This window comes from Bombina bombina, chromosome 5 (assembly GCF_027579735.1).
Source record: "Bombina bombina isolate aBomBom1 chromosome 5, aBomBom1.pri, whole genome shotgun sequence".
NCBI lineage: Eukaryota > Metazoa > Chordata > Amphibia > Anura > Bombinatoridae > Bombina > Bombina bombina.
The window spans coordinates 657,591,804-657,663,892 of record NC_069503.1 but is presented as its reverse complement, the minus strand read 5'-3'; positions in this window follow the sequence as shown (position 1 = coordinate 657,663,892).

Sequence of the window (72,089 nt, the reverse complement as noted above, 5' to 3'; positions counted from 1 at the left end):
TGTTGATTATTTTCTGTAATTTAGTGGGAGGGTGTCATGTATATCCCTTTAAATCCTGTATCTGAACCCTATAAAAGTCTCCTCCCCCAACCTCTCTTTGCTTAGTATTGTCTTCTGTTACCTGGATCACATTAACTACTGTCTAAGTAGTTCAGCTAAGCCTCCACTTAATTTACCATCTCTCCTTTGTCAGCTGTAACCTGGAAAACAACCACTGCTGCAGCATTAAGCTCTCTCTGCCCTGGCAGTCTGAAGTAAGAGCTTCTGTTAAGGTAATCTTTACCTCTCCTTTCACAGGCAAATTCCTGGATACCCTGTTGGAATTGTAAGTTTTACCTTCCTTACTGGCACCTCCTCCTGCTCTCCAGCACTTCCTGACTCAGTCTGCAAGCTGTTACACAGAAACGGATTTCACAGCACCTCTCTCTGGCCTAGATTTAGAGTTCGGCGGTAGCCGTCAAAACCAGCGTTAGAGGCTCCTAACGCTGGTTTTGGCCGCCCGCTGGTATTTGGAGTCAGTGATTAAAGGGTCTAACGCTCACTTTACAGCCGCGACTTTTCTATACCGCAGATCCCCCTACGCCATTTGCGTAGCCTATCTTTTCAATGGGATCTTTCTAACGCTGGTATTTAGAGTCGTTTCTGCAGTGAGCGTTAGAGCTCTAACGACAAGATTCCAGCCGCCTGAAAATAGCAGGAGTTAAGAGCTTTCTGGCTAACGCCGGTTTATAAAGCTCTTAACTACTGTACCCTAAAGTACACTAACACCCATAAACTACCTATGTACCCCTAAACCGAGCTCCCCCCACATCGCCGCAACTCGATTAAAAATTTTAACCCCTAATCTGCCGACCGCCACCTACGTTATACTTATGTACCCCTAATCTGCTGCCCCTAACACCGCCGACCCCTGTATTACATTTATTAACCCCTAACCTGCCCCCCACAACGTCGCCGCCAGCTACTTAAAATAATTAACCCCTAATCTTCCGACCGCAAAGCGCCGCCACCTACGTTATCCCTATGTACCCCTAATCTGCTACCCCTAACACCGCCGACCCCTATATTATATTTATTATCCCCTAATCTGCCCCCCTCAACGTCGCCGACACCTGCCTACACTTATTAACCCCTAATCTGCCGAGCGGACCGCACCGCTACTATAATAAAGTTATTAACCCCTAACCCGCCTCACTAACCCTATCATAAATAGTATTAACCCCTAATCTGCCCTCCCTAACATCGCCGACACCTAACTTCAATTATTAACCCCTAATCTTCCGATCGGAGCTCACCGCTATTCTAATAAATGTATTAACCCCTAAAGCTAAGTCTAACCCTAACACTAACACCCCCCTAACTTAAATATAATAGAATGCGAGCTCAATCTGATTGGCTGATTGGATCAGCCAATCGGATTGAACTTGATTCTGATTGGCTGATTCCATCAGCCAATCAGAAAATTCCTACCTTAATTCCGATTGGCTGATAGAATCCTATCAGCCAATCGGAATTCGAGGGACGCCATCTTGGATGACGTCCCTTAAAGGAACCGTCATTCGTCGGGAGACATCGGAAGAAGAGGATGGATCCGCGTCGCCTGCTTCAAGATGGACCCGCTCCGCACCGGATGGAAGAAGATCGAAGATGCCGCTTGGAGAAGATGTTTGCCGGTCCGGATGTCCTCTTCTTGCCGGATAGGAGGAAGACTTTGGACCCTCTTCTGGACTTCTTCAGTGGATGTCTAGCCCCCGCTTGGGTTGGATGAAGATCTTGGAGCCAGGACGGATCGGTGAACCTGGCATGGTGAAGACAAGGTAGGAAGATCATCAGGGGCTTAGTGTTAGGTTTATTTAAGGGGGGTTTGGGTTAGATTAGGGGTATGTGGGTGGTGGGTTGTAATGTTGGGGGGGGGGGGTATTGTATGTTTTCTTTTACAGGCAAAAGAGCTGAACTTCTTGGGGCATGCCCCGCAAAGGGCCCTGTTCAGGGCTGGTAAGGTAAAAGAGCTTGTAACTTTTTAAATTTAGAATAGGGTAGGGAATTTATTATTTTGGGGGGCTTTGTTATTTTATTAGGGGGCTTAGAGTAGGTGTAATTAGTTTAAAATTGTTGTAATATTTTTCTTATGTTTGTAAATATTTTTTTATTTTCTGTAACTTAGTTCTTTTTTATTTTTTGTACTTTAGCTAGTTTATTTAATTGTATTTATTTGTAGCAATTGTGTTTATTTAATTTATTGATAGTGTAGTGTTAGGTTAATTGTAGGTAATTGTAGGTAGTTTATTTAATTATTTTATTGATAGGGTAGTGTTAGGTTTAATTATATCTTAGGTTAGGATTTATTTTACAGGTAATTTTGTTATTATTTTAACTAGGTAACTATTAAATAGTTCTTAACTATTTAATAGCTATTGTACCTAGTTAAAATAAATACCAAGTTGCCTGTAAAATAAATATAAATCCTAAAATAGCTATAATATAATTATAATTTATATTGTAGCTATATTAGGATTTATTTTACAGGTAAGTATTTAGCTTTAAATAGGATTAATTTATTTAATAAGAGTTAATTTATTTCGTTAGATTAAAATTATATTTAAGTTAGGGGGGTGTTAGTGTTAGGGTTAGACTTAGCTTTAGGGGTTAATACATTTATTAGAATAGCGGTGAGCTCCGATCGGAAGATTAGGGGTTAATAATTGAAGGTAGGTGTCGGCGATGTTAGGGAGGGCAGATTAGGGGTTAATACTATTTATGATAGGGTTAGTGAGACGGATTAGGGGTTAATAACTTTATTATAGTAGCGCTCAGGTCCGCTCGGCAGATTAGGGGTTAATAAGTGTAGGCAGGTGTCGGCGACGTTGTGGGGGGCAGATTAGGGGTTAATAAATATAACATAGGGGTCGGCGATGTTAGGGCAGCAGATTAGGGGTACATAGGGATAACGTAGGTTGCGGCGGTTTACGGAGCGGAAGATTAGGGGTTAAAACTGTAATGCAGGGGTCAGCGATAGCGGGGGCGGAAGATTAGGGGTTAATAAGTGTAAGGGTAGGGGTGTTTAGACTCGGGGTACATGTTAGGGTGTTAGGTGCAGACGTAGGAAGTGTTTCCCCATAGGAAACAATGGGGCTGCGTTAGGAGCTGAACGCTGCTTTTTTGCAGGTGTTAGGTTTTTTTTCAGCTCAAACAGTCCCATTGTTTCCTATGGGAGAATCGTGCACGAGCACGTTTTTGAGGCTGGCCGCGTCCGTAAGCAACTCTGGTATCGAGAGTTGCATTTGCGGTAAAAATGCCCTACGCTCCTTTTTTGGAGCCTAACGCAGCATTTGTTTTAACTCTCGATACCAGAGTTAAATTTATGGTGCGGCCAGAAAAAAGCCCGCGGAGCGTTAACAGCCCTTTTACCGCCGAACTCTAAATCTAGGCCTCTGTCTCTCATCACACTGTAGCTGCCAAACGAACTGCAACTCCTGGGGTGAGATTACTTTAAACTTGTTTTCTAAAACTCTGCACATTTGCCTTGCAAGACTTGATTTATATATTGCCTGCATTCTCTAGACATTCCTGTAATTAATCCTGAACTTGCTGCATCTGTTTATAAAGAGACTGCACCATTGTTTCTGATATCCATATTAACTGGAATACAAATAATCTGCAATATTGAGTGTGATTGATTCATTTTATCCTGTCTGTTGATAACTTTGCTACACTGGGAGTGTTTGTTATACCTTGCTATTTGGAGTGGTTACAGCTCAAAGCACCAATATTTAAAGAGACAGTTTGCAATCTCTGCAACACATTGCTGCTATTCCCTTTTGGGCCCTCAGTCTATGAGCAGAACAGGGATTATTTTATTAATTCCGCTATTTTGTGAGACTGAGTGGAACTTGAACCTAATTCCCAATTCTTAATAGAGTCCAGGTATTACAGAGGGGTTGTACTTTAGATAATTTTATTTAATTGTATTTAATTGTATTTAATTTAGGGAATTATTTAATTATAGTGTAGTGTTAGGTGTAATTGTAACTTAGCTTAGGTTTTATTTTGCAGGTAAATTTGTATTTATTTTAGCTAGGTAGTTAGTAAATAGTTATTAACTATTTAGTAACTATTCTACCTAGTTAAAATAAATACAAACTTGCCTGTAAAATAAAAATAAACCCTAAGCTAGATACAATGGGCGCGATCCGATATCGATCGCAGTTTGCGGCGCAAGCGAGGGAACCGGTGTCGCCCGCAGTTTCAGCTCGCAACTCGAGCCATCCCATATAGGTCGCCGTCAGATGCTAACGTGCCGTAAGTCTCACAAACCAGCGATGTCCAGAAATCTGCGTAAGTACAAATTTCTGGCGTCGCCAGTGACTTGCGGCACGTTAGAAACTGCCGGCGCCTATAAAACCTGACTAAAGTTTAAAACACCCGCACTGTCTAACACGCCTCCCTAACATAGCCCGACACATCTAACACGCCTCCCTAACATAGCCCGCACTGTCTAACCCTCTATCCGCTATCCCCCCTCACTAGCCTAACAATAAAAAAGCTATTAACCCCTAAACCGCCGCTCCTTTACCCCGCCGCAACCTAATAAAGTTATTAACCCCTAAACCGCCGCTCCCGGACCCCGCCGCCAGCTATATTATATCTATAACCCCCTAAAGTGAGCCCCTAACACCGCCGCCATCTATATTAAAATTATTAACCCCTAATGTAAGCCCCTTACACCGCCGCCATCTCTATTAAAATGATTAACCCCTAATTTAATCTACCTACCCCGCCGCCAGCTATATTATCTATATTAACCCTAAGTATATTATAGTTAATATAGGTATTACATTATATATATTAACTATATTAACCCTAATTATATTAGGGTTAATATAGTTAATATAGTTACTATAGTATTTATATTAACTATATTAACTCTATCTAACCCTAATTAAATTTATATTAAATTAAATTCATTTATAAACTAAAATATTCCTATTTAAATCTAAATACTTACCTATAAAATAAACCCTAAGATAGCTACAATATAATTAATAATTACATTGTAGCTATGTTAGGGTTAATATTTATTTTACAGGTAAATTGTTAATTATTTTAACTAGGTATAATAGATATTAAATAGTTATTAACTATTTAATATCTACCTAGTTAAAATAATTACCCAATTACCTGTAAAATAAATCCTAACCTAAGTTACAAATACACCTACACTATCAATAAATTTAATAAACTACAAACATCTATCTAAAAATACAATTAAATTAACTAAACTAAATTACAAAAAAACAAAAACACTAAATTACAAAAAATAAAAAAAAATACAAGATATTTAAGCTAATTACACCTATTCTAAGCCCCCTAATAAAATAATAAACCCCCAAAATAAAAAAAATTCCCTGCCCTATTCTAAATTCAACAAATTTCAAAGCTCTTTACCTTACCAGCCCTTAAAAGGGCCTTTTGTGGGGCATGCCCCAAAGAATTCAGCTCTTTTGCATACAACAAATACAATACCCCCCCCCCATTACAACCCACCACCCACATACCCCTATTCTAAACCCACCCAAACCCCCCTTAAAAAAGCCTAACACTACCCCCCTGAAGATCTCCCTACCTTGTCTTCACCACACCGGGCCGAACTCCTGATCCGATCCGGGCGATGTCTTCCTCCAAGCGGCAAAGAAGAATTCTTCCTCCGGCGATGTCATCCTCCAAGCGGCAAAGAAGAATTCTTCCTCCGGCGACGTCTTCCTCCAAGCGGCAGCAAAGTCTTCCTTCTTCCGGCGGCATCTTCAATCTTCTTTCTTCGCTCCGCCGCCGCGGAGCATCCATCCCGGCCGACTGCTGAACTTGGAATGAGGTACCTTTAAATGACGTCATCCAAGATGGCGTCCGCCGAATTCCGATTGGCTGATAGGATTCTATCAGCCAATCGGAATTAAGTTAAAAAAATCTGATTGGCTGATTGAATCAGCCAATCAGATTCAAGTTCAATCCGATTGGGTGATCCAATCAGCCAATCAGATTGAGCTCGCATTCTATTGGCTGTTCCGATCAGCCAATAGAATGCGAGCTCAATCTGATTGGCTGATTGGATCAGCCAATCGGATTGAACTTGAATCTGATTGGCTGATTCAATCAGCCAATCAGATTTTTTTAACTTAATTCCGATTGGCTGATAGAATCCTATCAGCCAATCAGAATTCGGCGGACGCCATCTTGGATGACGTCATTTAAAGGTACCTCATTCCAAGTTCAGCAGTCGGCCGGGATGGATGCTCCGCGGCGGCGGAGCGAAGAAAGAAGATTGAAGATGCCGCCGGAAGAATGAAGACTTTGCTGCCGCTTGGAGGAAGACGTCGCCGGAGGAAGAATTCTTCTTTGCCGCTTGGAGGATGACATCGCCGGAGGAAGAATTCTTCTTTGCCGCTTGGAGGAAGACATCGCCCGGATCGGATCAGGAGTTCGGCCCGGTGTGGTGAAGACAAGGTAGGGAGATCTTCAGGGGGGTAGTGTTAGGCTTTTTTAAGGGGGGTTTGGGTGGGTTTAGAATAGGGGTATGTGGGTGATGGGTTGTAATGGGGGGGGGGGTATTGTATTTGTTGTATGCAAAAGAGCTGAATTCTTTGGGGCATGCCCCACAAAAGGCCCTTTTAAGGGCTGGTAAGGTAAAGAGCTTTGAAATTTGTTGAATTTAGAATAGGGCAGGGAATTTTTTTATTTTGGGGGTTTATTATTTTATTAGGGGGCTTAGAATAGGTGTAATTAGCTTAAATATCTTGTAATCTTTTTTTTATTTTTTGTAATTTAGTGTTTGGTTTTTTTTGTAATTTAGTTTAGTTAATTTAATTGTATTTTTAGATAGATGTTTGTAGTTTATTAAATTTATTGATAGTGTAGGTGTATTTGTAACTTAGGTTAGGATTTATTTTACAGGTAATTGGGTAATTATTTTAACTAGGTAGATATTAAATAGTTAATAACTATTTAATATCTATTATACCTAGTTAAAATAATTAACAATTTACCTGTAAAATAAATATTAACCCTAACATAGCTACAATGTAATTATTAATTATATTGTAGCTATCTTAGGGTTTATTTTATAGGTAAGTATTTAGATTTAAATAGGAATATTTTAGTTTATAAATGAATTAGATTAATTTAATATAAATTTAGTTAGGGTTAGATAGAGTTAATATAGTTAATATAAATACTATAGTAACTATATTAACTATATTAACCCTAATATAATTAGGGTTAATATAGTTAATATATATAATGTAATACCTATATTAACTATAATATACTTAGGGTTAATATAGATAATATAGCTGGCGGCGGGGTAGGTAGATTAAATTAGGGGTTAATCATTTTAATAGAGATGGCGGCGGTGTAAGGGGCTTACATTAGGGGTTAATAATTTTTATATAGGTGGCGGCGGTGTAAGGGGTCAGATTAGGGGATAGATAAGGTAGATGGCGGCGGTTTTAGAGGCTCACAGTAGGGGGTTAGTTTATGTAGATGGCGGCGGGGTCCGGGAGCGGCGGTTTAGGGGGTAATAACTTTATTAGGGATTTCGGGGGGGGGGATCGCGGTTGACAGGGAGATAGACATTGCGCATGCGTTAGGTGTTAGGTTTATTTTAGCAGATCGCGGTTGACAGGGAGATAGACATTGCGAATGCGTTAGGTGTTAGGTTTATTTTCTAGTTAGTTTAGGGAGTTACGGGGCTCCAATAGTCAGCGTAAGGCTTCTTACGGCTGCTTTTTGTGGCGAGGTGAAAATGGAGTAAGTTTTCTCCATTTTCGCCACGTAAGTCCTTACGCTGCATATTGGATACCAAACTGCGCGGGTTTGGTATACCTGCCTATGGCCCAAAAAACTGCGGGCGACGGCAGAAATATACGGGCGTAACTTCTAGGTTACGCCGTATATGTGATACCAAATCCGCGCAAATATTGGCGTCGCCGGCTTTTGCGGGCGACGATTTATATCGGATCGACCCCAATGTAACTATTAGTTATATTGTAGCTAGCTTAGGGTTTGTTTTACAGGTAAGTATTTAGTTTTAAATATGAATAATTTAGTTAATGATAGTAATTTTATTTAGATTTATTTTAATTATATTTAAGTTAGGGGGTGTTAGGTTAAGGGTTAGATTTAGGTTTAGGGGTTAATAACTTTAATATGTTGGGGGCGACAGATTAGGGGTTAATAAATGTAGGTAGGTGACGGCGACATAGGTGGCGGCAGATTAGGGGTTAATAAATATAATGTAGGTGTCGGCAATGTTTGGGGCAGCATATTAGGGGTTCATAAGTATAATGTAGGTGACGGCGGTGCCCGGAGCGGCAGATTAGGGGTTAATAATATAATGTAGGTTGCGGCAATGTCAGAGGCTGCAGATTAGATGTTAAAAAGTGTAAGATTAGGGGTGTTTAGACTCGGGGTTCATGTTAGGGTGTTAGGTGTAGACATAAAATTTATTTCCCCATAAGAATCAATGGGCTGCGTTAAGGAGCTTTACGCTGCTTTTTGGCAGGTGTTAGACTTTTTTCAGCCGGCTCTCCCCGTTGATTCCTATGGGGAAATCGTGTACGAGCACGTTACACCAGCTCACCGATAACGTAAGCAGCGCTGGTATTGGAGTGCGGTAAGGAGCAGAATTTTGCTCAATGCTCACTTCTTGTCTGGGTTGTAAAAACCCGTAATACCAGCGTTGTCTGTAAGTGAGCGTGAGCATAAACTGCTTGTTAGCACCGCACAGCCTCTAACGCAAAACTCGTAATCTAGGTGATAGAGTTTTATGGGTGATGGCTAATTTAGCTCAGGCTTGGGTCTCAGTCAAAGGAAATTGTGTGGTATTGCAAATATATATATGTGTATAAAGGTAAATTTGGTGTTTTGCAGCAAAGTTATTTTATTTTGTAGTATTTAAACAAAGCACATTGTGGTTGGCTCGAGCAGGCCTGTTGTATAAGATTTAAGGCATTTTCTTTTTAATAGGTTTGGTAAACATTGTAGCATTTTTTTGAATGGTATACAAATACTGCTTATATTTACAGCTGGGATTTATACATTGTCTGCAGCTTGGAATTAGAGTTTACATTTGACCTGCATTTTGTTACTCTTGTGGTTTTGTTTTTGGAAAATTGATTTTTTTTTTATTATTATTATTGATCAGCCAGTTTTCTATCAGAGTTGTCCTGCTAGACATGTTGTTTGTGTTTTCTTCAAATACGGCTAGATTTAGAGTTTTGTCGGTAACGACCCGCGTAGCTAACACTGGCTTTTTTCTGGCCGCACCTTTTAAATAACTCTGGTATTGAGAGTCCACAGAATGGCTGCGTTAGGCTCCAAAAAAGGAGCGTAGAGCATATTTAACGCAACTTCAACTCTCGATACCAGAGTTGCTTACGGACGTGGCCAGCCTCAAAAACGTGCTCGTGCACGATTCCCCCATAGGAAACAATGGGGCTGTTTGAGCTGAAAAAAAACCTAACACCTGCAAAAAAGTCGCGTTCAGCTCCTAATGCAGCCCCATTGTTTGCTATGGGGAAACACTTCCTACGTCTGCACCTAACACCCTAACATGTACCCCGAGTCTAAAGACCCCTAACCTTACACTTATTAACCCCTATTCTGCCGCCCCCGCTATCGCTGACCCCTGCATATTATTATTAACCCCTAATCTGCCGCTCCTTAAACCGCCGCTACTTACATTATCCCTATGTACCCCTAATCTGCTGTCCCTAACACCACCGACCCCTATATTATATTTATTAACCCCTAATCTGCCCCCCACAACGTCGCCTCCACCTGCCTACACTTATTAACCCCTAATCTGCCGAGCGGACCGCACCGCTATTATAATAAAGTTATTAACCCCTAATCCACCTCATTAACCCTATAATAAATAGTATTAACCCCTAATCTGCCCTCCCTAACATCGCCGACACCTAACTTCAAACATTAACCCCTAATCTGCCGACTGGAGCTCACCGCTATTCTAATAAATGTATTAACCCCTAAAGCTAAGTCTAACCCTAACACTAACACCCCCCTAACTTAAATATAATTTAAATCTAACAAAATAAATTAACTCTTATTAAATAAATTAATCCTATTTAAAACTAAATACTTACCTGTAAAATAAATCCTAATATAGCTACAATATAAATTATAATTATATTATTTTAGGATTTATATTTATTTTACAGGTAACTTTGTATTTATTTTAACCAGGTACAATAGCTATTAAATAGTTAAGAACTATTTAATAGCTAAAATAGTTAAAATAATTACAAAATTACCTGTAAAATAAATCCTAACCTAAGTTACAATTAAATCTAACACTACACTATCAATAAATTAATTAAATAAAATACCTACAATTACCTACAATTAAACCTAACACTACACTATCAATACATTAATTAAATACAATATCTACAAATAAATACAATGAAATAAACAAACTAAAGTACAAAAAATAAAAAAGAACTAAGTTACAAAAAATAAAAAAATATTTACAAACATCAGAAAAATATTACAACAATTTTAAACTAATTACACCTACTCTAAGCCCCCTAATAAAATAACAAAGACCCTATTCTAAATTACTAAAGTTCAAAGCTCTTTTACCTTACCAGCCCTGAACAGGGCACTTTGCGGGGCATGCCCCAAAGAATTCAGCTCTTTTTCCTGTAAAAAAACACATACAATACCCCCCCCAACATTACAACCCACCACCCACATACCCCTAATCTAACCCAAACCCCCCTTAAATAAACCTAACACTAAGCCCCTGAAGATCTTCCTACCTTGTCTTCAATCAGATTGAGCTCGCATTCTATTGGCTGTTCCGATCAGCCAATAGAATGCGAGCTCAATCTGATTGGCTGATCGGATCAGCCAATCGGATTGAACTTGATTCTGATTGGCTGATTCCATCAGCCAATCAGAATTTTACTATCTTAATTCCGATTGGCTGGTAGAATCCTATCAGCCAATCGGAATTCGAGGGACGCCATCTTGGATGACGTCCCTTAAAGGAACCGTCATTCGTCGGGAAGTTGTCGTCGGAAGAAGATGGGTCCGCGGTTGAGGTCTTCAAGATGGAGCCGGTCCTCATCGGATGAAGATAGAAGATGCCGCTTGGAAGAAGATGGTTGCCGGTCCGGATCTACTCTTGTTCCCGGATAGGATGAAGACTTTGGAGCCTCTTCTGGACTTCTTCAGCCGTCGGATGATGGATGTCTAGCCCCCGCTTGGGCTTAGATGAAGATATCGGAGCAAGGACGGATCGGTCATACCTGGCATGGTGAAGACAAGGTAGGAAGATCTTCAGGGGCTTAGTGTTAGGTTTATTTAAGGGGGGTTTGGGTTAGATTAGGGGTATGTGGGTGGTGGGTTGTAATGTTGGGGGGGGTATTGTATGTGTTTTTTTTACAGGAAAAAGAGCTTAATTTCTTGGGGCATGCCCCGCAAAGGGCCCTGTTCAGGGCTGGTAAGGTAAAAGAGCTTTGAAATTTTGTAATTTAGAATAGGGTAGGGCATTTTTTATTTTGGGGGGCTTTGTTATTTTATTATAGGGCTTAGAGTAGGTGTAATTAGTTTAAAATTGTTGTAATATTTTTCTTATGTTTGTAAATATTTTTTTATTTTTTGTAACTTAGTTCTTTTTTATTTTTTGTACTTTAGTTAGTTTATTTCATTGTATTTATTTGTAGATATTGTATTTAATTAATTTATTGATAGTGTAGTGTTAGGTTTAATTGTAGGTAATTGTAGGTATTTTATTTAATTAATTTATTGATAGTGTAGTGTTAGGTTTAATTGTAACTTAGGTTAGGATTTATTTTACAGGTAATTTTGTAATTATTTTAACTAGGTAGCTATTAAATAGTTCTTAACTATTTAATAGCTATTGTACCTGGTTAAAATAAGTACAAAGTTACCTGTAAAATAAATATAAATCCTAAAATAGCTATAATATAATTATAATTTATATTGTAGCTATATTAGGGTTTATTTTACAGGTAAGTATTTAGCTTTAAATAGGAATAATTTATTTAATAAGAGTTAATTAATTTCGTTAGATTTAAATTATATTTAACTTAGGGGGGTGTTAGTGTTAGGGTTAGACTTAGCTTTAGGGGTTAATACATTTATTAGAATAGCGGCAAGATTCGGTCGGCAGAATAGGGGTTAATAATTGAAGTTAGGTGTCGGAGATGTTAGGGAGGGCAGATTAGGGGTTAATACTATTTATTATAGGGTTATTGAGGCGGGAGTGAGGCGGATTAGGGCTTAATAACTTTATTATAGTAGCGGTGAGATCCGCTCGGCAGATTAGGGGTTAATAAGTGTAGGCAGGTTGAGGCGACGTTGAGGGGGCAGATTAGGGGTTAATAAATATAATATAAGGGTCGGCGGTGTTAGGGGCAGCAGATTAGGGGTACATAGCTGTAATGTAGGTGGCGGCTCTTTGCGGTCGGCAGATTAGGGGTTAATTATTGTAGGTAGGTGGCGGCGACGTTGTGGGGGGCAGGTTAGGGGTTAATAAATATAATATAGGGGTCGGCGGTGTTAGGGGCAGCAGATTAGGGGTACATAAGTATAACGTAGGTGGCGGTCGGCAGATTAGGGGTTAAAAAAATTGGATTGAGTGGCGGCGATGTGGGGGGACCTCGGTTTAGGGGTACATAGGTAGTTTATGGGTGTTAGTGTACTTTAGAGCACAGTAGTTAAGAGCTTTATAAACCGGCGTTAGCCCAGAAAGCTCTTAAACTACTGACTTTTTTCTGCGGCTGGAGTTTTGTCGTTAGAATTCTAACGCTCACTTCAGACACGACTCTAAATACCGGAGTTAGAAAGATCCCATTGAAAAGATAGGATACGCAATTGACGAAAGGGGATCTGCGGTATGGAAAAATCGCGGCTGAAAATTGAGCGTTAGACCCTTTCCTGACTGACTCCAAATACCGGCGGTAGCCTAAAACCAGCGTTAGGAGCCTCTAACGCTGGTTTTCACGGCTACCGCCAAACTCCAAATCTAGGCCATAATGTTTTATTGGTCACTGCATGGTTTTAAGTCAGAAAGTTAAGTTAGGCCAACATTTTGGGGGTACCATTTTTTTAAGCTTGGTATGGTTCTAAAGTTTGAGAGTAAAATATTTTCAAATTTTGTTTTCTGTAAAAATCTAAGGAATTTAAGAGACATGATATTTACTTGTTGTTTTGGTCCCATCTAATGTTGTTTTTTTTGTTTTGTTTTTTTTACAAAAAAAAACTTTACAGTACTTTGTTTCCTTACAAAGAAGATGGTCGTTTGCTGAGTGGACCAGCCTTTCTTTAAGTGTTGTCCTAGTTAGTTTAAAATGATTGACTTTTGCTCCTTTTTAAATATAACAGACACATTTTGAATATAATGTCCATTTTATAAAGATTGTAATTTTCTTGCACATTTTTTTTTTACAAAGGTATTAACATAGAATTATATTTGGTTTAAAATTGAAAACCACAACATCTAGTCCTAAAGTTAGCGTGCATCAGATTCTGCTCCTGCACAAACATTTTACTTTCAACTTGTAATAAACACGCTAACCCACATTCAATAAAAGTGTTTGCGCAATCAAAAACCCTAAATAGTGCGCCACTTGTAATCTGGCTCATAATTGGAACCACATATCCTTTAATTACATTTATTTTAATGTGTTTTTGGTGTGTGATTCGTGTTACATTATTTTGTTAACATTACACAATTCCCAAATGGTTTGTTATGACATAATACAATTTGTTATTGAGCCTGCTATCAGAATCTAACACTGTAATTTTACTACTGGTGCAACATGACAATGTTTTTATAAATTGCCCTATGGTGATACAGATTACTTCCTACCTTCTTTGATAAAGTGTACCCATAATATAATTAAGTTAATTTATTTCTCTAAAATGAATTTACTCCTTAATAGATATAATTTTGAATGTTTCTGTCTTAAGTATCTTATTCTGTGGAAAAAAATATTTTACAGTAATTTTCTATCTGTTGTGTATGAATTGGTTCAGTTTCAACATGGCCTCTCATTCTTTCAGAAACAGTCAAAGTTTTTTTAATCTAATTAAAATTCTGTTTCTCATCCTCTATTATGTTACCAGCATGACTAACATATTTGAGAAGTTAGAGAAGCACAGCTATTGAAAGTGCATTCCATATAAAATATTTGGCTGTTTAAAAGTCTTCTTCACTGTGAAATTAAATTATACACACTAATACCAACGATATAAATCAAATTTGCTATGTTAGAAGAACAATTAATGAATGTATTAATAATAAAAAAGAGCTAATACACACCTAGATTACAAGTTTTGCGCTATAGAGGGTGCAAATGGAACGCAACAAAAGTTGCGTTATTTCACCCTGCATAGCACTGCCATTACAAGTTTCTAAAAAGCCTTCTTGTGCATGCGATATGGTGGCGATGAGCTCCATACCGCACAAAATCCGAGGGCTGCTTTGACGTGCTTGTGCACACTTTCACCATAGACATCAATGGGCAGAGAGTTTTAGAAAAAAACCTAACACCTGTGATTGCGGAATGAAAAGCTCAGTAACGCAACCCCATTGATGTCTATGGGGAAAAAAGTTACATTTAAACCTAAAACCCTAACATAAACTCAAGTCTAAACACCACTAATCTGCCGCCCCCGACATCACTGACACCTAAATAAAGTTATTAACCCCTAAACCTCTTGCCTCCCACATCACCGCCACTAAATAAACCTATTAACCCCTAAACCGACAGCCCCCCACATAGCAAAAAAATAAATTAAACTATTGACCCCTAAACCTATCATCCCCTAACTTTATATTAAAATTACAATATCCCTATCTTAAAATAAATAAAAACTTACCTGTGAAATTAAAAAACCTAAGTTTAAACTAAGAATTAACCTAACATAACTATTATACTAAAATTAAAATAACTACCAATTAAAAAAACTAAATTACACATTCAAAAATTATAACACTACTAAAAAAAAAAATAATCTAAAATTACAAAAAATAAAAAATACTAAATTACAAAAAAAAACTTAATTACAAAAAATAAACAAAATAATCCAAAATAAAAGCAATTACACCTAATTTAATAGCACTATAAAAATAAAAAATAAACAAAAAAATAAAAAACCCTAGCCTACAATAAACTACCAATAGCCCTTAAAAGGGCCTTTTGTAGGGCATTGCCCTAAAGAAATCAGCTCTTTTACCTGAAAAAAAATACAAAGATCCCCCAACAGTAAAACCCACCACCCAACCAACCCCCCAAAATAAAAACCGTGGGGTTGATCTCAATCTATCATTTAATAATTATTGGCATGTTAAAGGGACAGTCAACACCAGAATTTTTGTTGTTTTAAAAGATAGATAATACCTTAATTATCAATTCCCCAGTTTTGCATAACCAACACAGTTATAACTATACACGTTTTACCTCTGTAATTACCTTGTATCTAAACCTCAGAAGACTTCCCTCTTATTTCAATTCTTTTGACAGACTTGCATTTTAGCCAATCAGAGCTGTCTCCATGGTAAATTCACATGTATGAGCTCAAAGTTATCTATATGAAATACATGAACTAATGCCCTCTAGTGGTGAAAAACTATCAAAATGCATTTATATTAGAGGCGGCCTTCAAGATCTAATAAATTAGCATATGAACCTCCTAGGTTTAGCTTTTCAACTAAGAATACCAAGAGAACAAAGAAAATTAGTGACAAAGGTAAATTGGAAAGTTGTTTAAAATTACATGCCCTATCTGAATCATGAACGTTTTTTTTGGACTTGACTGTCCCTTTAATGGATTTGTTCAAATATTAATAACTATCCCAAACATTTTTGCAATGGAATAGTGTTTTGGTGCATGGGCAATGTCACCAAACAGATACAAATGCTACCTGCTCAACTAATTAAAGTTTAAAAACATAACAATAAATACTTTTACACTGATAAAAATTAACTAAATCAATAATCCAACAAACACATACTGTATGAACAATGCTGCCGTTCAAGTACCTTAAAAAAAGTAATACACATATGTTGCTATTGCTGTGAATTGCAACAGGTTAAATATACACCTGGTTAACCTATTAGCATCACTAAACACTATTAAAAGGAATCAATCAACATACATGCCCTTCAAACATTGATGTAATCACCATTTTGTTGTTTGTTGTTAATCCTGGCTATTTAGTTTTTGGATTTCAAATAACAGTTTTATTTTCAGGATGTTATTTGCTTGAGTGGTATTACCAGCAGAGATATTTTGTAATTGCGCTCACTAGAAAAATACACTGACATTTTAAAATCTTTATCTGCAGAAAAACAAGTGCAAGACTGTGATGAACCCTTTACTTTTTAATCCAAGAAAAGGTAAAGAGTTAAATACATTTCCCACTTGGAAATCTCAACTATTTTAACTCCTAATCAGTATATTATGGAAGTTGCACACAGTCACATGTGACTGGCAGTTTTTTTTCTCAGAAACTATAGTGATTGTGGTTCCCAAGTGGGACATACTCTATGTGTTTAACTCCATTGTGTGAGTTAAATATGTAGTTTAAAAAAAAAAAAAAAAAACTGATAGAAATATCCAGTCACAATATTTAAAAGGACATCTGTTTTCATCACAAAACTCACTTGTTATTCTGATATCACAACTGGCTAACATTTTTAACATTTATGTCTCATTATACCTTTAATGAGATGCAGGACACAGCATATAAGGTACAACGCTATTTTATTGCAGAACATAAAAGTATACAGCTTGCACAACACATATAACTTAGTAACTATGACACAGACTATAACTGCTATAAGCCACGCCCACACCCGGTGACATCATACTCCCACTCTCATTATATCTTCCCCCTTTTCAAAGGACAAACTATAATTTTTTTATAGAGTACAACAAATAACAAGGTATACAAGAAGCATACCAAAATAGTTTTGATTAGTGTACAACAAATAACAAGTTATAAACTCGATACCAGAGTTGCTTATGGACGTGGCCAGCCTCAAAAACGTGCTTGTGCACGATTCCCCCATAGGAAACAATGGGGCTGTTTGAGCTGAAAAAAAACCTAACACCTGCAAAAAAGCCGCGTTCAGCTCCTAACGCAGCCCCATTGTTTGCTATGGGGAAACACTTCCTACGTCTGCACCTAACACCCTAACATGTACCCCGAGTCTAAAGACCCCTAACCTTACACTTATTAACCCCTATTCTGCCACCCCCGCTATCGCTGACCCCTGCATATTATTATTAACCCCTAATCTGCCGCTCCTTAAACCGCCGCTACTTACATTATCCCTATGTACCCCTAATCTGCTGTCCCTAACACCACTGACCCCTATATTATATTTATTAACCCCTAATCTGCCCCCCACAACGTCGCCTCCACCTGCCTACACTTATTAACCCCTAATCTGCCGAGCGGACCGCACCGCTATTATAATAAAGTTATTAACCCCTAATCCGCCTCACTAACCCTATAATAAATAGTATTAACCCCTAATCTGCCCTCCCTAACATCGCCGACACCTAACTTCAAACATTAACCCCTAATCTGCCGACTGGAGCTCACCGCTATTTTAATAAATGTATTAACCCCTAAAGCTAAGTCTAACCCTAACACTAACACCCCCCTAACTTAAATATAATTTAAATCTAACAAAATAAATTAACTCTTATTAAATAAATTAATCCTATTTAAAACTAAATACTTACCTGTAAAATAAATCCTAATATAGCTACAATATAAATTATAATTATATTATTTTAGGATTTATATTTATTTTACAGGTAACTTTGTATTTATTTTAACCAGGTACAATAGCTATTAAATAGTTAAGAACTATTTAATAGCTAAAATAGTTAAAATAATTACAAAATTACCTGTAAAATAAATCCTAACCTAAGTTACAATTAAATCTAACACTACACTATCAATAAATTAATTAAATAAAATACCTACAATTATCTACAATTAAACCTAACACTACACTATCAATACATTAATTAAATACAATGAAATAAACTAACTAAAGTACAAAAAATAAAAAAGAACTAAGTTACAAAAAATAAAAAAATATTTACAAACATCAGAAAAATATTACAACAATTTTAAACTAATTACACCTACTGTAAGCCCCCTAATAAAATAACAAAGACCCTATTCTAAATTACTAAAGTTCAAAGCTCTTTTACCTTACCAACCCTGAACAGGGCCCTTTGCGGGGCATGCCCCAAAGAATTCAGCTCTTTTTCCTGTAAAAAAACACATACAATACCCCCCCAACATTACAACCCACCACCCACATACCCCTAATCTAACCCAAACCCCCCTTAAATAAACCTAACACTAAGCCCCTGAAGATCTTCCTACCTTGTCTTCAATCAGATTGAGCTCGCATTCTATTGGCTGTTCCGATCAGCCAATAGAATGCGAGCTCAATCTGATTGGCTGATCGGATCAGCCAATCGGATTGAACTTGATTCTGATTGGCTGATTCCATCAGCCATTCAGAATTTTACTATCTTAATTCCGATTGGCTGGTAGAATCCTATCAGCCAATCGGAATTCGAGGGACGCCATCTTGGATGACGTCCCTTAAAGGAACCGTCATTCGTCGGGAAGTTGTCGTCGGAAGAAGATGGGTCCGCGGTTGAGGTCTTCAAGATGGAGCCGGTCCTCATCGGATGAAGATAGAAGATGCCGCTTGGAAGAAGATGGTTGCCGGTCCGGATCTACTCTTCTTCCCAGATAGGATGAAGACTTTGGAGCCTCTTCTGGACTTCTTCAGCCGTCGGATGATGGATGTCTAGCCCCCGCTTGGGCTTAGATGAAGATATCGGAGCAAGGACGGATCGGTCATACCTGGCATGGTGAAGACAAGGTAGGAAGATCTTCAGGGGCTTAGTGTTAGGTTTATTTAAGGGGGGTTTGGGTTAGATTAGGGGTATGTGGGTGGTGGGTTGTAATGTTGGGGGGGGTATTGTATGTGTTTTTTTACAGGAAAAAGAGCTTAATTTCTTGGGGCATGCCCCGCAAAGGGCCCTGTTCAGGGCTGGTAAGGTAAAAGAGCTTTGAAATTTTGTAATTTAGAATAGGGTAGGGCATTTTTTATTTTGGGGGGCTTTGTTATTTTATTATGGGGCTTAGAGTAGGTGTAATTAGTTTAAAATTGTTGTAATATTTTTCTTATGTTTGTAAATATTTTTTTATTTTTTGTAACTTAGTTCTTTTTTATTTTTTGTACTTTAGTTAGTTTATTTCATTGTATTTATTTGTAGATATTGTATTTAATTAATTTATTGATAGTGTAGTGTTAGGTTTAATTGTAGGTAATTGTAGGTATTTTATTTAATTAATTTATTGATAGTGTAGTTTTAGGTTTAATTGTAACTTAGGTTAGGATTTATTTTACAGGTAATTTTGTAATTATTTTAACTAGGTAGCTATTAAATAGTTCTTAACTATTTAATAGCTATTGTACCTGGTTAAAATAAGTACAAAGTTACCTGTAAAATAAATATAAATCCTAAAATAGCTATAATATAATTATAATTTATATTGTAGCTATATTAGGGTTTATTTTACAGGTAAGTATTTAGCTTTAAATAGGAATAATTTATTTAACAAGAGTTAATTAATTTCGTTAGATTTAAATTATATTTAACTTAGGGGGGTGTTAGTGTTAGGGTTAGACTTAGCTTTAGGGGTTAATACATTTATTAGAATAGCGGCGAGATTCGGTCGGCAGATTAGGGGTTAATAATTGAAGTTAGGTGTCGGAGATGTTAGGGAGGAGAGATTAGGGGTTAATACTATTTATTATAGGGTTATTGAGGCGGGAGTGAGGCGGATTAGGGCTTAATAACTTTATTATAGTAGCGGTGAGATCCGCTCGGCAGATTAGGGGTTAATAAGTGTAGGCAGGTTGAGGCGACGTTGAGGGGGCAGATTAGGGGTTAATAAATATAATATAAGGGTCGGCGGTGTTAGGGGCAGCAGATTAGGGGTAATTAGCTGTAATGTAGTTGGCGGCTCTTTGCGGTCGGCAGATTAGGGGTTAATTATTGTAGGTAGGTGGCGGCGACTTTAGGGGGGGCAGGTTAGGGGTTAATAAATATAATATAGGGGTCGGCAGTGTTAGGGGCAGCAGATTAGGGGTACATAAGTATAACGTAGGTGGCGGTCGGCAGATTAGGGGTTAAAAAAATTGAATCGAGTGGCGGCGATGTGGGGGGACCTCGGTTTAGGGGTACATAGGTAGTTTATGGGTGTTAGTGTACTTTAGAGCACAGTAGTTAAGAGCTTTATAAACCGGCGTTAGCCCAGAAAGCTCTTAAACTACTGACTTTTTTTCTGCGGCTGGAGTTTTGTCGTTAGAATTCTAACGCTCACTTCAGGCACGACTCTAAATACCGGAGTTAGAAAGATCCCATTGAAAAGATAGGATACGCAATTGATGAAAGGGGATCTGCGGTATGGAAAAGTCGCGGCTGAAAATTGAGCGTTAGACCCTTTCCTGACTGACTCCAAATACCGGCGGTAGCCTAAAACCAGCGTTAGGAGCCTCTAACGCTGGTTTTCACGGCTACCGCCAAACTCCAAATCTAGGCCATAATGTTTTATTGGTCACTGCATGGTTTTAAGTCAGAAAGTTAAGTTAGGCCAACATTTTGGGGGTACCATTTTTTTAAGCTTGGTATGGTTCTAAAGTTTGAGAGTAAAATATTATCGAATTTTGTTTTCTGTAAAAATCTAAGGAATTTAAGAGACATGATATTTACTTGTTGTTTTGGTCCCATCTATATGTTGGGTTTTTTTACAAAAAAAAGCTTTACAGTACTTTGTTTCCTTACAAAGAAGATGGTCGTTTGCTGAGTGGACCAGCCTTTCTTTAAGTGCTGTCCTAGTTAGTTTAAAATGATTGACTTTTGCTCCTTTTTAAATATAACAGACACATTTTGAATATAATGTCCATTTTATAAAGATTGTAATTTTCTTGCACATTTTTTTTTTTACAAAGGTATTAACATAGAATTATATTTGGTTTAAAATTGAAAACCACAACATCTAGTCCTAAAGTTAGCGTGCATCAGATTCTGCTCCTGCACAAACATTTGACTTTCAACTTGTAATAAACACGCTAACCCACATTCAATAAAAGTGTTTGCGCAATCAAAAACCCTAAATAGTGCGCCACTTGTAATCTGGATCATAATTGGAACCACATATCCTTTAATTACATTTATTTTAATGTTTTTTTGGTGTGTGATTCGTGTTACATTATTTTGTTAACATTACACAATTCCCAAATGGTCTGTTATGACATAATACAATTTGTTATTGAGCCTGCTGTCAGAATCTAACACTGTAATTTTACTACTGGTGCAACATGACAATGTTTTTATAAATTGCCCTATGGTGATACAGATTACTTCCTACCTTCTTTGATAAAGTGTACCCATAATATAATTAAGTTAATTTATTTCTCTAAAATGAATTTACTCCTTAATAGATATAATTTTGAATGTTTCTGTCTTAAGTATCTTATTCTGTGGAAAAAAATATTTTACAGTAATTTTCTACCTGTTGTGTATGAATTGGTTCAGTTTCAACATGGCCTCTCATTCTTTCAGAAACAGTCAAAGTTTTTTTAATCTAATTAAAATTCTGTTTCTCATCCTCTATTATGTTACCAGCATGACTAACATATTTGAGAAGTTAGAGAAGCACAGCTATTGAAAGTGCATTCCATATAAAATATTTGGCTGTTTAAAAGTCTTCTTCACTGTGAAATTAAATTATACACACTAATACCAACGATATAAATCAAATTTGCTATGTTAGAAGAACAATTAATGAATGTATTAATAATAAAAAAGAGCTAATACACACCTAGATTACAAGTTTTGCGCTATAGAGGGTGCAAATGGAACGCAACAAAAGTTGCGTTATTTCACCCTGCATAGCACTGCCATTACAAGTTTCTAAAAAGCCTTCTTGTGCATGCGATATGGTGGCGATGAGCTCCATACCGCACAAAATCCGAGGGCTGCTTTGACGTGCTCGTGCACACTTTCACCATAGACATCAATGGGCAGAGAGTTTTAGAAAAAAACCTAACACCTGTGATTGCGGAATGAAAAGCTCAGTAACGCAACCCCATTGATGTCTATGGGGAAAAAAGTTACATTTAAACCTAAAACCCTAACATAAACTCAAGTCTAAACACCACTAATCTGCCGCCCCCGACATCACTGACACCTAAATAAAGTTATTAACCCCTAATCTGCCGCTCCCGATATCGTCGGCAGTAATAAAAGTTATTAAACCCTATTCCTCCATTTTCCGACATTGCCGCCACTATAATAAAGTTATGAATGCCTATTCCCCCGCACCCCAACATCGCCAACACTATAATAAAGCTATTAACCCCTATTCCCGCGCACCCCAACATCGCCAACACTGTAATAAAGCTATTAACCCATATTCACTGCTCCCAGACGCCGCCTCCACTAAATAAAGTTATTAACCCCTAAACCTCTTGCCTCCCACATCACCGCCACTAAATAAACCTATTAACCCCTAAACCGACAGCCCCCCACATAGCAAAAAAATAAATTAAACTATTGACCCCTAAACCTATCATCCCCTAACTTTATATTAAAAATACAATATCCCTATCTTAAAATAAATAAAAACTTACCTGTGAAATTAAAAAACCTAAGTTTAAACTAAGAATTAACCTAACATAACTATTATACTAAAATTAAAATAACTACCAATTAAAAAAACTAAATTACACATTCAAAAATTATAACACTACTAAAAAAAAAATTAATCTAAAATTACAAAAAATAAAAAATACTAAATTACAAAAAAAAACTTAATTACAAAAAATAAACAAAATAATCCAAAATAAAAGCAATTACACCTAATTTAATAGCACTATAAAAATAAAAAATAAACAAAAAAATAAAAAACCCTAGCCTACAATAAACTACCAATAGCCCTTAAAAGGGCCTTTTGTAGGGCATTGCCCTAAAGAAATCAGCTCTTTTACCTGAAAAAAAAATACAAAGATCCCCCAACAGTAAAACCCACCACCCAACCAACCCCCCAAAATAAAAACCTAACTCTAACAAAAACCTAAGCTACCCATAGCCTTGAAAAGGGCATTTGTACGGGCTTTTCCCTTAAAATGGCATTTAGCTCTTTTGCATTGCCCAAACCCTAATCTAAAAAAAAAACACCCAAAAAAGTAAAAAAAAAAAAACCTAACACTAACATCCCGACAATCCACTTTCAGCGTTAAATACGTAACACAAAACTAGTAATTTAGGTGACAGAGTTGAAAAACCTTTTATAATGGGGACAATTTATTTTCCTTTTACTTTTTTTCACTTGAATGTGTTTTCTAATGTAAAAATGACATAATCTTATTCATTTTGCATGACTGACCCTTGTTAATTGTGGGGTTGATCTCAATCTATCATTTAATAATTATTGGCATGTTAAAGGGACAGTCAACACCAGAATTTTTGTTGTTTTAAAAGATAGATAATACCTTAATTATCAATTCCCCAGTTTTGCATAACCAACACAGTTATAACTATACACGTTTTACCTCTGTAATTACCTTGTATCTAAACCTCAGCAGACTACCCCCTTATTTCAATTCTTTTGACAGACTTGCATTTTAGCCAATCAGAGCTGTCTCCATGGTAAATTCACATGTATGAGCTCAAAGTTATCTATATGAAATACATGAACTAATGCCCTCTAGTGGTGAAAAACTATCAAAATGCATTTATATTAGAGGCGGCCTTCAAGATCTAATAAATTAGCATATGAACCTCCTAGGTTTAGCTTTTCAACTAAGAATACCAAGAGAACAAAGAAAATTAGTGACAAAGGTAAATTGGAAAGTTGTTTAAAATTACATGCCCTATCTGAATCATGAAAGTTTTGTTTGGACTTGACTGTCCCTTTAATGGATTTGTTCAAATATTAATGACTATCCCAAACATTTTTGCAATGGAATAGTGTTTTGGTGCATGGGCAATGTCACCAAACAGATACAAATGCTACCTGCTCAACTAATTAAAGTTTAAAAACATAACAATAAATACTTTTACACTGATAAAAATTAACTAAATCAATAATCCAACAAACACATTCTGTATGAACAATGCTGCCGTTCAAGTACCTTAAAAAAAGTAATACACATATGTTGCTATTGCTGTGAATTGCAACAGGTTAAATATACACCTGTTTAACCTATTAGCATCACTAAACACTATTAAAAGGAATCAATCAACATACATGCCCTTCAAACATTGATGTAATCACCATTTTGTTGTTTGTTGTTAATCCTGGCTATTTAGTTTTTGGATTTCAAATAACAGTTTTATTTTCAGGATGTTATTTGCTTGAGTGGTATTACCAGCAGAGATATTTTGTAATTGCACTCACTAGAAAAATACACTGACATTTTAAAATCTTTATCTGCAGAAAAACAAGTGCAAGACTGTGATGAACCCTTTACTTTTTAATCCAAGAAAAGGTAAAGAGTTAAATACATTTCCCACTTGGAAATCTCAACTATTTTAACTCCTAATCAGTATATTATGGAAGTTGCACACAGTCACATGTGACTGGCAGTTTTTTTTCTCAGAAACTATAGTGATTGTGGTTCCCAAGTGGGACATACTCTATGTGTTTAACTCCATTGTGTGAGTTAAATATGTAGTTTAAAAAAAAAAAAAAAAAAACTGATAGAAATATCCAGTCACAATATTTAAAAGGACATCTGTTTTCATCACAAAACTCACTTGTTATTCTGATATCACAACTGGCTAACATTTTTAACATTTATGTCTCATTATACCTTTAATGAGATGCAGGACACAGCATATAAGGTACAACGCTATTTTATTGCAGAACATAAAAGTATACAGCTTGCACAACACATATAACTTAGTAACTACGACACAGACTATAACTGCTATAAGCCACGCCCACACCCGGTGACATCATACTCCCACTCTCATTATATCTTCCCCCTTTTCAAAGGACAAACTATAATTTTTTTATAGAGTACAACAAATAACAAGGTATACAAGAAGCATACCAAAATAGTTTTGATTAGTGTACAACAAATAACAAGTTATAAAAGAATATATATAAACAACAATAAATACAATCCTGACCTGGACATCGGGGTAGACTAACCTAGTCCACAGTGACCATGGGATTATTCTGCCCATTCTTCTGCTCACTGCTCTAACTAGTGCTAATCCTGATAGTGGACTGGAAGTTTCACTACTCTTCCACTTGACGTCATTTTACATGAACTGTCCTCTGATACCGAAGAAGGTGACTGAGAGTCTGCTGGAAGCAAATAAATATCCCTGCTGTGATCTTGCTGAGGGGAAGGCACCCCTCTTAAAACAAGGGATCCTACTGACTGTTGCTCTGAGGCATCCAGTCCCAAACTCTCAGGTACTGGCTGAAGATGTCTTCTATTTCGACGTTTGACTGTCCCTCCATCAGTAAGGACTACATAAGACCTGGGATCTGGAGAGCGTCCAATTACCGTAGCAGACGTCTTCCATTTTTTCTTATAATCCAGTTTAACTCTGACACTTTGGCCCACATTCAGCTTCTGCAAGGGCCTCAAATAGTGTTTTCTGTCATAGAAGAATCGGTAACCCCTTTTTGACTCTTCATCCCTCCTAAGGACCTCATCCTGAGGAACAGAGCTGGTTGGCTAGAAGACACTGACAGAGGGTAAAGTGGTGCAAATCTGATGTCCTAGCATCAGCTGTGCAGGGCTAAAACCCGTGGCTTGGATGGGAGTCGCTCTTTAGGCCAAGAGACCTAGGTAAGGCTCAGATTGCTTCAAAATTAATTTTGTTGTTTGAACTGCACTTTCAGCCATTCCATTGGCCTGCGGGCTATGTAAACTTGACGTAGAATGGATGAAATCATATTCACTGCAGAAAGAACTGAACTCCACGGAGGCAAACTGCATTCCGTTATCGCTCACTAACTCCATTAGTAAGCCCCACCGGGCGAACAAGCTCTTGAGACGAGTGATAACGGCTTGACTGGTGAACTCATTCAAGGGTGCAATCTCCAAATACCTGGAATAGTAGTCAATCACGATTATGTACTTCTTCTCATGCAGTTCGCACAAATCTGCAGCTATTTTCTGCCATGGGTCTGCAGGCAGAGGGGTAGAAATTAAGGGCTCCCTTCTCTGAGGTGATCCCGGCAAAAGGCACATTTTGACACATGGCTTGCAATGTCGGAACTGATTCCAGGCTGCCGTAGCTGCCCTTTCTCTGCATTTTGTAATGCCCAAGTGGCAATCATGAATCCTACTTAGCATCTCCTGCCGCATGCTAACAGAAATGACAATGCAGTATTAGAAAAGCACTAAACCATTCAGCTCCGTGAGCTGCGACCTCTCTGACTGGTAAGAACTTAAAGACATCCAGACTCCAGGTTAGTGTTTGCCACACATTATAATCCCTTTATTCAATGCAAAACTGTATTTTAATTTCCCTTATAGTAAATAAATAAATAAATAAATAAATAAATAATACCTTTGAATAGAGGGAGACATTTGAAGACAGTCTAGAGGGAGGATGTATAAGATGGAGTATATCTAGTGTAGTATAAATACATGAGAAATAGTATGGTCTCCCTAATGCCTTCAATTAGGATCTGAGTAATCGCACAAAACTTCTGTATGCACTGGAATACAACACTTGCAACTAATATTTTTTGATAGGTTTAACCATAAGAACACTACCAGTAAAACATAGATTAATTTCCAGAATTTGTGTGTGCGCCTAATGAAAAACCACTGTGGAGTAATATTGTGCTTTGGTGAGAATATTTCAATCATGCCTAATTTAGTCAGGATTGTAGAACTATAGTGCTTATATGTAATTTCCAAACAATGAGTGCATTTTTTTAGTGCATAAATAATACGATTAAATTACTAAGCAAATAGGTTTTCTCCTCTTAAGTGTGCGTGCATATATGCAAATATTAAGCAGTCTTTGTTAGTTGGTAATAGATTTTGCTATTTTTTTGTTTTATAAAGATTTTCTAACCAAGACTTTGTTGTAAATATACTGACCATTTAAGTGTAGGAGGCTTGCTGAATACGGGCCTATCAGAAAAGACTATTATTTAAAGGAGGCGGTACCATGAATTAACTATCTATGATTACGGGTACTACCGAAACGCATCAGATGTGAGGAGTAACAGACCTCACTTCTTTACCTATGCTTGTAGGTGCACCTATGGCCTATTCTTAATAGTGTGCTGTGTTTACTTTTTGTTTTTAACTTTTCCAATAAATCATCTTTTACTTAGAGGAGCTGGTCTGGATCTCTACTTTCTTGGTTTGCTATTGGACTTTCCCACAGGGCTCTCCGGTGATGATTGGACATGGAACTAATGACCATCTAACCCGGATATACCAGAGTTTGCAGAGCAACTTGGAATGAGTGGAGAAGACACCAAGCAGGCAAGCTGATCTCTAGTAAGTCTGCATCATTTATCTGCTTCAATGGATTTATCCGGATGTGTTAATGCTTAAGTTTACAAGCTAAGGGTCTTTCCAACATCTCTTACCCGTAACTTTAGTGCACGGACACTTACCTTGTTCTGAATTTGTTGTACTTAAGAATCCTGAGATGTGACAGTGCACACGTTACTGTGGTAGTATTGGGATCAGTCTGCCATGGAAGTTAATTGTTTATTACAAACACACTATTATACATGAAAGAATGTTACGGCTTCAGTGTTTTGCTACAATTTTGCATAATAACAACTAGTAGCATCAGGTGCACCCATAATCAGGTTTTTTATAGGTATAATATAGAATCAGTTTGGCTAACTAACTATGCTTAATATGGAAGATGACATGCCTCAGGTGTCTTATTACTCTCTGGATCAAACATTTGACTAAGAGCTGGAAAATAAAGAATTTGAACAGATATTTTCTACAAGTCGCACACAGTCGGCACTACGTGATTTGTTCTTTGAAATGGAGTGTCTAAGAATAAAAGAAACAAGGTTTAAACTGGATATATGTACCCTGGAAAGGAATCAGAATTTAAACATGATCCTTAGAGGTCTCCGCTTGAACCAATATCCCACATTCAATGTGAATGATGACGCTTTTGTTCAAGAATGGAATACAGTGCTGATAGAATGTTCTATAAGACTCCTGAGTTGACACTGATTATAAAATACAAAGTAGCTGAACTTTCTAAAAACCCGGGATAAGATAAAATAACTGCAGCTTGTCCTTGTTAAGTATACATGGGAACCTGGATATTATGAGATGGATATATTTTTAATAACTACAGTGGAAGAGACTAAAATAGATATAATTGTGTTTAAACACTCAAAATATCTTCGTGATAACGATGACTATCAGAATAATAGAGTATTTATATGGAATTAAAAAAAAAGAGCACTCCAGTATAAGATACCTGGTAACAGAATGAGAAGGAACAGATCACGCACTAAGTCACATTCGAGAGTGACACAAAACCAAAGTGAAAATCGAAAATGTCAGGATGACAGGAAAAGGGTGGTTTTCTCTGATACAGAGGCGGTGTCATGCGAGGATGATACAAGCTACCCACAGCATGGAACCAGTGTAACAGATAATTAAGGGTACAAAATGCACAAGTATATATGGACTCTAAGGCAGAACAACAATACAATAAAACGAATAACTTTCCATCACTATTAAAGAATAAAAATGATCAATATGATAGGAATGAAAATAGGGAGGGCCAATAGTGGTACTGAATTTAGAAATCAAGGTGCTATCCCCAAACAACAGAAACAAAAATTTAAACAACAACGGCCTGTAAAAAAGAGTTGATCCAACCCTCAAGTATAACAGCCGAAAGTGGGAAAAGGTAGATGCTGCAAAGGATAAGGAATACACTGAGGATAGAGAGAATACTAATACTATGCAGCAGGTTTTTTATGTACCCAAAGGAAAACCAGTAGAGGGGGTCACAAAGAGAACAGAGAGGGAGAGAAAGGTACCAACTGATAATGCAAAGAACAGACAATTGAGTAAGGAGACATTAACTACTTCAGAAGGCAAGAATGTGTATATAGTTGGGAACTTTATAAATATATCTTAACAAGATTTAAAATATACTCAATATGAAGTACTTAACTATGGTCTAGGCTTTGCTCCATCATATAAATTTAACTTATTTAACACTCTTATTGATGTTAATAGTCTAATCAGATCCCTGACCCTCAGGAGGCATTTCTCAAATGAAAATGGGGAAATTGATTATACTACTGAACATAGTTCAGACCTACCTAACAGTCAACTCTCTAGTATGGGTTTCAGTGAACTGTGGAGCGTCCAAGATATAAATAATTTGTTGAAGGAATTTGATATGATCTGTGAGAGAAATGTTGAGCATGCTGCAGGGTCCACTGTAATCACTACCACCATGTCCAAGAAATCACAGTTTTACCCCATTCACAGTAGAGGTAACACCTTAGAGATGTTTCAAAAATCAGTGGAGAAGGATCTCACAAATCTATATTATAGAGAAGATAAAGATACCCCAAATCTAAACACTGTACAGAATAGGGCCTTGAAGGAATTTAAAGAAAATAAAGAAATCGTAATAAGAAAATCTGATAAGGGAGGTAGTACAGAAATCATGCAACAAAATGAATACATCAAGGACGCTAATCACCAATTACAAGATTCCCAAACATACGAAACTCTCTTATCGAATCCTACTAATCATTTTCAAAACAAAATAAAGTCTTTAATTGATGATGGGTTGGATAGGGGATTTCTAGATGCAAAAACGTCTGACTTTCTGTTTACTGAACATCCCCAGATACCACTTTTTCCCTTTTTCCCTAAGGTCCACAAGATATTTGAGAATATAAGTGGGAGACCTATTGTGTCACTCATAGGGTCAATCCTGGAAACATTATCAGAATGGGTAAACTTGATTCTACAACCAATTGTGAGCACCTTATGGAGTCATTTACGACACTAAACATCTTTTAAAATTATGTACAGACTTAAAGTGGGAAAAAGAATATATGTGGATAACTACTGATGTGGTCTCACTGTGTTCTAGGATACCACATCAATTTGACCTTGAGGCGATCAATTTTTTTCTATGTACTAAAACTCATCTTAAGGTTGAGCAGATTGATTTTGTGGTATATACAGTATAGTTAAATTCTTGCTGGAACATAATTATTTTGAGATTCAGGGAAGTTTCAATCTCCAGAGATGTAGGACTGTGATGACGTCTAAGTTTGCCCCGTTGTACGCCAACCTATTTTTAGGTTGGTGGGAAGAGACCCACATCTTTGGAGATATAAATCACTTTAGGAAACATATGATTTTTTTATTGGAGATTTATAGATGACCTTATCCTTATTTGGAAGGGTCATAAAGATGAGAATTATGAATTCCTGGCTTATCTGAATTCCAATAAGGTTGGCCTAAGTTTCACTATAGAACATGATCTCAATACAATTAACTATTTGGATGTTACTCTTCAGGGAGATGCTGAAAAAGGAGAAAGAAATACTAAAATCTATAGAAAGCCAATTTCTAAAAAATAATTTGCTGCATGCCTCGAGTAATCACCCTAAGCATGTGCCAATGGCAATAGCTAAGGGGCAATTCTTTAGAATGAAGCGGAATTGCTCCTTAGAGGAAGACTACTAAAAAGAATGCAGCACTTTATCATTGCAACTGAAAGAAAGGGGTTACCCCAGACATATAATTTTGAACACTAAAAAAAACATATTTAAAACCAAGAGAGAGAGTCTCCTGGGGGAAACCAGAAAACAGGAGAAGGTGAAAAAAAGTGAAAAAAGAAAGACAAGTGAGCCCAGTGATATATTTTGTCACTAATCACAGTAATCAATACACTAAGATTTGTGAAATTATCAAAAAGAACCTGCCAATTTTACAGGCAGATAAAAAACTAAAACCCAATATTGAGAGACGATGTAAGTTCTCATACACCAGGAGTATGACATCGGTCAATATGTTGTCACCTACAAAGTTACCTAAACAAGAGAGCACAAGCTCATGGCTGCTACATAAAGGCACTTTGCAGGGCATGTGATTATATACAGGTCACACAATATTTTAAATCATATGTTACAGGTCAGAGATTCAAAACTTCTCAGTGTATAAATTGTGCAATGGGGTTTGTAGTTTACTTGGTATCCTGCATAGAATGCAAATGTCAATAAATTGGTCTCACCACTAGGGAGGTGAGATTGCGAATCCGAGAACATCTCAGTAATATTAGATGTAAAAAAGAATGTTCTGCTCTAGCTTCCCATTTCATACATGATCATAAACAAGATGTGAGTACATTAAGGTGGCAAGCAGTGGAACATGTGAAACAGCCCCCAAGAGGAGGCAATAGAGAAAAGCTTCTCTAAAAGAGAGAAGCATTTTGGATTTTTAAATTGTGTACACGTTTACCCAGATGCTTCAATTCAGAATGGGACCTGATAAATCACTGGGAGTCATGATTTAAATATCCAAACATTCGGCTAGATTATGAGTTGTGCGTTAAGGTAAAAAAGCAGTGTTAACAGGTTCTAACGCTGCTTTTTTACGCCCGCTGCTATTACAAGTCTTTTAGGTTTAGGGGCACCGCACACTTCTGTGGCCTTACCACAAAACGACTTATGTGAACTTCGTAAACCCTTTTTTCTATGGGACTTCCATAGCACTGGTATTACGAGTCTGTCCTGGGAGGCCAAAGTGAGCGGTACAGCCTCTACCTCCAAGATCCTAAACGCATTCTAAAGTCAGTAGTTATGTGTTTTACACTACAACGCCATAGCATAAAACTCATAACTAAAGTGCTAAAAAGTACATTAACACCCATAAACTACCTATTAACCCCTAAACTGAGGCCCTCCTGCATTGCAAACACTATAATCAAATTTGTAACCCCTAATCTGCCGCTACGGACATAGCAGCAACTAGAATAAACATATTAACCCCTAAACCACCGCACTCCCACCTCGCAAACACTAGTTAAATATTATTAACCCCTAATCTGCCGCCTCTAACATCGCCGCCACCTACATTATACTTATTAACACCCTAATCTGCTGTCCCCAACGTCGCCGCCACTATATTAAATGTATTAACCCCTAAATCTAAGTCTAACCCTAACCTTAACACCCCCCTAACTTAATTATTATTTAAATAAATATAAATAAAATTACTATAATTAACTAAATTATTCCTATTTAATACAATAGGATTGAGCTGACATTCTACTGGCTGTTTCAATCAGCCAATAGAATGCAAGCTCAATCCTATTGGCTGATCCAATCAGGCAATTGGATTTATTCTACCTTAATTCCGATTGGATGATAGAATTCTATCAGCCAATAGGAATCTAAGGGACGCCATCTTGGATGACATAATTTAAAGGTACCTTCATTCGTCGTTAGTCCGTCGTTTGAAGAGGATGCTCCGCGTTGGATGTCTTGAAGATGGTCCCCCTCCGCGCCGGAAGGATGAAGATAGAAGATGCCGTCTGGATGAAGACTTCTGCCCATCTGGAGGACCACTTCTGCCCGTCTGGAGGACCACTTCTGCCAGCTTCGTTGAAGATATCTTGCCGCTTGGATGAAGACTTCTCCCGGTAAGTGAATCTTCGGGGGTTAGCGTTAAGATTTTTTTAAGGGTGTATTGGTTGGGTTTATTTTTAAGGTTAGGGCTTTGGGCCTGCAAAAGAGCTAAATGCCCTTTTAAGGGCAATGCCCATCCAAATGCCCTTTTCAGGGCAATTGGAAGCTTAGGTTTTTTTAGTTAGTATTTTATTTGGGGGGTTGATTGTGTGGTTGTTGGGTTTTTCTGTTGGGGGGTTGTTTGCATTTTATTTACAGGTAAAAGAGCTGATTACTTTGGGACAATGCCCCGCAAAAGGCCCTTCTAAGGGCTATTGATAGCTTAGTTTAGGCTTGTTTTTTTATTTTAAAAACGTATGGGAACACACACAAATGAGAGGGTTTCTGTGTGTCTGATAGGGGAGGTGCTCCTATCTAATGCTACTCTCTCTAGTATGTAATATACTATACCAGATGGATATGTAATTAATACATATACATAATAAAGGTAAAATTCAGAATAAGTAATCCTAAGTGATGAATATACAAAAAATAAAATAATAAAAAACTGTGTGACAGTGGAGGAAGTGATCAACAATAACATTCAATATACTTATAAAAAGTCCATTAGACTATTCCACATGAGGTGTATGTCCATATTTGTCCCCCAAAAAACAAATCTTCTTAATACAGATAAATCAACCAGAAACTACAGGCAGCTCTTTCCACAAAATTGAGTGATCAAAAGACAAGTTCTAAAAAAGACAAAAAGGAGAGGCGCCCTTGGTGCAGAAAAATCCTAAACTATATGATACCAGTAGCAACCATATGCGATTCAATACTCACAAGAATAGTCGCACATGCAGTGCAATAACAAACAAGCCGAAGCTTCTGAGCCGTTCGGCTGACTCCCCGCTTGCAGGTCAACTGTGTGCAGGAGCCAAACTGTTCAAAGCCAGCGGCGAGTCTACCGAACGGCTTTGAACAGTTTGGCTATTGGAACGCCGTGATTGGAGGAAGCCGGATTCGTCTTTTTGGACCTGCGAAGAGGGCTTGCGACAGGTGGAGGAAGCACTGCAGCGACTGTCAGGATTAAAAGGTAAGTTTTTTAAGAAAAGGAGTAAAATGACAATTTTGATGAATTAAAGTGCCCTTGTTTTTAATAGGTTTATCAAAAACCGGGCACTAATTCATCCAAATTTACCTTCACTTTAAGCAATGTCTTTGTTTGTTTGTAATGAATTGTGCTATTTTGTATTTTTATACAGATTTTGTAACCAAGACTTTGTTGTAAATATACTTACCATTTAAGTGTAGGAGGCTTGCCGAATATGGATCTATCAGAAAAGACTAACTATTATTTAAAGGAGGCAGTACCATGAATGAACTATCTATGATTACGGGTACTACCCAAATGCGTCAGATGTGAGGAGTACCGGAACTCATTTCTTTACCTATGCCTGTAGGTGCACCTACGGCCTATTCTTAATAGTGTGCTGTGTTACTTTTTGTTTTTAAATTTGCCAATAAATCGTCTTTTACTTGGAGGAGCTGTTCTGGATCTCTACTTTCTTGGTTTGCTATTGGACTTTCCCACAGGGTTCTCCAGTGACGATCGGACATGGAACTAATGACCCACTAACCCTGATATACCAGAGTTTGCAGAGCAACTTGGCGTGAGCGGAAGAGACGACAAGCAAGCAAGCTGATCTCTAGTAAGTCTGCATCATTTATCTGCTTCAATGGATTTCTGGACTGTTATCCACAGCACTATAGTAAATAATGTATACTATTATTTCAGACATCAAGCAGTCAAGCGACGTTTCTGGTATGTTCTATTGCATACCGTTTGGACAGAGCCCCGGTCTGCACTGGCACTAACACTCAATACAGCTGCTGTTCAAGATTTCGTTACTGACAACAAGGCTGTTGTATCAGTGCAAACGATGGCTCTGAGCTGTCGCAGAGTTTCCCACTTTGGTGCTGACGGCTTAGAGCCGTCACTAGCACTCTCCCACCTTGAGGGAGATCTGGGGGCTCCCACCCGCTACTACCCCAGTGATCGTGCCTGTAGAGTGACAGGCATCACCGGGGCTTCCCATTTTGCGTGGTGACATCACGCGCAATAACGTGATGATGTCACCGCACAACTTTATTTATACTTAGCAATGTTAAGTATAGGAGTAGGGGGCATGCTGCTTAGAAGCCTGTATCTCAGGCATCTAGGCAGCTACAGACCCCCAAGATCCATCATTGGAAAGGTAATCACCTAACAGTGTAAGTATTGGGGGTCTGAAAAAAATAAAAAAAAATTGTTTAAAACTAAAAAAAAAAAATAAACATTAAAAAATCTTAGCACCCAGGTGGGAAAGTGCTTAGCACTCAAAGGGTTAAAGCCAATTAAGCACAGATATATAACAGAATTAGCCTTGAGAAGTCAGCAGGGTGTTTCATATTTTGAGAATTAGAAATGTTCACTTCTCATAGCTAAATTACATTAAAAGGTAGCAAAACAAATAATGAAGGTACACTGCAAAGTCGTCTCGTTACTCATAACGAAACAAATTATATAAAAATCTCAAGATGTTTACTATTCCATTAAGCAGTATTAAAGATTGTTTTTGTTTCCAGTTTTACAATTTTTTAAAACACACAGGCCTAGGATACAAATGGAGCACAAAAATGTTAACATTATTGTGCATTAACTTTGATCAAGCACAACCAATAGCTCTTCCACTTTTTTGCACTCATATTACAAGTCCAATGCTATGTGTTACTACTCAAGTGATAGTCTAATACAAGCTAACATTTGCATGTTGGATAGCATAGGTACACTAATATGGTGAGAGATAGAGATGTGTGAAAGTGGAAGGAAAGAGTGGTAGATAGAGGGTCAAATTGTTGCACAAGTTTAGAGAATGGACAATAATAAGCTGATAAAAAGCAGTAAAATAAATAATTGGAAAAGTGCATGCCCTTAAGAAAACTTTATGTACTCAAAGTACAACAAGAATAAAGCATAAACACCAAATCTGGATATTGATAAAGTTGGACATTTGAAGAAAAATAAAGATAAAGCAGCAAAAGTTAAATAAATTAGAAATGTTAAATAAATCAGACAAATTTATAAACATAAACAAACATAAACAAATAAAATAAAAATATGGCAGCAATAAAGATGGGTTTTTTTGTATATACTTATTTACTTGTTGTATATGAAACTTACTACTGATGAGCCCCAATCTATTACTTTTAATGTGACTAGCACTTTACAGTATAAAGAAGTTTGCAAAGAAAGTTAATAGGAAATATGAAACCTACAGTTCAGCAATGACAGCAAAGGTTTAAAACTATGAAGAGAGATTATACTAATAGAGTTCAATTACTTAAATATACCTTATCAGATCTGAAGAAGAGATGTTTACAGTTTCAATTAAGGTGACTCATTACCTTTTAGTTAATTGGTTATAACATGACAATTTCAATTGCTTGATAATTTCTCTAGTCATCATTTTTTTAAGAAAGTTTAAACAGTATTAAACTCATTCTTTGTTTTATTTTCTTATGCAAAATAAAACAAATTTTGTTTTCATGCTTTTAGTAGAGTTTCCCTGTTTATCAACAGAGCTGCAGGAGTTGCCTTTATCAGTCAGTAAGCAAGCGATCCTAGAATATCAGTGCACACACGGTTCTTTCAATACTGTTCAACCATCTTTAATGTTTTAATGTTCTGTATTTATATAATATATAATTATATTAATATATAAAATATATATAGGTGTTCTGCATGGGTGTGATAGACAATGTTTCAGTTTTATATATGTTTTAACAACATAGTACAAATATATATGCTTAGTTAAACGGATAGAAATTTGCATGGGTGCATTTAAATGTGAAATAGAAGCATTTTCTTTCATGTAATTGGCAAGAGTCCATGAGCTAGTGACGTATGGGATATACAATCCTACCAGGAGGGGCAAAGTTTCAGAAACCTCAAAATGCCTATAAATACACCCCTCACCACACCCACAATTCAGTTTTTACAAACTTTGCCTCCTATGGAGGTGGTGAAGTAAGTTTGTGCTAAGATTTCTACGTTGATATGCGCTTCTCAGCTTCCTCTCAGAGTACAGTGAATGTCAGAGGGATGTGAAGGGAGTATCACCTATTGAATGCAATGGTTTTCTTCACGGGAGATCTATAGCATAGGTTTTCTGTTATCGGTCGTAGAGATTCATCTCCTACCTCCCTTTTCAGATCGATGATATACTCTCATATTCCATTACCTCTACTGATAACCATTTCAGTACTGGTTTGGCTATCTGCTATATGTGGATGGGTGTCTTTTGGTAAGTATGTTTTCATTACTTAAGACACTCTTAGCTATGGTTTGGCACTTTATGTATTTATATAAAGTTCTAAATATATGTATTGTACTTATATTTGCCATGATTCAGGTTTCAGTATATTTCCTTTTGCAGACTGTCAGTTTCATATCTGGGAAATGCATTTTGTGGGAAAAATGTATTTCTTACCTGGGGTATAGTTTTATTCAATTGACTGTCATTTTAAATTCACGGGCAGAATTAGGTTTGCGAGGGCGCAAAATGCCAAAGTATATTGCGTCATTTTTGGCACGAGATTTTTTGGTGCAAAGTTATATTCGATGATGCAAATTCATCATTTCCGGCGTCTTAGTCGATGCCAAGTCCTTTCACATGGTTGCGTCTTCAATGACGCGAGTATGTCATTTCCGGATGTTAGCGCCAAAAATGTTTTTCTGTTTGTGTTGTGCTTCAAACTTGGCGCCAAATATTTTCATTATTTAAAACCCCATTCCTCTATGCCTCTTGCCTTTTTTCTCTATCAGAGGGCTATGCTGTTTGCATTTTTTTCCCATTCCTGAAACTGCCATATAAGGAAATTGATCATTTTGCTTTATATTTTGTTTTTTCTCTTACATTTGCAAGATGTCTTAATCTGTTCCTGTCTCAGAAATCACTGTTGGAACCCTGCTGCATGATAACAGTTCTACCAAAGCTAAGTACATTTGTTGTAAACTTGTGGAAATTATATCTTCTTCTGTGGTTTGTAATAGTTGTCATGATAAACTTTTAGATGCAGAGAATGTGTCCATCAGTAATAGTACATTACCTGTTGCTGTTTCTTCAACATCTAATGTACAAGATATACCTGTGAATTTAAAAGAATTTATTGCTGATTCTATTCAGAAGGCCTTGTCTGCCATCCCGCCTTCTAATAAACCTAAAAGGTCTTTTAAAACTTCTCATAAGTTGATGAAATTTCAAATGACCGACAACATACTGAATTATCCTCCTCTGGTGAGGATCTGATTCAGAAGATCCTTCCTCAGATATTGACACTGACAAATCTACTTATTTATTTAAAATGGAGTATATTCGTTCTTTGTTAAAGAAGTGTTGATTACATTGGATATTGAGGAAACTAGTCCTCTTGATACTAAAACTAGTAAACGTTTACATTCTGTTTATAAACCTCCTGTGGTTACTCCAGAGGTTTTTCCAATTCCTGATGCTATTTCTGATATGATTTATAAGGAATGGAATAGGCCTGGTACTTCTTTTATTCCTTCTTCAAGGTTTAAAAAATTGTACATTTTGTCAGCAGTTACATTGGAGTTTTGGGAAAAGATTCCCAAAGTTGATGGGGCTTTCTCTACTATTGCTAAACGTACTACTATTCCTATGGAAGATAGTACTTCTTTTAAAGCTCCTTTAGATAGGAAACTTGAATCTTAGCTAAGGAAAGCCTATTTATATTCTGGTCATCTTCTCAGGCCTGCAATTTCTTTAGCTGATGTTGCAGCTGCATCAACTTTTTGGCTGGAAAATTTAGCGCAACAAGATTTGAATTTTGATTTGTCTAGCATTGTTTGCTTGCTTCAACATGCTAATCATTTTATTTGTGATGCCATTTTTTATATCATCGAAATTGATGTTAAATCTATGTCTTTAGCTATTTTAGCTAGAAGAGCTTTGTGGCTTAAATCTTGGAATGCTGACATGACTTCTAAGTCTAAATTGCTATCTATTTCTTTCCAAGGTAATAAGTTATTTGGTTCTCAGTTGGATTAGATTATTTCAACTGTCACTGGGGGGAAGGGAGTTTTTTTGCCTCAGGATAAAAGACCTAAGGGTAAATCTAAAGCTTCTAACCGTTTTCGTTCCTTTCGACAAATTAAGGAACAGAAACCTAATCCTTCCCCCAAGGAATCTGCTTGCAGTTTTAAATCTTCTTCAAATTGGAATAAATCCAAGCCATTTAAGAAACCAAAGCCAGCCCCCAAGTCCGCATGAAGGTGCAGCCTTCATTACAGCTCTGCTGGTAGGGGGCAGATTAACATTTTCAAGGATGTTTGGACAAATTCTGTCCAAAATCAATGGATTCTGAGTATTGTCTCTCAGGGGTACTGAATAGGATTCAAAGTAAGACCTCCTGTGAGAAGATATTTTCTCTCACGCATCCCAGCAAATCCAGTAAGGCTCAGGCTTTCCCGAAGTGTGTTTCAGACCTTGAGTTTTCAGTGGTAATAATGCCGGTTCCATTTCAGGAACAGGGTTTGGGGTTTTATTCAAATCTATTCATTGTCCCAAAGAAAGAAAATTCATTGAGACCAGTTCTGGATCTGAACATTTTGAATCGTTATGTAAGTGTACCAACTTTCAAAATGGTGACTATAAGGACTATTCTGCCTTTTATTTAGCACGGGTATTATATGTCCACAATAGACTTACAGGATGCATATCATAGCGCTGCGGAATCTGTTGGCGCTCTACAAATAACCGATAATAATAATAATAATAATAATAATATTCCAATTTATCCAGATCATTATCAGTTTCTGAGATTCTCTTCTCTAGACAAGCATTACCAATTTGTTGCTCTTCCTTTTGGCCTAGCGACAGCTCCAAGAATCTTTTCAAAGGTTCTCGGTGCCCTACTCTCTGTAATCAGAGAGCGGGGTATTGCAGTGTTTCCTTATTTGGACAATATATTGGTACTAGCTCAGTCTTTACATTCTGCAGAATCTCACACAAATCAACTAGTGTTGTTTCTTCGAAAACATGGTTGGAGGATCAATTTACCAAAAAGTTCTTTGATTCCTCAGACAAGGGTCTCCTTTTTAGGTTTCCAGATAGATTCAGTGTCCATGACTGTCTCTAACAGACAAGGGATGTTTAAAATTTGTTTCAGTCTGTCAGAACCTTCAGTCTCAGTCATTCCCTTCAGTAGCTATGTGCATGGAAGTTTTAGGTCTCATGAATGCAGCATTGGACACGATCCCCTTTGCTCATTTTCATATGAGACCTCTCCAGCTTTGTATGCTGAACCAATGGTGCAGGGATTATACAAGGATATCACAATTAATATCCTTAAATTCCAATGTTCGACTATCTCTGGGGGCCTCTTTTGTTCATCCAACCTGGACTGTGATCAACAGATGTGAGTCTTTCAGGTTGGGGAGCTGTTTGGGGATCTCTTACAGCACAAGGGGTTTGGAAATCTCAAGAGGCAAAATTACCAATTAATATTGTGGAACTCTGTGCGATTTTCAGGGCTCTTCAGATTTGGCCTCTGTTGAAGAGAGAACCGTTCATTTGTTTTCAGACAGACAATATCACAACTGTGGCATATGCCAATCATCAGGGTGGGACTCAAAGTCCCCAAGCTATGAAAGAAGAATCTCAGATACTTGCTTGGGCTGAATCCAGCTCTTGTCTAATTTCTGCAGTTCATATCCCAGGTATAGACAATTGGGAAGTGGATGGTCCCTCCATCCAGATGTGTTTTCTCAGGTTGTTCAGATGTGGGGTCTTCCAGAAATAGATCTGATGGGTTCTCATCTAAACAAGAAACTTCCCAGGTACCTGTCCAGGGATCCTCAGGTGGAAGCAGTGGATGCGTTAGCAGTTCCTTGGTGTTACCAACCTGATTATATTTTCCCGCCTCTAGTTCTTCTTCTTCCAAGAGTGATCTCCAAAATCATCATGGAGCAATTGTTTGTGTTGCTGGTGGCTCCAGCATGGCCTCACAGGTTTTGGTATGCGGATCTTGTTCGGATGTCCAGTTGCCAACCTTGGCCACTTCCATTAAGGCCAGACCTTCTGTCTCAAGGTCCGTTTTTCCATTAGGATCTCAAATCATTCAATTTGAAGGATGGAAATTGAATGCCTAGTGCTTAGTCATAGAGGTTTATCTGACTTAGTGATTAATACTATGTTACAGGCTCGTAAATCTGTTTCTAGAAATATTTATTATCGAGTTTGGAAGACTTATATTTCATGGTATTCTCATAAATTCTCTTGGCATTCTTTCAGAATTTCTAGAATTTTACAGTTTCTTCAGGATGGTTTGGCTAAGGGTTTGTCTGCAAGTTCCTTGAAGGGGCAAATCTCTGCTCTTTCTGTTTTATTTCACAGAAAGATTGCTAAGCTTTCTGATATTCACTGTTTTGTACAGGCTTTGGTTCGTATCAAGCCTGTCATTAAATCAATCTCTCCTCCTTGGAGTCTTAATTTGGTTTTGAAGGCTTTACAGGTTCCTCCTTTTGAGCCTATGCATTCTTTGGACATTAAACTACTTTCTTGGAAAGTGTTGTTCCTTTTGGCCATCTCTTCTGCTAGAAGAGTTTCTGAATTATCTGATCTTTCTTGTGAATCTCCTTATTCTGATTTTTCATCAGGATAAGGCGGTTTTGCAGACTTCATTTAAATTCTTACCTAAGGTTGTGAATTCTAACAACATTAATAGAGAAATTGTTGTCCCTTCCTTGTGTCCTAATCCTAAGAATTCTTTGGAGAGATCCTTACATTCTTTGGACGTGGTAAGAGCTTTGAAATATTATTTTAAAGCTACTAAAGATTTCAGGAAGACTTCTAGTCTATTTGTTATCTTTTCTGGTTCTAGGAAAGGTCAGAAGGCTTCTGCCGTTTCTTTGGCATCGTGGTTAAAGCTTTTGATTCATCAAGCATTTTTGGAGTCGGGTCAAGCCCCGCCTCAGAGAACTACAGCTCATTCTACTAGATCAGTCTCCACTTCGTGGGCTTTTATGAATGAAGCTTTAGTTGATCAGATTTGCAAAGCAGCAACTTGGTCTTCTTTGCATACATTTACTAAATTCTACCATTTTTTATGTATTTGCTTCTTCGGAAGCAGTTTTTGGTAGAAAAGTTCTTCAGGCAGCTGTTTCAGTTTGATTCTTCTGCTTATGTTTTAAGATTTTCTTTTCATTTATGAAAATAAACTTATAATTGGGTTGTGGATTCATTTTTTTCATCGAAAAATGGCTGTTTTTATTTTATCCCTCTCTCTCTAGTGACTCTTGCGTGGAGTTCCACATCTTGGGTATTGCTATCCCATATGTCACTAGGTCATGGACTCTTGCCAATTACATGAAAGAAAACTTAATTTATGTAATAACTTACCTGATAAATTAATTTCTTTCATATTGGCAAGAGTCCATGAGGCCCATCCTTTTTTATGGTGGTTATGATTTTTTTTGTATAAAGCACAATTATTTCCAAATTCCTTTACTGATGCTTTTTACTTCTTTCTTTATCACCCCACTTCTTGGCTATTCATTAAACAGAATTGTGGGTGTGGTGAGGGGTGTATTTATAGGCATTTTGAGGTTTGTGAAACTTTGCCCCTCCTGGTAGGATTGTATATCCCATACGTCACTAGCTCATGGACTCTTGCCAATATGAAAGAAATTAATTTATCAGGTAAGTTCTTACATAAATTATGTTTTTGCTGTTTACTTTCATCAGCAAAAATGCTTCTAGTAAAATGTATTACTGTTTTTCTATAGCATACTCACATATCCTGTAATGGCCCGTGCACTAGAACAGTAGAAATTAGAGTATAGAAAGAAATGGGAAAGTTGTTTAAAATTGCATGCTCCATTACAATCATGAAAGTTTCATTGTGACTTTACCTTTTCTCTTTGTAGCCATTGTTAAAACACAGCCATTTTCCATGAGAGCAAACTGAGGTATGGTCAGTAGTGTTAAAATATCTTTAGAACTATATTGCAGGGTTTACAACAATAGGGTATTTTCCAATCCTTTTGAAAAAATGTATCAATTGATTTGTCTACAAAAATTCACCATAGACAGTCTTGATAAAGGCGCACATCCAGCGCTGAAACTGACTTTAAAGTGTGAACAACATCGGCTCCAGCAAAGAATCACAGGACTGCGATAGGAACACTCCCCCCATGACCCAGCTATCCGATTGGACCTCCAAGAACCACGTGTCACTGACCACACACACGCCCGGTTAGGAAGTGTTTCCCGGGAAGTTTGAACGGTAAGACGCCGACTGTAGATGGAATTTAAACCTTGCCACTTTTAAACACTTTTAAACACAAAGGCAACCTTCCCATAATCCCAAATAATGTCAGAGGAGGTAAGGGATATCGATAGTCCGGGTAGGGGGAGCACCGCTACAGTCTTTCTTTCAAGCTTGAAATTTTATTTGCTCTGACACACAGAGAACCTTTCTAAAATCCTTGTGGATACAGTTTTTTATAGTTGTGGCCACAACTTACTACCTTTTATTCCCAGATCGTCACAGATCGATCTTTTTATTATTGATACAATTTGTAATCCTGCACAATAACTTTTTGCGCTACATCTGTATGCTTCATTTGCGATACACCTGTATTCTTCATTTCTAATACATACAGCCGCTATTTTTTGCTACTTTCTTTATATGTACCTACTACTTAGATTGTAACAACTTGAATATTGTAACCAGCATGAATATCACAATATATATTGTAACAAGTTTTTATTGTAAATTTATTGTATATTTCTTGAACAGGGAATTACTAATTTTTAGAAAGTAAAATTTATTTTTAATACTATATTGCCTCAGTTTATATTTTCACTGCAGCAACATATTAGGTATATTAGCTATATATGCTATACACGTGTACTACATAGTACATCCATCAAGGGCTCACTAACTTAAAGGACCAGTCAACATATTAGATTTGCATAATCAGCAAATGCAAGATAACAAGACAATGCAATAGCACTTAGTCTGAACTTCAAATGAGCAGTAGATTTTTTTATAACAAATTTCAAAGTTATGTATATTTCCACTCCCCTTGTACCATGTGATAGCAATCAGCCAATCACAAATACATATACGTGTAGTCTGTGAATTCTTGCACATGCTCAGTAGGATCTGGTGTCTCAAACATTGTAAATATAAAAGACTGTGCACATTTTTTTTTATGGAAGTAAATTGGAAAGTTGTTTAAAATTACATGCTGTATCTGAATCATGAAAATTTAATTTAACCTGAGTGACCCTTTAAGAACACAATTGTTTTGACATTATATTAACCCTTGCAGATGTAATACGCATTCTTAAATACGACACTCTATGGGACACACCAGAAACAAGACACTCTTTGGGATACACATCTATAGCACCATTTTAGTACTGAATACATTTCCATCTTATATGCACATTTATTTCACGTAATCATCTTACATTAATAACTGAGGATTCATTCTCAACGTTATAATAAAACTACTGAGGATTCATTCTCAACGTTATAATATATAGACACAACTTCAGTCACGGATACTTTTTATATAGTGAACGGAATTTATTCACTTTGCACACTATTTAGATAGTCCAACTCACAGCTCCTTAGGAGCGCTCCCCACCCACCCCTCTTTTAAGATAGTCCGAATGGGCTCCATCTTGAAAGATGGGACTCTTAGGAATTGGTTTAGGATCTTGAGATCCAGAATTGGTCTGAAGGTCCCCTCCTTTTTGGGAACTATAAACAGATTGGAGTAGAACCCCTGCCCCTGTTCTGCTTTTGGAACTGGGCAGATCACTCCCATGGTAAAAAGGTCTTCTACACAGCGTAAGAATGCCTCTCTTTTTGTCGGGTTTACAGACAATTGAGAAAGATGGAACCTCCCCCTTGGAGGGGAATCCTTGAAATCTAGAAAGTATCCCTGGGTTACAGTTTCTACTGCCCAGGAATCCTGAAGTCTCTTGCCCAGGCCTCAGCAAAGAGAAAGAGTCTGCCCCCTACTATATCCGGACCCGGATCGGGGGCTACCCCTTCATGCTGACTTAGTGGCAGCAGCAGGCTTTTTGGCCTGTTTACCCTTGTTCCAAGCCTGATTAGGTCTCCAGGTTGGCTTGGATTGAGCAAAGTTCCCCTCTTGCTTTGCAGCAGAGGAAGAGGAAGGGGGACCACTCTTGAAGTTTCGAAAGGAACGAAAATTATTTTGTTTGGTCCTTGTCTTATTTGACTTATCCTGAGGGAGGGTATGACCCTTCCCTCCAGTAATGTCTGAAATTATCTCTTTCAGTGCAGGCCCGAATAAGGTCTTACCTTTGAAAGGGATGGACAAAAGCTTAGATTTATATGACACATCAGCTGACCAGGACTTAAGCCATAACGCTCTATGCGCTAAAATGGCAAAAACTGCATTCTTTGCCGCTAACTTAGCAAGATGAAAAGCGGCGTCTGTAATAAAAGAATTAGCCAACTTAAGAGCCTTAATTCTGTCATCTAGTGGGGTCTCCATCTGAAGAGCCTCTTCCAGAGCCGCAAACCAAAAGGCAGCTGCAGTGGTTACAGGAACAATGAATGCTATAGGTTGAAGAAGAAAACCTTGATGAACAAAAATGTTCTTTAGGAGACCCTCTAATTTTTTAAAACGGTACTGTGCCTTTAAGAGAAAAAAAGGCATACACAAACTGCAAAACAGGTAAAAATTGCTTCAAATTTTCCGAAATTTTAACAGTGTACCCACTAAGCTTTAGAAGGATTGCACCACAAGTAAATAAGCAATAAACCCACAAATGACAAAACTGGATTGAAATTTGTCTAAAACCGGTTAAAAACCCCTATTAGCACCTTGCCACAGCCCTGCTGTGGCCCTACCTGCTCTTAGGAACAATAATATGGGATTAAAGCTTCGAATAGGCCCTCAGAAGACTATCAGGACCTCAGGAGTTGCTTGATGCTTGTCTGTAAAACTAAATGCGCAACTGAGGTGCCAAAATAGGCCCCGCCCACCTCACTCGATGTTGCTGGGGCCTACACAAATCTAACAAACTTTGTTTGAAAACCATGTGGGTTATAACAACCCCAAATAAGCCAAATGACCCCTCAAGCAAACGTCCCATAAACATAAAAACGTTACTCCCAGAACACACAAACGTTTGTCCCACTTTCTCATAAACAAACTGAGTGCCCAAAAAACTTAGCCCTTTATGCAAGCTAGTAAAGCCTCTTTCATACTAGTATTACTGCTTACCCTTCCCCTAATTGGGATACTGTCAGCCTTTCTGAGTTAACACAGTCTCTGCAGAAAAAATGTCTGAACATACCTCACTGCTGTATAGCAAGAAACCGTTCCTCACACTGAAGTTTTCCTGTACTCCTCAGCTTCTGTGGGAACTGCAGTGGACCTTAGTTACAAATGCTAAGATCATAATCCTCCAGGCAGAAATCTTCATCTATGCCCTGCCTGAGAGTAAATAGTACAACACTGGTACCATTTAAAAATTACAAACTCTTGATTGTAGATAAAATAAAACTAACAGCTTAACACCTCTTTCACTTTACCCTTCCTGCTTAGAGCCGGCAAAGAGAATGACTGGGGCGTGGAGTTAAAGGGGAGCTACATAGACAGCTCTGCTGTGGTGCTCTCTTTGCCACTTCCTGTTAGGAAGGATAATATCCCACAAGTAATGATGAATCCGTGGACTCGGTACATCATGCAAAAGAAAGAACATTATTAACCCCTAATCTGCTGATCCCGACAATGCCGCCACTAGAATAAACATATTAACCCCTAAACCGCCACTCTCCCGGTTCGCAAACACTAGTTAAATATTATTAACCCCTAATCTGCCGCCCCTAACATCGCTGCCACGACCTTAATTTATTAACCCATAATCCGCCACCCCGGACTCCACCGCCACTAGAATAAACATATTAACCCCTAAACTGCCGCAGTCCCGCATCGCAAACACTAGTTAAATATTATTAATCCCTAATCTGCTGTCCCTAACATCGTCACAATCTACATTACAGTTATTAACCCCTAATCTGCACTATACTAAATTTATTAACCCCTAAACCTAAGTCTAACCCTAACACCCACTAACTTAAATATAATTAAAATAAATCTAAATAAAAATTTCTATCATTACCTAAATTATTCCTATTTAAAACTAAATACCTATAAAATAAACCCTAAGCTAGCTACAATATAACTAATAATTACATTGTATCAAACTTAGGCTTTATTTTTATTTTACAGGCAAGTTTGTATTTATTTTAACTAGGTAGAATAGTTACTAAATAGTTATTAACTATTTACTAACTACCTAGGCTAAAGTAAATTCAAATGTACCTGTAAAATAAAACCTAACCTGAGTTACACTAACACCTAACCTTACACTATAATTAAAATAAATCTAAATAAAAATTACTATCATTACCTAAATTATTCCTATTTAAAACTAAATACCTATAAAATAAACCCTAAGCTAGCTACAATATAACTAATAATTACATTGTATCAAACTTAGGCTTTATTTTTATTTTACAGGCAAGTTTGTATTTATTTTAACTAGGTAGAATAGTTACTAAATAGTTATTAACTATTTACTAACTACCTAGGCTAAAGTAAATTCAAATTTACCTGTAAAATAAAACCTAACCTGAGTTACACTAACACCTAACCTTACACTACAATTAAATAAATTACCTAAATAAAATAAAATTACCTAAATTACAAAAAACAAACACTAAATTGAACAAAATAAAAGAAGACATTATCAGATATTTAAACGAATTACACCTAATCTAATAGCCCTATCAAAATAAAAAAAATCTTCCCTCAAAATAAAAAAAAACCCTAGCCTAAGCTAAACTACCAATAGCCCTTAAAAGGACCTTTTGCGGGCATTGCCCCAAAGAAATCAGCTCTTTTACCTGAAAAAAAAATACAAACAACCCCCCAACAGTAAAACCCACCACCCACACAACCAACCCCCCAAATAAAATCCTAACTAAAAAAAACTAACCTCCTCATTGCCCTGAAAAGGGCATTTGGATGAGCATTGCCCTAAAATGGGCATTTAGCTTTTTTTCAGTGCCCGAACCCTAACCTAAAAATAAAACCCATCCAATAAACCGTTAAAAACATAACATTAACCTCAGAAGATCCACTTACAGTTTTAAAGACCAGACATCCATCCTCAACGAAGTCGGGTGAAGTCTTCATCCAAGCGGCAAGAAGTCCTCAACAAAGCCAGGAGAAGTCTTCATCCAATCCGGCAGAAGTGGTCCTCCAGACGGGCAGAAGTCTTCATCCAGACGGCATCTTCTATCTTCATCATTCCATTGCGGAGCGGCTCAATCTTCAAGACATCCGGTGCGGAGCATCCTCTTCAATCAAAGTCTTCTTCCAGAATGAAGGTTCCTTTAAATGACATCATCCAAGAGGGCATCCCTTGAATTCCGATTGGCTGATAGAATTCTATCAGCCAATTGGAATTAAATGAGAAAAATTCCTAGTGGCTGATGCAATCAGCCAAAAGGATTGAGCTTTAATCCTATTGGCTGATCAAATCAGCCAATAGGATTGAGCTTGCATTCAATTGGCTGATTGGAACAGCCAATAGAATGCGAGCTCAATCCTATTGGCTGATTGGATCAGCCAATAGCATTGAAGCTCAATCCTATTGGCTGATTGCATCAGTCCATAGGATTTTTTCACCTTTAATTCCGATTGGCTGATAGAATTCTATCAGCCAATCGGAATTCAAGGGACGCCATCTTGGATGACGTCACTTAAAGGAACATTCTTCCAGAAAGAAGACTTTGTTTGAAGAGGATGCTCCACGCCGGATGTCTTGAAGATGGACCCGATCCGCGCCGGTTGGAAGAAAATAGAAGATGCTGTCTGGATGAAGACTTCTGCCCGTCTGGAGGACCACTTCTGCCAGCTTGGATGAAGACTTCTCCCGGCTTCGTTAAGGACTTCTTGCCGCTTCACTGAGGACTTCTCCTGGCTTCGTTGAGGATGGATGTCTGGTCTTCAAAACTGTAAGTGGATCTTCGGGGTTAGTGTTAGGTTTTTTTAAGGGTTTATTAGGTGGGTTTTATTTTTAGGTTAGGGATTTGGCAATAGAAAAAGTTTTAAATGCCCTTTTAAGGGCAATGCCCATCCAAATGCCCTTTTCAGGGCAATGTGGAGCTTAGGTTTTTTTAGTTAGGATTTTATTTGGGGGGTTGGTTGTGTGGGTGGTGGGATTTACTGTTGGGGGGTGTTTGTATTTTTTTTACAGGTAAAAGAGTTGATTTCTTTGAGGCAATGCCCCGCAAAAGGCCCTTTTCAGGGCTATTGGTAGTTTATTGTAGGCTAGGTTTTTTTATTTTTAGTGGGCTTTTTTTATTTTAATAGGGCTATTAGATTAGGTGAAATTAGTTTAAATATCTGATAATTTCTTTTTTTATTTTGTGTAAATTAGTGTGTTTTTTTTTGTAATTTAGGTAATTGTATTTAATTTAGGTAATTTATTTAATTGTAGTTTTATGTGTTAGTGTAACTCAGGTTAGGTTTTGTTTTACAGGTAAATTTGTATTTATTTTAGCTAGGTAGTTAGTAAATAGTTAATAACTATTTATTAACTATTCTTCCTAGTTAAAATAAATACAAACTTGCCTGTAAAATAAAAATAAAGCCTAAGTTTGATACAATGTAATTATTAGTTATATTGTAGCTAGCTTAGGGTTTATTTTACAGGTAAGTTTTAAATAGTAATTATTTAGGTAATGTTAGGAATTTTTATTTAGATTTATTTTAATTATATTTAAAGTGAAGGTCAAGTCTGGGGTTGTGGGTAGCAGTTTTCAATGTGTTAGCTAAAATCAGTATGATGTTCATTCATCAAATTATAGATAAATCCAATAAAAAGTTTTAATTTTTACATTTTCAATCCGCTCCGTTTCAGCTGTATAATCCGCCCGTCATAGTGCCTTTCTTGATTGACATATTCATGCTCCAATCTATTGTTTAACCCCGTGGCGTTCAGCCCCTTTTCAGTTTCGTCATCGAAACCTAATGCGCATGCGTGTTAATATACAGCGCGTCATCATCGGCATGCTCGTCCATGTTACGCGCATGTGTTGTCCGCTCTCCAAATTTTATTTAGATAGAATCAACAGCCTTGCTCTCTCGCATCGTAGCAAATCAGCTGTTAACTATAAGAACAGGTAAGAATGAACACGCTGTGCATCTAACCAACGATTTGGGCTACATTATAATCGATCTATACATCTTAATGGAATTATTTGTGAATGTTCAAGATATTAATGTATAGGGCTAACATAGTAATTATTAATTATCTTGCTTCAATGTTAATTCCGTTGTCAACAATATACGCTCTATCCAGCATCATATAATTAATGGGTCCAAAAAATCTCTATTACTTGTTTATGCTAACATGTTAAAAAATTTTACGCTGCGCTGCACATTTCCAAAAATGATCTTTCATATAAAATATACATGCCACATCCAGCATAAACGTAATTTATGAGCTATTGAGCTGACCATACGCATGCGCATTTCAAACAAAACAAGGGTACACGAGCGTAGTCCGCTTGTAATAAACAAAGCGACGTCATCAAAGCAGAATAAGGAAGTCTTGTATGGGCGGAGCTAATCGCCATAACGGAGGTACATTATAAATACAATTTTTTTGGCAAAGGGTTAGTTATTTATACATATAAACTCAGCGAATTTAATGTTTTTAACATAATCTTCAACATGATGTATTGAGAATCCCAAAAATTGACCTTCTCTTTAAGTTAGGGGGTGTTAGGGTTAGACTTAGATTTAGGGGTTAATAAATTTAGTATAGTGGCGGTGACGGTGGGGGCGGCAGATTGGGGTTAATAAAAGTAGGCAGGTGGTGGTGATGTTAGGGGCGGCAGATTAGGGGTTAATAACATTTAACTAGTGTTTGCGAGGTGGGAGTGTGGCGGTTTAGGGGTTAATATGTTTATTATAGTGGTGGCGATGTCCGAAGTGGCAGATTAGGGGTTAATAAGTATAATGTAGGTGTCGGCGATGTCGGGGGCAGCAGATTAGGGGTTAATAAGTGTAAGATTAGGGGTGTTTAGACTCAGGGTTCATGTTAGGGTGTTAGGTGTAAACATAAAATTTGTTTCCCCATAGGAATCAATGGGGCTGCGTTACGGAGCTTTACGCTGCTTTTTTGCAGGTGTTAGACTTTTTTTCAGCCGGCTCTCCCCATTAATGTCTGTGGGGAAATCATGCACGAGCACGTAAAACCAGCTCTCCGCTGCCTTAAGCAGCGCTGGTATTGGAGTGCGGTATGGCGCACAATTTTGCTCCGTGCTCACTTCTTGCCTGTTAACGCCGGGTTTATGAAAACCTGTAATACCAGCACTGTAGGTAAGTGAGCGGTGACAATAACGTGCAAGTTAGCACTGCACCCCTCTTACCGCAAAACTCGTAATCTAGTCGATTTATTTTTAATGTCATTAAAACAACAATTTATCTGGAATCATTTTATTTATTTTTTTCTCTCTGATTGATTTGTAAGCACAAATGTCCAGCAACAGATGTCAAGCTATAGCTCTGTAATTTTAGATCAGATGGAAGCGCACTGCTGAATTTTTATAATGAATGAATTTTCATGTTCTTTTGAGCACAACATGAAAAGATATCTAGAAGCGTATACTTTTATCTAGACATCTATTATCTACTTACTCTTAACTTATACATTTATAAGAAATACTTCTTAAACTAAAGTGTTTGAACTTTTTAAAGTACAATGATTCATTATCCATTTTATATTTATATTTTGTTTTACATTTGTTGATCTATATAATGATAAAAATAATAATCATAATAATGAATAAACACTTTAAATGTTGAATTGCTGTAAAAAAGTAAATGGGAATGGGAATGAAGTACCAATTTTCATGCTATTGTATGTATATAATTGTTATACTAAGGTAATGGGAAATGTTTCTTTGATAGACATTTTCTAGTTTAAATTTCTACCTTTGAATAATGTTGCATTATTCTTTACCAATGGTATCTGGCCTAAGAAACCAATGCAAACTCTTTTTAATTTACCAGGCTCTAACAGATTTTAAAAGGAATGTGTATTGATTTTTACAGAAATGAAAACCATGTCTTAATAGTGTAAGGAACAGGTCAACATTTTCTATATAAATAATTAGTTTATAGTGAATTGCTATTCTGTATTTTTAAATGCATGGCTTATTTTTACTTTATTGAAATGACATTACTAAGCATTGTTTTAAAGATTGGAAGAATGTTAAATTCATTTTGTGTTGTGTTTTATTATGTGATGTACTGATAGTAAAGTGTTTTCTTGACGAATGAAAGCTAAAACTATTTTTTTTAAAAAAGAAATTAAATGTTATATCTAAATGTATTTTTGGCTGCAAACTGATTTAAAATGATTGTACAACTTACATTTTTACTCTGATAGAAAAAAAATGAAGTCTATTTTTGGAAGACATCTGCTAGCAGAAAATGAAACAAAAATCATATACATATTTGTAATTAGTGTGATTGCATTTCAAGGACAAACACTTAAGAAATGCATTTCTGATTTGTGCTGAAAGGGACACTGGTCTTTTCTCTATTATCCATATTGTCAAAAAAAGCAATGTTTAAACATGTTGGATATTTGACATTAAAACTGTGAAGTAAAGGCCCTTTTGCTTAAATTGAAGCAATGTAGCCATCAATTGTGTACTTTCTGATGATGTTCATTGGCTTATAAATACAAATGCATATTGTAGCATCAACCAATGAGAATTTGTTTAAAGTAACTATGAGTCAATGAGCATAAATACTAAGTAAATAGCTGAGTTTTAGCAGAAAGTACACATCTTGCACTGCGGTATTGCTTTCCATTACATTTAAATATATTTTATGTTACACTTTTTAAAGCAAAAAAAAAATGACCACAATTATATTCATGAAAGTTGTTTGCACTTTGCTGCTGTTTGTATATTTTTTCTTCAACTCTAAAACATGATTATTTTCTTTTACATGGTTATCTCTTACTAAAAATTAATTGCTCATAAAACATTTATGTAGCAAGCAGTTTATGTTAGAAAATCTGTATACAATCCTAGGTGTTTTTATAAACAATTCTATTTGAAATATAGATTATCTTTAAAGGGACACTATACTGTAATTTTTCTCTTAACCCTTTTGCTGCTAAGCATTTTTTACAGCCCAGTGCTGAGCAATTTTTTTTGTTTTTTTTCCTGCCTACATTTAAACTTTATTGTAAGTCAAGTTTCGGTGAGTGTCCTACACAAACTATATATTGTGGGGTTTTTTTTTAGCAGGCCAAACAACCGATTTACAATATACCATTATTATATTTATATTTCATGACATGAAGGATAGCTGCATCAAAACTGTAAGCATTTTTAATTTTTTTGCTTAGAGTTAAGTAAATAATATTGAAAATAGCCCAGTAATCACTGCTGATACTGTGATCACCTTACTAATTTGTCATCAAGGGTAGCCACATGGGAAATAAGGGCCTATACAGACTTTTGGGGGTTATAATATTGATTAGAAAGCCTCCATTGTGCAGTACAGAAATAAAAGCACTTTTTTTTTTTTTTTTTTTTAATATTTTATTTTCAGTTTTTCAGCATAAGCAAAATCAAACATATAAAAGAATACAGAATCAGTTTCAGATACATTACATTCCGTTTGTCTCCACTTGTTAACCCTGCATTTATACAATAGGGTATCAAGAAAGATAGTTCTTACATAGGTAGGCCTGGGTGTACAAAACAATACATATGTGCTAATACATTAGGTTACATGTTTCTTAAATGGATACAGAGTATTTGAACTGGTGCTCTGACAAAATGCAGAAAGACATTTGGCAGAAGGACATTTGGCAGACGGACATTTGGCCGACGGACATTTGGCTGACAGACAGAAAGCTAAAGAATGTTCCGATTTCGGCCGATGGCAGATACGTTCCAGAGTGCTCTGTTCTAATCAGAGCCTCGGGCGCCGCAACTGCCTCTGGGAACCTTACCATGGGTCCCAGGCCGCACGTTTTGTAATTCGCTGTCTGGGAAATTATCTATCTATCAAATCTATCTATTTATCTATCAAATCTATCTATCTATCGTATCTATCAAATGTATCTATTGCATCTATTGATCTATCTATCTAATCTATGTATCTATCTATTTATCTATCTATCTATCTATCTATCAAATCTATCTATCTCGTGGCCGGACTGTTATCTGACAGCCACTTGTGTTTCGGCCAAATGTCCGTCGGCCAAATGTCCGTCGGCCAAGTGTCCGTTGGCCAAGTGTCCGTCGGCTAAAAGTCTGGCCACGATTTGAACTATACTTAAAAACCTAACTTCCTAAACATGGGCCGTCTATGGGTTGTTCCAGTAGTAAGGCTAAATTTGCCTCATCTACTCATCTACTGGGGTAATACAGTGGAAAACAAGGGTGCATTTATAGAACAAAATAAATCCAAAACTATCGAATTAAATCCAAAAAAAAAAAAAACATAAGTCTCCCATCATTATCTTACATATATGAATAGGCAATGAACAGTGAGCAATAAACGTTTTCAGTGATCAATAACCCATTAAGGACCTTACATAAACCAGAGTTATAGCCATTTTTAAACCATCTTTTCCCCAGGGGCAATCTACACTTCTAGGGTATGTCATTATATGAGGGGCCTAAACGGGAACCTGTATTCTTAAGCCTCTAAAAAGGCTGGCACTCTCTCCTTATTGCTGTATTTGTATGAATCCCATAGAAATATTATGTCTTCGTACATGTCTAGCTTGCCTCCTCGGAGGAAGTAAAATCGCTCAAGGATGAGATCAGAGTCTACCCTCTCCCTCCACTCATCAATATTGGAAATGTTAGGGGTTTTCCAGTGTCTAGGGATAATTTGCTTTGCTACATTAATCAGTATTAAGAACAGCTGCCTTCTAATCTTGCATGATAGTTGTGGTGTTTGGGATAGGAAAATCAGCTCTATGCTAGGTGTTAATTGTGTGTGCAGGACTGTGTTGATTTCCACAAAAAAAATTCTCCAGAATGCATTAATTGGTTCAGAATCCCACCAAATGTGTTTCATCATACCTATTTGACCCCCACCATCTCCAGCATGCATTAGAACATTTTTTAAATATATATTTGAGTTTTGCGGGTGTTAAATACCATCTCATGAATATTTTGATATTTGTTTCTTTGGCCCTCGTGGAGTGAGCTGACTTTGACAAGTTTTTGAACCTATTATACCATTCCTTGGGTGGTGTAGTCTCCGCTAGTTTCCTGTCCCAGCTTTTTGTGTATGTTGGGAGTTCTGGATACCTGTTGTCTAAAACTATTTTGTACAGAGATGAAATAGATTTCTGGGACTTCATGCCTTGTATGCAAGCCTGTTCAAATTGTGTTGGCGATCTTGTGAGATCTAATTTGCATCTATGGGAGTATATAAAGTGTCTAGCGTGATGATATCTAAACCAGGAGGAGAAGAATGGGATTTCCATGTAATTTATCTGTTGTTTTGACTTTAACTTGCCTTTTTCCATGATTGTATGTATGGGGATTAGAGATGAAAAATCAAGTTTAACATGTATATTTTCCTCAAAACCCGGGGGGAATTCCTTGTTATTTAGTAATTTTGTAAGTGGGGAATATTTTGTGGAGATTCTTTTATAAGTTTTTAATATGTGTTGCCAATCTCTCCAGGTTTCATTGGTGATTGAGAGCTGGGAAATGGTAGCTCGTTTAATGGCCGAGAGGTCCCAACAACAACTGCCTAGGCCTATAGCCCCTGCTAAATAGTTTTCTATCTGCAACCAGCCCCTAAAAGCTATTGGGGAATTATTACACCATTCTGCAATTCTCTGCAATGAAACTGCTAATTTATAAGAATGGAGGTGGGGTACCCCCTACCCTCCTCTATTTGGTGCCCTATATATTGTCCCTTTGTTAATTTGCGGCGGTCTATGCCCCCATACATAATCATTTATAATCTTCTGTAGAATATCTATTTCTTTTGATGTGTTCTGCATGGGCGCTGTTTGCAGTAAGTACAGAGCTTTAGGTAGTAACACCATTTTTGTCACCTGAATTCGGCCTAACCAGGAGATATTTTTCAAAGACCAAGAAGAGGTCAGAGATGGGAACTCATTAATTAAGGCCCCGTAGTTAAGTTTGCATGTGTGCTGTGAGTCAGATGATAGGTATATCCCTAGGTATTTTAAACAATTTGGTTGGACTTTCAGGGGGCATTGAGATCTAATGGATTCTAGGGAATTCAGGGTGACGTTGACAGGAAGGAATTCTGATTTTAACATATTTACTAAGAAATTGGAGACTTCACCATAGCAGGAGGACTCGTTCATGACATGAGGTATGGAATTTAGTGGGTCTGATAAGGTTAATAACAAATCGTCTGCAAATATTGCTAGCTTATGTGATCTGTCTCCTATGTCTATGCCTTGTATATTGGGATTTGCCCTAATCTTGGTGGCTAGTGGTTCTAGAGATATGAAAAAAAGAGGGGATAAGGGACAGCCCTGTCTGGACCCATTTCTAATTTCAAACATGTCTGAAAGAGTCCCGTTCACCCTAACCTGGGCAGACGGAGTGGTATATAAGACCATGATTTTCTGTATGAAAGGAATAGGAAAGTCACACCATCGTAGTGTCATGTCCAAGTATGTCCAGTCTAGTCTGTCAAATGCCTTTTCGGTGTCCGTGGAAAGAAATATGGCCGGGGAGTCAGTTTTTGATACATATTCAATTAAATTAAGAAGTTTGACAGTGTTATCCTTAGCCTCCCTGTTGGGTACAAAGCCCATCTGATCTTGATGTATGAGTTGGGGTAAAAGGGTGTTTATACGAGAGGCTAAGATTTTGGCGTATATTTTTAAGTCAACATTAAGTAGGGATATCGGGCGGAAATTGGCCGGTTTGTCTGGGGCCTTCCCTTGTTTTTCCAATGCTGTAATGTGAGCTTGGAGCATGGGGTTTGGGAAGGGAGAAGCTTCTGAAATGGAATTGAAAAGATTAGCTAAGTGGGGAGCTAGCAGCTTTGCAAAAGTTTTATAGTATAGGCCTGAAAAGCCGTCTGGGCCAGGTGCTTTATTGAGTTTTAAGAGTCTAATGGCATCTAGTACCTCTGTAGGGGAAATAGGCTTATCTAGAGCCTCCTTTTGTTTGGAATTTACCTGTGGTGGATGTATTTGATTTAAATATTGGCAGCATTTTTGGGAGTGAGATTTTGCGTCCCTGTTGGCGAATAAGTTGTATAGTTTGTGATAGAATGTCTTGAATTCAGACGCTATAGTTAGTGTGTCTTCTGTATTTTTGCCTGCCTTATCTTTAATTTAGTGAATGTATGTGGATCTTTGCTTTTTCTTAAGAGCTCTAGCCAGCCATCGACCGGATTTATTGCCTTCCCGGTAAAATGTCTGATTAAGGGACAGAAGTTGTTGTTGGGTGACAATCTGTAGGGCCTTATTAAATTGGTTCCTTTTAGTATTCAAGGTTTCAAGAGTTTGGGTGTCTCCTGGGGATATTTTGTGTTGGAGATCTAATTCTGATATTTCTCTGGCTAGCTTTGCGTTTTCCATTTGCTGTTTGATTAAATGGGCTTTTATTTTAAGAAATTCACCTCTGATAGTACATTTGTGAGCTTCCCAAAGTGTCTTAATGTGTATGTCCGGGGTGTTATTTATTGAGAAGTAAGCTTGGATTTGCTTCGACAATTCTCTAACTCTCTTTTTTTCCCTGGATTAGGGATTCATCTAGCCTCCACTGGTATGCTCTCAGAGGGGCAGAAGGCCAGTTCAATTTACATGAGACTAAGGAGTGATCTGACCAGGTCAAGTGTATAATCTTTGCCTCTGTTAAGTGAGAGAGTACTAGGTGATCTACGAAGACATAGTCTAATCTGGAGTAGCATTTCCTGGGGTTAGAGAAAAAAGTGAAATCTTTTTTTTGTGCATTTAGGTACCTCCATGTATCATGTAGCCCTAGTAGTTTAAGATTTTGCCAGATGGATTCTAGATGAGGAGTTTTTACTCTAGTGTCTGGATTGGTACAATCAACCCTGTGATCTAGTGGGACATTCAAATCCCCAGCCATTACTAAGGGACCTGTGGGCTTTTCTAGAATGGAATTAGTAATTGTCTTGATAAAATGATGTTGGTTCCTATTTGGGGCATAAAAATTAACCAATGTAATGAGTTTGCCGTATAGAAGACCTGTAAGGCACAGGAATCTCCTCTCATTGTCCTTTTCTACGTGAGTTTTTTTGAATGGAATAGATTTATGTATCAATATGCTCACCCCGTTGACTTTTTTTGCGGAATGAGTGCTATGGAAGTGCTGTGGGTAGTGTGATGAAAGGAAAGTAGGGACATGTTTAGTCTTATAGTGTGTCTCTTAGAGCATGAGAATGTGTCCCCCTTTCCTATGTAAATCCAGGAGAGCTACCCTTTGCTTTTTTGGGCAGTTTAACCCTTTGGTGTTTTGAGTGATAATATTCAGTACCTGTGATTTAGGCTGATCCCTATTGGTCATGAGTGATGTACCCTTCCTCCCAACATCTATCTGGTTTACCTTGACTCTTTAAAAACTATTCTGAGCATCCGGTCCTGTAAATATATGGAGACAAATGGTGCAAACAAAAACAAAAACATACAGAAAATTCAACAATTCCCTCTAGAGAAGGAAGAAAAAACAGTCTAGCATTCATTATATTAGAAATTAGGAATTATCCTAACTGGCTAAGAACATTTCAGCAACCAAAAGTTTAAACTAAGTAAAGTCATCAGTTAACATAATATTTTCAGTATTTGTGGCAGACAGCTACAACTATCAAGGCCACTGATTGACCTCTCGTAGTTACCTATCTTGATGAACTTTGGGTCCTTGGACCAGATATGGCACAGATGCCATACACAAAAACACATATATCATCTGTAGACACATGAGTTCTGGGGATAAGACTGTCCCACAAAACACTTGGGGAGTGAATGCGCTATCAAGCAGATCCCAATCATCCTTTTTCAGAGTCTATGATAGGGCTATTCGGCAGATTTCTTCTTGTCCTCTTCTTTTGGACCTGCAGCCATTCTTTCTTTTGTGGGAGGGGGATGGTGTCCAGTCTAAGATTTTGACTATTAGGAACATTTTTCCTCCTAGATCTATTTTCTGGATCATCAACTTTTTCTTCCAGGTCTTGTATTGCAGAATTTTGCTCAGTGATAATATTATGTAGATCTGTGATTGTAGAGGAATGAGAGTCTTGGGTATTTTCCACCACCTCCACCCTGTGTCCCAATTCGGATATTTCTTTCTTTAAATCATTAAGCTCTTCCTTAATACAGTCCTTGACTTGGGCTACTAAGTTAAGAAAGTCTTTTTTTTTATGGGAGCACTTCAAGTAAAGCTTTAGGGATTGCTATAGATTCCATTGCAGCCTCAGATTCTGAAGAGGAGGTTTCCTCTGCAAAGTATTGTTCCTCTGCTGCAGCCATAGCTGTAGATTTGGCTTCAAAGGTTTTAAAAAAGTTATTTACGAAAGGTGTCTTGTGGCTCTTTTGCTTAGTGGTGTTTCCCCTTTTAGGCTGCCTTTTTGGTGACATGGTAGTAGATCAGACACACAATCTACCCAAATAGTTCACTGCATACTGTTTATGCTTACTGCTGGTGTATACCTCCTTTATTTATCACTGTATAGGGGTTAAGTGATAAGAGACTGAGGGTGGTGCTTTATATAGTGGATTTGTGCAGAACTGCTCATTGAGATTAGAGATCCTTATAACCCCATGTGTTGCGTGCATAGGTGTGTTAACATGTACATCTCTGCAGGGTTCTGCTATAATTAAATTGCTCCTTATAGCCTTAATATTCCCCCATCTGTGTTCTCTGCAAACAGCATTGTACTTTTAGATGAGGTATTGTTGAACCCAGTGCCTTTAAAAGTTTTTAACCCCTGTGACAAGTGAGGTGTGATTGTGCTCTCAACGGCTCTCTGCTCTCGGGATGCCACGTGGGTGCCGTTATTTTCAGGCGCACCGAGTACAAGTGTGCGATTTCTAAAAGACTAATGTCCCTTAATAGCTATCCGTCTCACTGACTTAACTTCTCCTCACCTTGTAATCCTTTTTTGGCCTTGGGGTTTTGTGGCTTTTCTGAGGCTTGTGCAGCGATCGACTGGTAGTCCGGATACCGGAGCACTCAGGTTCAGGCCTAGAAGTGCTGATGCCGATGCACGACTGATATATCCAGATTCCACCGCTCTGTTCGGCTTATTATGTGACGCACATAGCTCCGGTGGGTAAGGTGGAGTTGCTGGTTGCTCTTAATGTCAGCTAATTAGGGTGCTTACGGTTTCCTAGCCAGTTTGGGCATGGGAGCTCCTTCATACCACGTCCATTTTCATGGCTGGCTAGCTCCGCCCCCCCCCCCAAAAGCACTTTTTTTATTGCAAATTACCACATTGATCACCTGACTATACAGATAAAATTCATATATTTTTTTTTTTAAGAGAGGGACTTGTCTACAAAAAAATAAACTTTATCAGGGTCTCTGGACATACCAGATTTTATTTACTGCACATATACTGCAACATTCACAAGCAAATCCCCATGTAGCTGCTAAGAGAGCTGAGATTGAGGGATTTGAAGAATCTCCTCCCATCGAGCTCACTTGCAGCAATCTAAGCTTCCTTGTTCTGCCCCCTTTGTGACATCACCATGTGTATACGTGGTGACATCACTAGTATTGTCGTGAATAATACAAAATATCAATTGGATACGCCGAATATTGGTGTGCAAAAAAACAAGTGGATAAATTATCTAAAACATATGCTATATTTACATGTGTAAAATCGGTGTGAGCATAATAAAATCTCACTAAATATCAATGTGGTGATATGTTACAAAAACATTCACTCTACATATAAATAACAAATAAGTGAAAGGTCAAATGTGTGCAAAGGTCAGATAAACGAAAAACAAATGGTGATCAATACAAATAATACGAAAAGTCCACTTATCAGTTCATGTAAGGAGGTGATACTAAGTGTTGGTATTTCCTCCTCTAGAGAAACAGATACGATCTTGTGGAAAATCAAACTGTCATCGGTGGCAGGCTGCTTCTTCTGGACGTAGTTGGAATACACTCCTGTAGTGTCAAAAACATAAAGAGAAAAGAAGGCGCCACAATAGTGCAGGGTCAAAAATGTCAGCTGTCACCCCACTACAAAGTCCCTTACTTACAGGATAATAAGCACCCGAATAGTGCTATATAGGCATTCTGGGCTCTTAGCAGTCGCCCAGCTAACTGTTATAGATGATACTGCACTGCTCTTGTCACAAACAGCACGTATCCAAGTTCCAGCGTCAGATCTTGCTAGTCCTCTTACTCCTGGTAGATTGGCGATAGAAACCAGTGCTCCGTGTGAGACACTAATCCTTCTTTAAGTCAGTCTTTTCACTCCCCTGCACCTGCATCCAGCAACTTGTGTACGTTAATACTACGGTCTGAGTTTACACAGGAAGTGAGCAGACACCGACTGGTGAGTGATATTTTTGGGCAGCGGAGAATTGCAATCATATCCTGCTGGGCGCGGGAGGGTCCGGAAAGCACTGAGCCAAAGCACATTTTTTACCCTGCACTATTGTGGCACCTTCTTTTCTCTTTATGTTTTTGATACTACAGGATAGTATTGTCGTGAAGCCTGGGAATGCTGCCGATGAGTCCATCAATGATCCCCCTGCATGAATAAAAAGGGTTTATCATTTGCATGACTAGCAATGAATTTGGAACAGTATTAAATGTATTAGGATTTGCTCCTGTAGGTGTTATTAAAGGTACACTGAACCCAAATGTTTTTCTTTTGTGATTCGGAGCATTTATCAATTTTTCTTCGTTCTCTTGCTATCTTTATTTGAAAAAGAAGGCATAAAAGCTATTTTTTGGTTCAGACTGGACAGCACTTTTTTATTGGTGGATTAATTTATCCACCAATCAGCAAGAACAACCCAGGTTGTTTTCCAAAAATGGGCCGGCATCTAAACTTACATTCTTGCATTTCAAATAAAGATACCAAGAGAATGAAGGAAATTTGATAATAGGAGTAAATTAGAAAGATGCTTAAAATGTCATGCTCTATCTGAATCACAAAAGAAAAAAATTGGGTTTAGTGTCCCTTTAAATAGCTGGTTTGATAATTAAAATCCCCAGCCATATTTAAAATTGTAGAATTTAATTAATGACCTTTTCTGAAAAGACATACAATAAGTAGATCTCCTCCTTCTGCTAAGCCCACTTGAACAGGCATGTTGTTAAGAATAGTGCGTTGTCAATTCAAGTACAAAAATAAAAATAAATAAGCATTTTCCCATATATTTGATCTTTTGCAAAACAAGTAATTGGAAACAGATGAACTTTGCCTTTAAGCTGTAATTCTACTACACTAAAGAAGAGTAAAATATAAATTATGAAGCTGTCTTAAATGCCCACCTCCTTTAAAACATATGCTAGTGTAAGAACAAATCAAAAGAAAAAAAAAAGGAAAATGCATATGATAAAGGCACTAATATTTTATATATGTTAAATATGCCTATAAACTTATCTGAACACTTTAGACTAGAGTCCTTAAAAAAATTAACATTTCTTTAATGGAAATTGATTAAAGCAACCTAAATTCACCATTTATGTTTATATATGATGTTTGAGATCTTATTTGTTTGTGTGTTAGTTTAATTAGTGTTGATATAGTTGATAGAACTCTCATCAAATATGCTTAATGAGCTGTTGATTAAAAAATAAAAAAACAGAATTGAAGGTGAATCAAAACACGTCATACAGTTTTTTAAAACATATTAATATCAATAAAATTATGAAACCATATTCTTGGGACATGACCTGTTACACTATTTATTTTTAGTTTAGCATGAATTATTTAAACAAATAAGTATAACCTTTAAAATACTTGGTCATGATTTTATGTAAAACCAAGCAAGGTATCCAATGTGCTTCAGTATAGTTTATTTCTTTAAAAACTCATAAATTCTTATAACTTTAGGCCATTTCACCATTTGTCCAAAATAACTTTCTGGTCCAATTTAAATTAAAGGGACAGTCAACACCAGAATTGTTGTTGTTTAAAAGATAGATAATCCCGTTATTACCCATTCCCCAGTTTTGCATAACAACACAGTTATAATAATACTTTTTTTTACCTCTGATTACCTTGCCTCTGCAAACTGCAAACTGCCCCCTTATTTCAGTTCTTTTGACAGACTTGCATTTTAGCCAATCAGTGCTTACTCCTAGGTAACTTCACGTGTGTGAGCTCATTGTTATCTATATGACACATATGAACTAACACCCTCTAGTGGTGAACATTTGTCAAATGCATTCACATAAGAGGCAGTCTTCAAGGTCTAAGAAATTAGCATATGAGTCTACATAGGTTTAGCTTTTAACTAAGGATACCAAAATAACAAAACAAAATTGGTGATAAAAGTAAAGTGAAAAAAAGTTGTTTAAAATTGCATGCCCTTAATTTGAATCATGAAAGTTTATTTTGGACTTGACTGTCCCTTTAAATTAAAATGAGAGTAGTTCATGCATAACCTAAAAACATGAATTTGATTTTATTCTTCCATCTTGTTTCCTTATATAAAACAAATTATATACATCACTGAAAAAAAATTCTAATTTAAACAGTTAAGGCAAAAAAAGATCAAAAGGTCTTCATTTGAACATTAAGTGTTAATATTACCAGCACAAGTTATGCATCCTATGTGAAAGACTTTAGGTTCACGTTAAATGTTCACAAATGAGCTCTTTATGGACATTCATTATATTTAACCCTTTTGTGACTGGGTTAAAGTGTCTACATCGGAACAACTGTTCCAATGTAGACAAAATGAAACCACACGATCGTGCACACAATCACGAGATTTCAATTACTGGATCGCATCTGGGGGGTGTCCCTACAACCCTAGGAACGCCCTCCAGACCGCAATCAAATTCAGGAAGCACAGAAGGCTTCAGGACAGCCGTTGGCTATGACGTTCTATTCCGTCATAACGGCTCTAAAGCCCAGTGTAATTATGATGGAATAGAACGGCATAACGGCATTAAAAGGTTAACATGATTATTATTATTATTATTATTATTATTATTATTATTATTATTATGATGATGATGATGATATTCTACCCAGCTAACAAGTCTACATTATATTCATGAGGGTACAATGCATAAATTGTAATACCTTAAAATACGTACAAAAAGAGAGGAGTACCCTTATCTTCAGCAAATAAGTAGTTTGACAAATGAGTAAAGAGTCCCTAAAGCTTTTACAATAATGGAGAAGCTTATGACATAATGATAACAGAGGAAAGGGATATTTGTAGCAAGAATAGGGATCATGAAAATAATGGCAAATGATGATAGCAATTCAAGAGAGAAGTGTAGCAGAATATGAGCGGCTTCAAAGAGAAGTAATGTACTGTATCCTGTAAGGTAAATCTTGCAGTCAGATAGGTTGTGAAAACTACACCTGTTTGAAGGATTTTTATAAAATATAGTAAACATTTGTGTGAGGATGTTGTTGGGTATAAAAATTTGTATTATGTATTTTGTATTATTAAGCTTCCTTTGGAATTACTTTATGCATGAACCAACAACACAAGAGCCTAGATTACAAATGGAACACAATCGTTATAGTGAATAGCACAAATGCATTTGCAAGGTCTCAATATTTTTACCACTAGAACTCATATTACAAGTTGGGCATTACAAAAATATTGCAAGTTCACGTGTACACACTCATGATAACTAACACTCCCAACACTGTCAAGCTCAAAGTGGAAACTCAGCTCAGATTATAAAGTTATTGTTAACCCTTGTTCTCAAGTGATATCAAAAATGCTGGAAATTTTAACAAAAAGTGAAAAGCTCTGATAAAGTCATGAATACGCATACTGGACTTCATCAACTACAAAACTAGCCTCTTAGGGTTTATTTTCTCATTGTTGCATGACTTTTTCACAGTTAAACATTGATTTTGTTTAGATTTTAGATTTACCTAATATTCATTTTTCTTTCATGACTCACATGCAATTTTAACCCCTTAAGGACCAGCGACGTACCCTGTATGTCGCTGGCCTTTTTTTGGGACTTGATTGTTTTATAGCACGGTCTTGCCACCAGCGTTGAGACTGCTTATTCCACAAAGCCTGCTGGAGGGAGGGCATTAATAGTGTGTTCTTGCTAGACTTGTGCTATTATGTCCTGAAAAAACACTTAATGACCAGTGACATACAGGGTACATTGTGGTTATTAAGGGGTTAAACAACTTTCTAACTTACTTCTATTATCAAATATTCTTTTGTTGAAAAGCAAGAAGCGTGCACACGTCTGGAGCACTATAGGGCAGCAGTTTTGCAAGAACGTTATGCATTAGCAAGAGCATTAGATGGCAGCACTATTTCCTGTGACCTAGTGCTCCAGAGAACTACCTAGGTATCTATTCAACAAAGAATACAAAGGGATCAAAGCAAATTTGATAATAAAAGTAAATGGAAAACCTTTTTAAAATTGTATAGTCTTTCTGAAACACAAAATGTATGGGTTTCATATTCCTTTAAGGATATATTCATATCTGTTTTATAGTTCTTCGCTATAGATTTTTCCTTAATTAAAATATATAAGTATATAAATTGGTCAATTATATGTAATATCAAACAGCTTACAAGAACCAATAGAAATGCAACAATACATAAATCATGATCACAACAGTGGAAAAACATTGTGCAAATGAGTTCATGCAAACGATGTATGTATTTGATATTTGCATTAATGTACCTTTAATTTGCATGTTATGGTTTTAATTCATTTTATCTGGGGCATTATTGGAATACAGTACATGTGTGTATGATGTGTTATTTATATTTATTACACAGTTAAATTTTTCATTACACATTTTTTCTCACTTTGTTTATTGAAGAAAAAAAATATTTTTAATTTTGTGAGGGCTTGATCTAGAATCAACATTTACAGGATATTACTATATTTTCCCATTTACAATAGTAGACTTTTACATTTTTCTCACAATGTAAAATGTGTTTAGTAAAACTGAGCCATTTCTTAAAACTAATGAACAATTTAACCCCTTAGTGACCAGAGCACTTTTCCATTTTCTGTCCGTTTGGGACCAAGGCTATTTTTACATTTTTGCGGTGTTTGTGTTTAGCTGTAATTTTCTTCTTACTCATTTACTGTACCCACACATATTATATACCGTTTTTCTCGCCATTAAATGGACTTTCTAAAGATACCATTATTTTCATCATATCTTATAATTTACTATAAAAAAAATTATAAAATATGAGGAAAAAATGGAAAAAAACACACTTTTTCTAACTTTGACCCCCAAAATCTGTTACATATCTAAAACCACCAAAAAACACCCATGCTAAATAGTTTCTAAATTTTGTCCTGAGTTTAGAAATACCCAATGTTTACATGTTCTTTGCTTTTTTTGCAAGTTATAGGGCCATAAATACAAGTAGCACTTTGCTATTTCCAAACCATTTTTTTCAAAAATTAGCGCTAGTTACATTAGAACACTGATATCTTTCAGGAATCCCTGAATATCCCTTGACATGTATATATTTTTTTTTAGTAGACATCCCAAAGTATTGATCTAGGCCAATTTTGGTATATTTCATACCACCATTTCACCGCCAAATGCGATCAAATACAAAAAATTGTTCACTTTTTCACAAATTTTTTCACAAACTTTAGGTTTCTCACTGAAATCATTTACAAACAGCTTGTGCAATTATGGCATAAATGGTTGTAAATTCTTCTCTGGGATCCCCTTTGTTCAGAAATAGCACACATATATGGCTTTGGCGTTGCTTTTTGGTAATTAGAAGGCCGCTAAATGCCACTGCGCACCACAAGTGTATCATGCCCAGCAGTTAAGGGGTTAATTAGGGAGCTTTTAGGGAGCTTGTAGGGTTAATTTTAGCTTTAGTGTAGTGTAGTAGACAACCCCAAGTATTGATCTAGGCACATTTTGGTATATTTCATGCCACCATTTCACCGCCAAATGCGATCAAATTAAAAAAAACGTAAAATTTTTCACAATTTTAGGTTTCTCACTGAAATCATTTACAAACAGCTTGTGCAATTATGGCACAAATGGTTGTAAATGCTTGTCTGGGATCCCCTTTGTTCAGAAATAGCAGACATATATGACTTTGGCGTTGCTTTCTGGTAATTAGAAGGCCACTAAATCCTGTTGCGCCTCACACGTGTATTATGGCTAGCAGTGAAAGGGTTAATTAGGGAGTTTGTAGTGAGCTTGCAGGGTTAATTTTAGCTTTAGTGTAGAGATCAGCCTCCCATCTGACACATCCCACCCCCTGATCCCTCCCAAACAGCTCCCTTCCCTCCCCCACCCCACAATTGTCCCCGCCATCTTAAGTACTGGCAGAAAGTCTGCCAGTACTAAAATAAAAGGGTTTTTAAAAAAAAATGAATTTTTTTTTAGCATATTTACATATGCTACTGTGTAGGATCCCCCCCTTAGCCCCCAACCTCCCTGATCCCCCCCAAAAGCGCTCTCTAACCCTCCCCTCTGCCTTATTGGGGGCCATCTTGGGTACTGGCAGCTGTCTGCCAGTACCCAGTTTACAATAAAAAGTGCTTTTTTTTGGGGTTTTTTGTTTTTTTCTGTAGTGTAGCTTCCCCCAACCCCCCACCCCCCACAAACAAACCCCCACCACCTTGCTGATTGTTTAGATTTTTATTTTTATTATATTTTTTATTTCCCCATTTTCTGCAGTGTAGTGGTTCCCACCCGCTCCCTCCCCGTGCACGCGCCCGCCCCCACCCTCCCGTGCACGCGCGCGCCCGCCCGTGCGCGCCCCCAGCCACCCCCGCCCACGATCCCGCCCCCCTTCAGATCCACATGGCCATCGATGGCCGCCACCCGCCTCCCGGTACGGCTCCCACCCACCAACGCCGGTAGCCACCGATCTCCGGTGCAGAGAGGGCCACAGAGTGGCTCTCTCTGCACCGGATGGCTTACAAACGTTATTGCAGGATGCCTCCATATCGAGGCATCACTGCAATAACCGGAAAGCAGCTGGAAGCGAGCAGGATCGCTTCCAGCTGCTTTCCACACTGAGGACGTGCAGGGTACGTTCTCAGGCATTAACTGCCTTTTTTCTGAGGACGTACCCTGCACGTCCTCAGTCGTTAAGGGGTTAACAGTATAATGCATATTAATGTACTCATGTACTGTAAACCCACAATGCCCCATCTTAGAGAATAACAGTGTATGCTTTTTTTTTTTCAATGGGGGTCATGGCTGCTTAGGCGTTAACAATGTAGAAGGTTTTTTTTGCAATGCAGAGTGTGAATGCTTAGGGTTTAACATTCTAGGGTTTTTGTGATGGCGGTTGTGGTGGCATAGGGGTTAACAATATAGGTTTTTGTGATGGGTTGTGACAGCTTAAAGGTTAACTGTGTAGGGATTTATGCGATGGAGGTTGTGGAAGTTTAGGGGTAACAACATATGTTTTTATTTTATGGGGTTGTGGCTGCTTAGGTGTTAATAGTGTAGTTTTGTTTGGAGCTCCTGGACTTATAGTGTGATCAATGTGACACCGATCTGCTCCCACTACATCATTTTTGGGCATCCCTGGACTCTCCCTGGCGAGACGAGGACCCCTTTTGGTGACATCTTCCTATTGAGGTCTACTGGACGACGTATGGTTCCGGATTGTGAATATTGCACTTCTGTGCTTTATACTGTGTGAGTAGGATTCTTGTGTTCCTATTGCTGCCTTTACCTATATTATATGACCTGCACTATGTGGCGCCCTCTACCCATTCCTTCCTAGTTTTGTTTTGCTTTTAATATTGGGGTTGTGGTGGCTAGGGGGTATTACTAGAAAGTTAATTTATGTTTTCTTGTGCTTTTGCTATTCTTTGCTAGTCATTAACCTTTTTTACTACTGATCTATTTCAAGCCCTTTGACTGAGCCATTTTTAGTGTTTTGTATTCATTGTCATTAAATATTCACTTCTGAGCTGTCAGCTTCTCAAACAACTTATATGCTGTTTATTCCGCAAAACAATAACTTTAAGAAACACATTTTTAATATGTAGAAATACCAAACATGACAAGTAAGAAAGTGTTTTTGTTTTTCTTTTTCTATTGTGTGTATGTTAAACACCAGCATGTGATTCATGCTTTCCAAAATATTGACAGCAGTGCCAGCAGGTTATCATTCCACATATAGCATCTGTTCCACTTCTTAAAATATTAACTTTAGGATTTTATTCTATGTTTATGATAGCAGTACTTACAAATGTGATATTTGTCTCTTTGCACATTCTTAACATTTATTTAGGAAACACGTATTATTAAAGGGACACTCAAGTCAAAATTAAACTTTCATAATTAAGATAGAGCATGCACTTTTTAACAACTTTCCAATTGACTTCCATTAACAAAATGTGCACAGTCTTTTTATATTTACACTTTTTGAGTCACCATCTCCTACTGTGCATGTGCAAGAATTCACAGAATATACGTAAATGCATTCGTGATTAGCTGATGACTGTCACATGATACAGGAGGAGTGGAAACAGACATGACGTTGAAATCTTTCAGAAATAAAATCTACTGCTCATTTGAAGTTCAGATTAAAGGGACAGTCTACACCAGAATTTTTATTGTTTTAAAAGACAGATGATCCCTTTATTACCCATTTTCCAGTTTTGCATAACCAACACAGTTATAATAATATACTTTTAACCTCTGTGATTATCTTGTATCTAAGCCTCTGCAAACTGCCCCTTTTTTCAGTTCTTTTGACAGACTTGCAGTCTAGCCAATCAGTGCCAGCTCCCAGATTACTTCACGTGCACGAGCACAGTGTTATGTATATGAAATATGTGAACTAACACCCTCTAGTGGTGAAAAACTATTAAAATGCATTCTGAAAGAGGTGGGCTTCAAGGTCTAAGAAATTAGCATATGAACCTCCTAGGTTAAGCTTTCAACTAAGAATACCAAGAGAACAAAGCAAAATTGGTGATAAAAGTAAATTGGAAAATTGTTTAAAATTACATGCTCTATCTGAATCATGAAAGTTTATTTTGGCCTAGACTGTCCCTTTAAGTTCTAATGTATTGTTTTTTTATCATGCTTTTTTGATTATGCAAATCTGCTGTATTCACTGGTCCTTTAAATAGTTAACTATACAGATATTATATAGTTTTAAAACCCAAAATCCATATTTCACACAGAGGTTAATTTACTAGCATTCCCTGTCCCTGCATTAAACCAATCATCAATGTCAACTGCTTACAAACCAAATTCTCCCATTTATTTTAATATTTTCAAATATTCTTTAGCATTAACAACTAGGGATGGGCAAATGTGTAAATTTTCGAATTTCGAATGTAGAATGAATGTTATTACCGAAATTCAAATTCTAAATCTGAATGTCGATAAGAACGAATATTCTTAAAAATTCGAAAATCAAATGTTATTTACAGTTTTCGAATGTCACTTTCGAATTTGAATGTTTATAATTATATCGAATGTCCACATTCGAAATTTAGAATTTAACATTCTATTTAACAAATACTATTCAGAAGTTCAATAGTTCATGTGGTAGGGCGGGAATCTAGTAAATTGATACATAATAGATACAAATATATCATTTCGAATGTTTCCATATAGAATATTGCATAATTCTAATACTACATTTAAAGAAAGCATTATAAATACTATTACAAACATATAAATTCGAATTCGAATATAAATTCAAATTTTTCGAATTTGAATATAAATTTGAATTTTTCGAATTCGAATATTGCATAATTCAAACATTAAATTTAAAGAAAAAGCATTAGAAATACCATTACAATCTAAATTCGAATTTTTCTAATTCGAATACACGTATTGCATAATTCGAATATTACATTTAAAGAAAAAGCATTAGAAATACTATTACAATCTAAATTCGAATTTTTTTAATTGAATATTGCATAATTCGAATATTACATTTAAAGAAAAAGCATTAGAAATACTATTACAATCTAAATTCAAATTTTTCGAAAAGAATATTTTCGAATGTAATCGTAAAATTCGAAACCGAACATTCGAAAATCGAATGTTAGAATGTTATGTAAACATTTGAAATTCGATTCGAACGAACGAATGTGTTAAAATTCGTGCCGTTTTTCGAATGTTGCGAAACATTTGCCCATCCCTATTAACAACACATAAGCTAAAGCTTTTACTATGATTATAACTTTACAGCTATTAGATTATAAAATCATTTTATTTCAAAAAGGGTCTTATGGTATATTTCTATAGTTCAAAAGATGATAGGATTTACCATGTTGTGAGGTATTTGTCATTATTTCTGGGAGCTGGACAGAAACAGGGTCACTCATTTAAAAGAGGAGGGTTTCCACTTTGAATTTCTAGGTCTCACAACCTTTTATATATTGATAGAAATAGAAAAAGCTACCCTAATGTCATTTCCATATAGAAATATAGAAAGGCTTTTTCCAGGTAACCACTGTTGCCATTGTAATTGTCATGTTTTGTGGGTAGCATTGATAGTATTTTTTTTTATTTCTTTATATTTATGATGCATTCAGAGGCATTGTTTTCATTTGTTGATTAGCATTGCCTGAGTGAGCTTTATTTGTGTTTCTCTCTGAATTTTGTGCACTGACTGGGCTATCCTTGATATGCCTATTCATTGTGACCTTGGCTAACGTTTGATCTGTCTTTCCTACTCTTCATCTTCTGATTTCTTACAGTTTCTGCCTGCAAGTAAGTTACTGACTTAGACCTGTTCCTGAATATACTTACTGGCTCTGCTTCTGCATTCTGTTTGCCCACAAGTTGCCAACCTCTGACTAAAATAATTGGATTATTTTACTCTGGCAGTCATTTCCTGGGTTTTATCAAGAGAGAGGAGACAGTTAAAATCAAATGCATTCCTTAAACTCTGGAATCATTCTTGAATGAGCAGTAAGTATAGATTGATACATGAAAATAATGATCTGAGGGACTTGTGACCCCTAATTTGAA